The following is a 72,089-nucleotide window of genomic DNA, read 5'->3' on the forward strand; positions in this document are numbered from 1 at the left end:
TCATTCCCAAAGCTCCATTCCCTCATAGACTTCTAGACAACAAAAATGGAAAACAATTGGAAGGAATTCTAGAAGTCTTCAAAAATGTTCAAATAAATATTCCCTTCCTTGACGCAATTCGTCAAATTCCCTCATATGCCAAGTTTCTCAAAGATCTCACCACAGTGAAGCGAAAAAATCATGTGCCAAGAGAGGCTATGATGACAGCCCAGTCTTCCTGTCTGATTCAGCAGACAATTATTCCTAAATTCAAGGACCCAGGCTGTCCTACAATTTCTGTGCACATTGGAGATACGATGATTGAGAAATGTCTATTAGATCTTGGGGCTAGTGTGAATCTTTTGCCTTTCTCAGTCTACCAGCAATTAGGTTTAGGTGAACTTAAACCTACGGATATCACTCTGAGTCTAGCAGATAGATCGGTAAAAATTTTCAAGGGAATAGTGGAGGATGTGATTATCAAAGTGAAGGATTTCTATTTTCCTGCCGACTTCGTAGTGCTTGACACTGAACCTGTCATTAACCCAAATTCTCATGTTCCAGTCATCTTAGGAAGACCCTTCTTAGTCACTTCCGATGCAGTCATCAAGTGTCGCAATGGTATCATGACCCTATCATTTGGGGACATGAAGGTCAAAATGAATGTCTTTCAAAATAAGTTTCAATCTACTGACACGGATGATTTGGAAGAAGTCAACATGATCGACACCCTAGTCAGTAGCACTTTTGAGGACGCGGAGAACAAGGATCCGCTAGAAGAGTATTTTGGCCAATTCGGCCTTGAGTTCGATACTGAGAAATCCATCAGGGAGGTGAACTCTCTTCTTGAATCTGTCCCTATGATGGATTGACAGCCAAAAATTCAGAGTCTGTCCTCTCTCTCGTCATCCCCAATAGTGGAAGAAATTCCAAAGCTTGAGTTAAAGCAATTGCCTGATACGCTGAAATACGCATTTTTGGGTAATGCTGAAACCTTCCCTGTCATTATCTCCCCTACTTTAGAAAAATCACAAGAAAATCAGTTACTTGACGTTCTGCGCGAAAATCGAGAAGCTATTGGGTGGACCATAGCTGATATCAAAGGCATCAGTCCTTCTGTGGTCATGCATCAAATTCATCTTGAGGAAAATTTCAAACCATCGAGAGAACCACAGAGGCGACTCAATCCGGTGTTACAAGAGGTAGTCCGAAAAGAAGTCATCAAACTTTTAGATGCGGGTATTATATATCCCATCTCGGATAGTAAATGGGTTAGTCCAGTTCAGGTTGTCCCTAAAAAGTCGGGTATCACAGTTGTGACAAATCAGGATAATGAACTCATACCTACTCGAGTCCAAACCGGATGGCGAGTTTGTATAGACTATCGAAAACTAAATTCGATGACACGTAAGGATCACTTCCCTCTTCCATTCATCGATCAGATGCTTGAACGTTTAGCCGGTCATGCTTATTACTGTTTTCTTGACGGATATTCGGGATACAACCAGATCCCAATTGTTCCTGAAGACCAAGAAAAAACAACGTTTACCTGTCCATTTGGGACCTTCGCCTATCGACGTATGCCCTTTGGGCTATGTAATGCTCCTGCCACCTTTCAAAGGTGCATGTTGAGTATATTTTCTGATATGGTCGAAGACTTTCTTGAAGTCTTCATGGATGATTTTTCTGTATTTGGGTCGAGTTTTGATGACTGTTTGGATCATTTGAAGTTAGTTTTGAAAAGATGTCGAGAGAAGCACCTCGTGCTAAATTGGGAAAAATGTCACTCCATGGTTACCTCTGGGATAGTTTTAGGGCACATTATTTCCCACAAAGGAATTGAGGTAGATAAAGCCAAAGTCGATCTCATCGCAAATCTCCCTCCACCTAGAACTGTGAAAGAAGTTCGTTCGTTCCTAGGGCATGCAGGGTTTTATAGAAGGTTCATCAAAGACTTCGGAAAAATTTCAAAACCCCTGTGTGATTTGTTAGCCAAAGACATTTCTTTCGAGTTTTCTACCGCTTGTTTATTCGCCTTTGAGAAGCTGAAAACTGAGCTGACCTCAGCACCTATTATCCAACCACCCAATTGGGATCTCCCATTTGAGGTGATGTGTGATGCATCCGATTACGCTATAGGTGCTGTATTGGGGCAACGAGTTGACAAACTCCCCCATGTTATCCAGTATGCCAGCAAGACGCTTAATGATGTCCAACTCAATTATTCCACCACGGAAAAGGAACTACTAGCAGTAGTTTTTGCCTTAGATAAATTCCGTTCCTATCTTATAGGGTCCAAAGTAGTCATTTTCACTGACCACGCAGCGCTGAAATACCTTCTTGCCGAGAAGGATGCGAAGGCGAGGTTGATACGATGGATCCTTCTTCTTCAAGAGTTTGATCTCAAATTCGAGACAAAAAGGGATGCGAAAATGTGGTTGCAGACCACCTATCTAGGCTAGTAGTTGAAACTCTTTCTGAGTCTCTCCCAATTTTAAAAAATTTTCCTGACGAGCAAATCATGGCAGTTTTTATTTCTGACACACATTGGTATGCTGACATTGTCAACTACCTGGTGACTGGTCAAACTCCCACCTCTTGGAGTAAACAAAATCGCCTGCGCTTCCTCGCCCAAGCCAAATGGTTCTTCTGGGATGATCCGTATTTATTTAAATACTGCCCAAACCAGATAATTCGTCGGTGTGTTAAAGAGAGAGAACAGAGTGGTATTCTCGAGTTCTACCACAATCAAGCTTGTGGTGGGCATTTTGGAGGAAAAAAACAGCAGCTAAAATCTTACAGTGTGATTTTTATTGGTCCACAATCTTTCGTGACGCTCATCTCTTTGCTAAATCTTGTGATAGATGTCAACGTCTAGGAAAAATCAGTCGAAGAAATGAGATGCCCCAACAACCAATTTTGATCATCGAAATCTTCGATGTTTGGGGCATTGACTTCATGGGTCCCTTCCCCATTTCACACGGATTCCAATACATTTTAGTCGCAGTCGACTACGTGTCAAAATGGGTTGAAGCCACAGCTTGTTGAATGAATGATCATAAGGTTGTTGTTCAATTTCTCAAAAATACAGTGTTTACCCGATTTGGTACTCCTCGAGCCATCATTAGTGATGGAGGGAAACATTTCTGTAACCGAGTTTTCGAAAGCTTGATGCGCAAATATTCAATCACTCATAAAGTAGCTACTCCGTAAGTATCACCCACAAACCAGTGGGTAGGTCGAAATTTCTAATCATGAGATCAAAACCATTCTTGAAAAAACCGTTAATCCGACTCGTAAAGATTGGTCCTTACGATTATTTGATGCCTTGTGGGCCTACAGAACAGCGTTCAAAACTCCAATAGGAATGTCCCCTTATCGTTTAATCTTTGGTAGGGCTTGTCATTTGCCAATCGAACTCGAGCATCGAGCTTATTGGGCGATAAAACATTTAAATTTTGATCTAGCAAAAGTCGACGAGCTTAGAAAGCTCCAACTCACTGAGTTGGAAGAATTAAGGAATGATGCTTACGATAGCGCAAAACTATACAAAGATCGAACGAAAATCTGGCATGATAGGCACATTCAGAGAAAATCTTTCCACGTAGGCCAGAAAGTGCTCCTGTATAACTCTCGCCTTCATTTATTTCCAGGGAAGTTAAAGTCCCGTTGGACTGGACCATTTTTGATCCACAATATTCACCCTCATGGAAACATAGAGGTACTCAACCCAGCCAATGGAAATATTTTCCAAGTCAATGGCCAAAGACTGAAGCCATTTCAGAACATCCCTCATTCATCTGAAAAAGATTCATTTCTGAGTAATCCTGTGTACCAGGATTAGCTCTAATTTCATGTCTGGCTGAAGACATTAAACTTAGCGCTACTTCGGGAGGCAACCCTTGATTTCTGTACATATTCTGTGTGACCATGTAGGATTTATTTTTCAATTCTTTCTGCATTCACTCACTTTCTTTCAGGTGTACATCCTGTGTAGTGTGCTTTTCACTTTTACACCCGGTGTGAAACACTTCTTTTGGTTGTGCTCACAACTTTTGTGATGTAATGACATCCACTTTCAGGTGTACTCTAAACTTCTACTCTTTAATCATTGAGGACAATGCTAAATTTAGGTTTGGGGGTGTGGGATAGCACATTTCAATTTTTCAATTTTTTGTACATTGTTTTCGGTACATTTTTCAAAAATACCTTCATCAAAATGTTTATATGTACTGTCATCATACGAATTTTTAAACCACGCTCATGTCCAATTTGTTTATAAATTCTTATTCCTCAAAAATAAGATATTTTGAAAAATAAAATTCACGTCACTTCTGATTGTAGTGAAAAAGTTATTTTGGATTAAGAGTTGTCTTCTTCGCTGTCTAGAATGAGAGGGAAAGCTTGAAAAATACTGAACTTTGACCTCCTTGTCCTTTGGTTGGCTGAATAGAAGAAAAACAAAACTGTAGTTGATATTTTTAAGACAGCAACCATATGATTAGACTGGGTACCTTGAAAAGGGCTACCTGCTTTTTGAAAAATATCGAAAAAATGAAAAGCATGAAAAAGGTTGAAAAGAAAAGCAGAAAGTTGTGAAGGATAGAACTGAAAAAGTACAAATTGTGAAAAGAGTCCAATGAGACCAAATAGTTCAATAGGGTGAAAGCCATCAATGGTAAAAACGTGAGTACACTGGAATATCAGAGATAAAACCCCTTAGAGGTATTAAAGTGAACATCCATACTTCTCACAATCCCAGACAGGAGGCTCAGTTTCGAGTTAGAATTTAGGCAAACCCAAACATTTTAGTGGCTAAGAAGGGAAATCTTGTTCCGAAAAATTTATGTTACAATCAGAAAAATTTGTGCACACACTCAAGATATTTCTGAAAATGAGGAATAACAAGAATTTTTGCTCCAATAGACCTTTGACTATATTTTGAAAATTGGTGTGATGGCATTATATGCAATAATTTTGAAGTTGTTATCTTTCAAAATGTTAGAATTTTGTGGGTATATTCACTGCAAACCCTCACGAGTCAAACTCGTCCACTAGGGGTAACCTAGGGGTTTAAGGGCTTACTGCATAAGCTAAATGCAGTCGGGAACCTCACGAAAGAGGAGTTGTTTAGATTTAAGTTTTGCTTGGGACTAGCAAAATTGAGGTTTTAGGGTGTGATAAGGTCCCAATTATTTGATTTTGGGACCGTAATTGCACTAAGATTACCATTGCATAAATGTTAGTTCCTTTAAATAATTGCAAAATTATTTCATTTATCCAAATTAATAGAGCTAATGATATATTAGTGTTAATTGTAGCGCATGTGGAAGTTATCAAATCGCGAAACAATTACGGTTACAATACACGAGCCGAAAGGAAGCATCTAGAAAAACCTCGAAGGATTTGGCCGCCACGTCACCGCGCCGCGGCTAGGCATGACCGCGCCGCGGTCATCTCGAGGAATTTGTCTTCGAGATTTTCACAGAAGCTTCCTATTGCTTCGGTGGTTGTAACTGAATGGGTAGTTTGAAGCGAATCATCCGAAAAGTTAACCCGATTGCCCGAATACGAACATTATAAATTTGAGGGTTGATTTTAGAGAATGGGTCTTCTCCTTGCTCTCTTCTTCTCTAATTTTTGGTTTTTATTCTTTTAATTTCTCTGTAATTTTTCCTTTTGGTGAGATCTTGAGTGTAGTGAGAACATCAAGAGGAACCATTCATTGTTTGTGTAATTGTTGGGAGAGCTATAAAAGAAGCAATTCGGATCGATCATCATCTTCATCTTCTTCACCCATGTTCTTTGATCTTTTATTAATTTCTGCAATTTTAATTCTTGCGATGATCGGCTAGACCTTCCTTAGAGAGGTCAAGAATGCCGGAGCAATTTCATCCTACCAATGTTGTTTGATTCTTTATTTCTAGTTTACATGTTAATTCTGAAAATCCTCTTAGGATAAGATTAGCAAACTTATACATTCAAATCAAGCTTAGATGATTGTTACTTAGATAAGCTCAAGAACAATCATGCTATGTGAAGGATTGAAGTATAAGTCAGCTACACTTGTTTGAAGTTGGGATTTTCATGAATACTCTTCGGTTACCATCAATGTTTAATTCGATTTATCATCCGATCCACGAGCAATGACTTGCTACGTGGATTGAGTTATAATGAGAATAAATCAGCATTTTGGATGAATTGCAATGGTTTGATTGACTTCTCTAATCTCTCTCTCTTAGATTTTCAATCTTTCTTTTCTGTTTTTTATTTCAATTGCAAGTAATTTTCATTTCATTTGTGCAACAAATCAATTTTGTTTTTAAGAAAAATCTGTTTTCTAATTCTGTTTTTGTTTCTAACCGAATGAATCTTTGAATCTTCATTGTCCCTGTGGAACGAATTCGACTTGCCCAAAGTCTTAATTCACATCTTAATCTCTGCATTTATTTAGCAAGATCTACAATCGATCATATCTCTCGGCATATGTTGATAGAAATCATTATCATATTAATAATCCTTGCGGAAGAATTACATGACAAGTGTTTGTAAGGTACATAACTCTCAAGCAAGGCGGAGCCAAAATTTTATTGTTGATGGGGGGAACGATAGTTGTCCGATAAGGTTGAAGAATATGAATTTGAGGATAAACTTAAACGGTTTTTGTTAGAGATTGAAGAAAAAATGGGCTTGTAGGTATCTTCTCATTTGTCTATGATAGAAGGTCTGAGTCAATGGACAATATCATCAGTGAGTGTAAGGAAAACTGCCAAATATCAACCAAATTGAGGGCTTTCTTAAAACTAAAAACTTGAGTGGGGACTAGGATGGGCGTGGGGGAAATTGTTAAATTTTTATGAGGGCAAAGTCAAAATATATCATTTTATCAAGAGGACATTCATTTAAAAAAATAAAATGTGGGGGCAAGTGCCCCCACTGTTAATCTGCCCCTGTTCTCAAGACACATGTTCTTACTAGTGTTCCATGTGAATGAAACTCCTTCAAGAGTCAAGATTTTTTGTCAATGGAGGCTAAGTGCTAACAATTCTTAATCAATAATATTGGTTTTCTTCTGTGCAAATGTTGGGTTCGTCACAACAAATGATTGTTGACTAATAAGCTCCACAAATTTTTTTTTTCAAAATGAAGGCTTAATTAAACTTGATATCTCAAAATTTTATTTTCTTCAACATTAAAATCTATAGAATAGGAAAATATTTTTAAGGAGTTGAAGGGATGGGTTTTGACAAGTTACTCAAAAATATCATTTTTATATATCCCTTAAAAAAATTGGATTTTTTATGAAACTTTTTTGAATTTATTCGAAATAACCGATACTGATTCTCCTTTGAATAATTATTGAATCCGAACTTTTTTATTATAGTTTTTGAGACTGAACAACGGTTGAAGGTGAGGGCCCTTAAGTCATTTTTCTTAGTTTAGGAAGATTGAGGCCAATGGATGCATGTCATTAGATTGAAAAACACATGGGTATCTTTGATATATATCACAACATGAGGATCTAAATCACCAATTTTATTTTTTTTAATAAGTTCAGTGTGGTACCCGCAAGAGACGCAAACACATGAGCATCTCTAATATCAATCAAAACGTTGGGGGGGGCGGGGGGTTAAATCATTTTCCTTGTCAAAAAGTTAAATAAAAGTTGACGGTGGAGGCACTTTAAGTATTTTTCCACTGGTTTGGTCACAAGAGATCAAGAGGTTGCATCATGTCTATTTGAAACATATTTGTCGACAATAAATTTCAACGGATCTACCTCGAGATTCGTGAAATAAGATTCGCAAATGATTTTATTGATTTTTGATGAAAAGTGAATACAGATCTCAGTGTTTCCTCTGATTAACAGTCAAATACAAAATAGTGATGACGTATGTAGCTTTTTTTCTCTCCGTGCTTCACGCTTTATCGGCTAAGAAGGTTGTTTGAACGGTGGCTTTGCTTTGTGCTTGATCTTCTGTAGAGGCTTTTGTAAATCTTCTTCTCTCCGGGCTTCACGCTTTATCGGCTGAGAAGGCTGCTTGGATTCCGAAGAAGGGCTTTATGCTTGATCTTCTTTTTAGTCGGAGTCCGGATCTCTGAAGAACCTTGCTTTTGTCTCTGGAGGAGGGTTTGAGAGCTTCTTCTTCTCTAGAGGGAGAGCTTCTGTCTTCTGAGAGAAAGTGATCCAGATCCCCTCTCAATAAGAGAGGCTTTTGTATTATAGACTTAAAGGTAATTTAACTTTTCAATTATACCCCCAACTTAAAGAAGTTTAATTGATTTGTTTAAGAGGCTAAATTTGTCCAAATCCCATTTAAGGATTTTATGGATTATTATTGGGCCAAACTCATTTATTTAGGTATAAAGCTCAATATTTAATGTGTGGATCACTTGATTTTTATTTAGATCATGGGCTTTATCTACGAAAGCCCAAATCCAAACCATATGTGGCCTGTAAGAGGCATTTTCCATTTAATGGACTCAATTTAAATTTATGGGCCCAATTTTAATTTAAGGGATTTTCGTTAATTTGGAAAACGATGAAGACCCATTTCAATTTTGATGTCTACAATATTGACAAGGCCGGGTTCAAGAATAATTCCGCAAGAGAAAGTTTATAAAAAAAGTCATTAAAGTTCGGAAAACGTCAGATAAATTATTATTTTTAAAAAAATTTTAAATATAAAAATATGTATTTTATATAGATGATTGAATAACAGATTAAAAATACTAAAAATAATCTGACTTTTTTTATTCAAATAATGTTCTATTAAATCATGATTATCGTGATTTTTTTTTTCTAAAAATCAAATATATATATTTTTTTCAAAACTTCGTGAGATTTAATTGATAACAATTAAAATTTTGCAGATTTTTGTCACTATGGTTTGTAAAGCATAGGGGTCTATAAAAAATCGGTAAAAATGTGAGGGCTAAATCACTTTGATTTTTATTTTTGTAAAGTTGAATGGCCCTGCAAGGGATATGTATGTAAGGTCATAGAGCATGAAGATGACTGTTTTGAGGAGTTTTTGATTGGATGTTGAAGAAAATGGCATTTAGCTAGGTCATTTCTCATTACTCTACTAGAGAACACTCAAATAAGGGGGCAATGTCTTTTAAAAAGATAAGGTATGTTAAATATTTACTAAAATGCCTACATGTCCTCCTATAAATTAAGCAAAATGACCTCACTATCCTCGTATTTGACCAAAATTCATTTGATTTTGCTTCCCAAAACAAGTCATATTCAACCTCTTGGGTAAAGTTTGTACTATAATTTTCAACCTTACGATTAATTTATTTTAACCTTCAAATTTAACGAGCAAGATAAGATTTTTTATTGGAAGATGGTGATATTTTTTAATAGAAAATTCTAAGATTTTTTTTGCAAAAGATTAAAGTGATGTTTAAATGGATTGAAGATGAAATTAATAGATAAAATTAATTTAAGGTTGAAGAGCACGAAGATGATTGGTTTTGGGAATTTTTTTTTTTAAATAAAAAAAAAAAAAAAAAAAAAAAATATATATATATATATATATATATATATATTTTGTTACAAGGTTGAAAATGAGGGTATTTAGGTTAGTTTTCTTACTTTGATAGAGAATAATAATAAGATCAAGGGGGGTGTGAATTTTGATTTTTGATTTTTTTATGTAATTCAAATAACAAAAATAATTTTTCACAAAATTTTCCATGTTGTACTCAAACTGTTGAAAAGGATTTGTCTTGAAAATCATTTGTGTGACAAATGATTTGTAAACTAATATTTTCTCTGCAATCAAACACACCCTTAGTCAAAAATCAAGGAAACAAGAATCCCACACGTCCTTACAATCACGTTTATTAATTTTAAAAATTACAAAAATAACTTTTTTATGATAGTATCTTCAAAACCTCATTTAATTAATATTTTAAGTCACAAATAAACCCTTTTAAGTGCATGCCACCCATAGTTAGTAAATTCGCGAATTAGACATGAATTAGATGTATATTACTCTTCCGAATTAGAACTGCTATTGGATTCAAAGATTCAAATTAATTCGTGGGTCTTTAAGTCCCAACGACTAAATCGCGATTTGTACGTATATTCCGTAAGTATTTTATTAAAATACGTCGTATTTTCCTATTCTTACTTTAAAACTTAAGACTCAAGAGAAGAGAAAAAAAAAACCCTAAGTTGAAAATCGCCCCCACTGACCCACCGTGGAATTTACTCGTTGGCTATTCGTTGTCCGGTGAAATTTCCGTCTATTTCGCATTAATAACCTTTTATAAACGATAAGAATGTTTTTTTTTTTTTTTAATTAGGTCATGGGACATGATAATTTTGGCATTAACTAGTATATCATGTTTTATATTTTTCATTTACATTGATTATTAGATGGATTAAAACTAAATCTTTAATTGCGAATATATATTTTATTGGATGAATATGATTGTGAATTGTTTATTTATTTACTTAAGACATTTTTAATTTAAATATTGATAATTTGATTAGTAGATTAGAATTGTAAAGTCATATCATATGTTATATATATCCGGACTTTTAAAAATTTTAAAAATTATTGGATCCAAATCATTCTCAAATTATTTCCGTATTGTATTTTTACTGTCCTACATTTTTTTCGTCGAACTTATGCATCACTATTCCGAATGGTACCCAATTTATTTCCGTACTATTTATTCCTTGTTCCCTGAATTGCTAACTTTGATGCCACCTACTTTAAAAGAAAAGTAAAAAAGCAAAATAGATTGACCATCCCGCAATCAAAGGAAATTCAACTATCAAGAAAAATCAACCAATTATAAATGCCGAAATGACACCAATTTCACGACACTTGACACTCCCTATCATTTAGCGGGCCTCACACGGTGTGATCTATATAACAAGTTGGAACCAGAAATAAGAAGAAAATTCCTTGGATCATTTCTCAGAAGTCTTAAATTAAAGCCTTTATCACTATCAGTCCAACCAAACTGGTGTTGATGAAGTCTAGGGTGGAGCCCTCATCATGTAATACGTGTGTCCACTTTCCTCCCCACAAAGACTTCAATAATTGCAATACCTCTATAGCCATCCTATTGGGACAAACAAGTGATGGTTCTCTATTTTATATTTATGAAAAATGGATTCCATCCAAGATCAAGCTTTTGAAAATCATCCAAAATCTAGATGATTCGTCTTGGATTATTGTCCATGAACAAGTGAGATATTCAATTTGAATCGTCATTGACATTGATTTGCTCGAGAGCCGATATGACTCATCGTGTATTTTTAAATCTTGGCTATGTCCAAAACTCGGTTAAGTCAACTGGGACTTTGTATATTTTCAGAAAAATAATTTATTTTTAATTATTTAAATATATAGTATTGAATTAAAAATATGGCCTTGTGACTAGGGTTGTTAATGGATCAAATCAGACCCGAAATTTGATCCATTCCGATATGATAATTTGTGGTATTAATTGAGGGTTTGGATTTCGATAAGTACTGAACCATTATGTCATTGGATAGATTCTCGATATATAATGTCCCGATCTGATAAGGACCAGTTATAAGTCTGATCCCTATTGGATTGGCACCAAATCAACCACAATCCATTCTGAACCTGATCCACTGACAACCCTACTTTTGGCTAAACATCGTGTAATCCAACTAAGTTTTATATATATAAAAAAAAGATAAATTTATTTGAGTATAAATAAATAATAATAATCCAATTAAATAATTAATCTCATCCGAGACAAGAAGAATCAGGCGAGTCAACTCTTGATATCCTTGTGAAACGAGACAAAATGGAATACCAAGTTTTAAAACAATGCATATGATCTTAGTCATTATTTAACAACACATATAAACATGGGTTTAAAACACGTTTTGACACCTCATCTCATCTGTGAACAAATCGAGTCGTCTCGAACGAGTTTTTCGATAAGTTTGAGATGTTTAGTTTAACAATGAGAAAAATGAACATGGGATTTTAAATCTTGTCCGATACAATGATTTGTCTATCTCATCCATGCCTGATATTGAGATGACTCGGACGATAGATCTCGATCTCGGACGAGTTTTGAAACCATGCATGCAAATGAAGCTTTAAAGCAATCTTAGTCTTTGTGAATACATACATGCGAAGTCTTCTTAATCCTGTTGACCTTTAAAAAAAAAAAAAAAAAAAACCATGCAAAGTCTTCTTAAAATAATAATTTGAGTCTTTTCCAAGTCTTATTAGATTGTTCATTGTTGTCGCTTTCAATCTTTTTCTAATGCGGAAAATAATGCAAAACTGAAATCAATGCAACTATGACCTTAATTCCCTCCCCTTTCCCTTCCCCTCTATATAAATCTAAGAATATTTTACTTCACAACTCAAAAACTAGCCCAACAAAACCACATTATGGCTATCACCCACTCGTCCTTCCTTCCATTGCCTTCACCTCATCTTTTCACTCCTTTTGTTTCACTCTTGGTGTTTGAACAAGGCCGCCTATGCCTATAGTGGTGGAGGGAGAGGCCCAACAAAGAGCCATCATGTTCTTGATGCCAAATCCTTACTAACATCATCAACTATTTGCTCTGATTCCTTCACCAAAGGTAATTAGAAACAAACCCATGATGTAATTTTGGAAAATCAAGATAGTCCGAGACGGAGATGACTCGTCTATGTTGTTCTTGAATGAGTAGGATACTCCATGTGAATCGTCCGTGATCGAGATGACTCATCTAATATTTTGAAAATATTTATACCCGTATTTTCAATCTAAAATAAATACAACTCTTACTTTTTCATTATTTTGTAAAAAAATAAAAAGTTCTTTTCTTTGGGGATCACAAGAATGTGAACAGTAAAAATAAATAAATACCATAATGTATATATAATATGTCTTTTGATAAATAATTAAATATTTTATTAGTATGATTGGACCAGTAATTTGGCTTTATATTACACACGACCATTTTGGTACTTGCCTCTGTTTTTTCTTAGATGCCTTTGCATTCAACTTTCTAATAGTCGTTCAAAGGGTTGATTAATGAATGAGTGCTGCTTTTCTTAATAGAAATTCTTCACTTGGTTGATGTGGTATGGACACGAAAGGAAAGATCTTTTTCCTATAAAGATTTACAGTTATGTATCCCGAGAAAAAAGATCTATGGTTCCGTGACACATCAGCCAAGTATTGAGAAAGTTAGAAAGAACGATGATTTTCTTACTCCCCTTCTGACATACTCTCTTGACGTGGCATGTGCTAGGACCATGGATTTTTTCCTGCGGATCCACTACACATATTTATAGTACATCTCGAGGAAAAAAACTATGGTCCTAACACATGCCACGACATGAGAGTATGGGTAATGTCAAAATGGGGATGGGGAGTCAAAAAATCACAACTCTTGATTAATAGGCCTAAATGAACCTCACTATATATATGTATGCTCGAAGACTTCATTCATATTTTAACATAATCTTTTCAGGTCCAAGACGATCTCCCACAACACTACGATTAGCTCACAATCATGGGCCTTGTGCACCATTGGTCCACGGACACAATACAACAACAACAGCGGCTCCTAGTACCATTGAAATCCTCCTCCAAGATGAATCCCGAGTCAAATACATCCACTCCAAATTTTCCAAACGAGTAGGAGAAATCGAGGAGGAGAAGGCTGTCCCAGTCAGTCCCGGCCAATCCTTGGGAACTCCTAATTTCATAGTTAAGATCGGATTTGGTACACCCAAGCTTGATTTTTCGGTGGTATTTGATACGGGAAGTGACTTAACATGGATTCAATGCCAACCATGTGCCGGGAGTTGCTATCCACAACAAGACCCAATATTTGATCCCTCTAAGTCATCCTCTTATTCCAATATCTCTTGTAGTGCCCCGGAGTGCTCCCAACTTGAGATATCCAGTTGCCAATCCTCCACTTGCCTCTATGGTGTTAAGTACGGGGACAATTCGCAAACGATTGGATTCTTTGCACGTGAGACATTAACATTGACATCTTCAGATGTATTCCCTAATTTCCAATTTGGTTGCGGTCAAAAAAATGCCGGCCTCTTTGGGAAAATAGCTGGTTTATTGGGCCTCGGACGCGATAAGGTATCATTTGTGTCCCAAACTAGTAAAAAATTTGGGGGAACATTTTCTTATTGTCTTCCACCTAGAGCAAGCTCAACTGGATACTTAGCTTTTGGGGCCACTACCAAGACAAATCTTAGGTACACACCCTTAGTAACTGACCCGCGTGGCCCATCATTTTATTTCCTAAAATTGCTAGGGATAAGCGTCGAAAATAAAAAATTATCAATCCAACCATCGGTATTTACGTCTTCGGGAACCATCATAGACTCTGGCACCGTAATCACCCGATTGCCTCCAGCGGCTTATGCAGCACTTCGGTCAGCATTTAAGCAATCGATGTCGAAGTACCCATCTGCTCAACCGATTTCAAAATTTGACACATGTTATGACCTTTCAGGGAACACGAACTTCTTGATACCAAAGGTAACGTTGCATTTCGAAGGTGGTGTCGATTTGGATCAAAACCTGCCTGGGATTCTTGTTGGACCAAGTGTGTCACAATTGTGCCTAGCTTTCATTGCAAATAGTAATCCAAGTGATGTGGCCATCTTTGGAAATAGACAGCATTTGGGATTGGACGTGGTTTACGACGTGGCTACGGGAAGGATAGGATTCGGGTCTGGTCCTTGTAGTTCATAATTATGAGAACATGTCTCTTCTTTCACTAAAGAAGAATAATATTAGAATAAGTAGATATGTAATAACATAAATGAATAAGAATTGAACAAGAACAAATCTGGCATATATGAACAAGAAATGAAAAACTTGAACTACTATGTTAGAAAGAGTAGACTTTATTTTTATTGTTTTCTATTTTTACGGATTTATTTTATTGCCAATGTCATTATTAATTGTTGAAAATAGAATGGGTTCTTGATGATGTTTGTTTCAAATATTAATGTAATTCCTTCGATGTTCAAAATTGGGATTGAACGAATCTTGGAATACCACGTGAAATATTAAATCCTAGATTATATAGATTCTTTAATCTACTCTCCGATACCACATGTTATGTATTTAGTTATTCACGATAGAGTGTTGATAATTTGACATACTTTTGAAGCATGCAGCTGATGCAGCTTGACGTGGAAGCACATAACTTATTAAGAGAGAGAGAGAGAGAGAGAGAGAGAGAGAGAGATCATGATCCGATGAAATGGGGGTGTAGAGGATAAAATTATATGAACTTAAAAAAAGACAATTATTTTTCACAGTTGAATTTTATTTTTAAATTTGAGTGCTCGGTAGTCATATGTTTTGAACACCTTGGATCAACCTCGAAAAACAATTATGTTTAATTTTTAATTTTTAATTTTCTTTTTTTAATATAAATATTTTCATGAAATCTAAATGGCTGTGTGGTTGAATTTTCAATGTGATTATCAATGTGGCCCAATGACTCTTTTTAAGATTTGAAAATGAGGGTATTTAAACTATTTTTCATACGTGGCAGAGAATAATAACATTAAAGGGGTGTTTTTTTTTTTGTTGATATTTTTATATAATTCAAATAACAAAAACAATTTTTCACAAAATTTTTCATATTGTGCTCAAACCGATGAAAATGATTTGCAAAACTAATATTTTCTCTGCAATCAAACACACCCTCAGTCAAAAATCAAGGAAACGACAATCTCACACGTCCTTACAATCCCGTTCATTAATTTTAAAAATTACAAAAAAAAAGTTTTTTATGATAAAATCTTCAAAACCTCCTTTCATTTATATTTTAAATTACAAATAAACCCTTTTGAGTGCATGCCACCTATTTTAAAAGAAAAACAAAATAGATTGACCAAGTGAACGACCTTCTCATCCCGCAATCCCGAAATGACACCAATTTAACGGCACTTGACACTCCCTATCATTTAGTGGGCCTCACATGGTGTCAACCATACTACAAGTTGGAGCCTTAAATAAGAAGAATACTTCAATAATTGCAATACCTCTAAAAGCCATCCTATTGGGACAAACAAGTGATGGTTCTCTATTTTAAATTTATGAAAAATGGATTCCATCCAAGATCAAGCTTTTGAAAATCGATTAAAATCGAGATGATTCGTCTTGGATTATTGTTCATGAACAAGTGAGATATTCAATTTGAATCGTCATTGATATTAATTCGCTCGAGAGTCAATATGACTTTGTTTTGTATTTTTAAATCTTGGCTATGTCCAAAACTCGATCAAGTCAACTGGGACTTTGAATATTTTCATAAAAATAATTTATTTTTCATTATTTAAATATAGAGCATTGAATTAAAAATATGGCCTTTTAACTTGTGGTATTAATCGGGAGTTTGGATTTTGATAAGGACCAGGTATGTTAAAAAGTGAGAAAATATATAAATTATATAGTATATATTATTTAAGTATATGAACTTTATTTAAATTTTATATATCAAATCAGATTTGACCTGATCTGATTGTTATTGGATTGGGTTTGGATCCTACCAATTGATATAATAAGTTCTAGGTCCGATCCTTATCGGATTGGCAGATCCGTTAACAGCCCTACTTCTGGCTCAACATCTCGAAATCCAACTTATTGATATATATATATATATATATATAAATAACTAAATTTATTCAAGTATAAATAAATAATAATAACCGAATTAAATAATTAAACTCACCCGAGACGAGACGAGATGAATCAGGTGAGTCAATTCTTGATATCCATGTGAAACGAGACGAAATGGAATACCAACTTTTAAAACAATGCATATGATCTTAGTCATTATTTAACAACACATAAACATGGTTTGAAAACTCGTTTTGACACCTCGTCTTGTATGTGAGCCACTACAAGAAAATAGTGAATCAGGAACAAAATTATAAAACGGATTTTATCCGTTTCTAATTAAAAACGGGTTTAAACCCTCTTACATTTAAAAACCGTTTTATCGACATTTTATCCGACCCGATATCCGTCTTTTTAGTTGGAACGAAAATCTCTTAGTCGTCTCTCCCGATCGCCTCTCTCTCAGTCGTCTCTCTCTCTCGATCTCTGTCGCTCTTCTCTCTCTCTCTCTCTCGATCGTCTCTCTGGATCTCATCTCTCTCTCGGTCGTTCTCCCTCGATCTCATCTTTCTCTCGCTCAGTCGCTCGCTCGATCGTCTCTCTCGCTCAGTCGCTCGCTTGATCGATCTCTCTCTAATCCCTCTTTTCTTTATATAAATTTTATTAGGGATTTGGATTGAAGATTTAGATTTTTAGATGTAATTAAACACGAGCTTGAGCTCTTCAGCCGTCTCCATTTGCAACCAAACAGCTTCTCGATCGATTTTTTTAGATCTGGATTCTTATGTTCGTGATTAACAATAATCTTATTCAACTCTTTAACCGTTGATTTAGCTGACATTTGACTATGTCCTGTTCTCTTTGTTCAATTTTCTTCGATCCCATTCTCCTTTAGTCGATCAGCAGCACAAATGTCAACAAGGCTCTAAATGTATTAAAACTCACCTAAAAAGCAAATATGAGTCGAAAGGATTTGATGAGGCCAAACTAGATTAGATGTAATGGTTAAGGAAAGCAAATCTGTGAGCCAAGTTCATTGAGAATTGTGGGATTTAGTGAAAATATAGTTCCCTATATCTGCTGAATTCTTAATTTCTTCTTGATCAAATTTCATTTTATCTTCTCGATCGATTTTTTCAGTTTTATTCAAGTAAGTGTAAAATCATTTGATTATCGAAGTGTACTCCATTCATTCCTTTGTTAGTTAGCTTTCAATATAAATAATATTTATTCCACAAAACATGGGCCTACTAATTTACGTCATAAACGCGCTATCCTGAAAGAATCTAAGAACACAGTTATCGAAAGGAGGAAACGTGGACCACTTGGGATGGACCCACTTTTTCGATCCTATCATTTGGAAAACAGAAACCCTTTCCTTACTAGCATAGTGAGGAAAAAGACGTTACCAATCCGCATCCACCGTAAAAAATATCTAGAAGGGAGGGCTAAAAAGCCATGTGTGTTTGGAACCACCAAAGTTTACCAAGCATCTTTTGTTTCTGTTTCGTGGTCTATGCTTCAGGACCACATGTGAGACATTTGCAAGATACTTTGTTCAAATTTTATTTAAAAAAAAAAAATATTTGGGTGAGGATGAATGGGTGTGTGGATTCAACCTTGCTTTATGTGTAACAATTTTCTTAATTAGAAACAAAATAGTTTTGATCGAATGATTATAACTTTCTAATCTATAGCTTTCTTTCGAATGGAGACAGAAAAAGTTGATCCTTTGTCGACCAATTTGTATGGGGTAACGATATCCTTAATGGACAATGTCATCCCATTTCTTGATTCATGACTCATTGAGTATTAGAGGTAAGATCTATCAATTATAATTCTAATATAATCTTAATCTTTTTCTCAAATACCAAAGACAATCTTTATCTTCATTAAGATCATGAAATGGATATATATCGGTATACATCTTATTATATAATACATCCCCTCACCAAGAGAGTGAACTTCATTATTTTTAGTCCAATGGATAAGGGGCATATAATGATCCATCCCCTCACCAATTCCCTATTATGCTCAATAATAGTTGTGAATATTTCTCCAAGGATAGTAGTTCTTAACTCTCTCATTTTCTGCATTTGGGAAGAGTCTTTATCCCTATTTTGGTTAGTACCGATACGAGGGATGTGTATCCATATATCCCTAACTCTAAACCTGGAATCTCAGATTTCGTTGGGGCTCCATGGTACACACACACACACTCTCTCTCTCCATTGGACACTCGGATTATACCCCGAGGTTGGATCTGAACAATTCAATAGTTTTAGATCACATCTCTTGCATGCCATTAATTCCTATATAAAAAAAAGTCCCAATAAACTTCATACGATAGATAATACGACTACCACCCTTGTTCTTGCATGTGAACCCATTACATTATAACCCAACAAAAATCCTAGGCCGCTCCTCCGATCGTAAATCTCCTTTGTGAGGCTCAAAACTTTACCCTCCAAAGATGAAGATGGTTTGGTCCAGCTTAATGATGTGCCTCTTAAGTCTTTTAATGTTCATGTGAAAATGGGTATTGCTCATTATGTATAATTTACTGTAAGTTGCTTTCTTTTTTCTGACAATTCATGCTTCAGAACTATGTAGCTAAGGAAGTTTTTTTTTTTCTTCTTGTCTGTGTACCTATAAGGGTGTATATGTTTTTTATGCTTGTATGACGGACTGTTTACAATTGAATGAAGACTGATTCTATAGTAGAAAATAATGAAGACTGATTCGTTGAATGCAAAACAGGTTAGTGAAGAAGTTGAGCGTGCTCTTGCAAAGTTAGGCCCTGCTAAGGTTATTGGAAGGTATGTGACTGCCATGACTTTCAGAAGACAAACATCACCAATAGATTCTAATTTTTTTCCCACTTGCCTCTTACAAAGAGTATAGTAGCACATTTTATGAAACATATATTATGACATTTGCTTTTAATATTCTATTCTGAAGGAAATTATTTACAAGTAGCATCCAATTCCTGCATGTCACAGATCTAAGGATGGTTTCTATGGTTCCAATTCAACGATTCAATTATACTGTAAATTCAATTTGAACTGAAAATGAAGTTCAAATTGTAACTTCAATTTTGCATTTTATAGAACAATAATGTGTTAGAATTTTACTAATTACAAAAACAGTGGGATGTATGTCATGGCCCTGTTTTTCAGAAAGACACAATGCATCATATTAGGTTTCCAAACCTTTACCAGTTTGTTGGAATGAGTCGTGCTGGAGTGACCTTAAGATTGGAACTCATATCGCACATCTTGACGTAAAAATGTGTAGGAACCATAGATATTTTTTGACTCATATCTTGATGAAAAGCATCTATGATTTCTACAGACTTTCAAGACAAGATGTGCGATATGAGGTACAATCTTGAGGTCACTTCAGCATTATTCTGTTGGAATTTGTAACAAAGAATCTAGAAGTACAACTTAGAATGTTATCTTAGTCTGCAAATAGTTGATCCTCAGCACTACCACTACTGTCTAGGAGTGTTTCAGCTTTCATTTGAGTGTACTATAGGGTAACTTATTATATTATCATATTTAAGATATTAAATAAATAGTTGAATCCCATAGTATGTGACATTTTTGAGGTTATTGAGGATTCTTCACATAACCACACATCATATTTTTGAGGTTAGATAATAGCTTTATCTACCTTGGGTCTGGTGGCAGGTTCTGAACTCGAATAGAATTGTTCTTGTTGAGTTTTTCGCACCTTGGTGTAGTCATTGTCAAGCTTTGACACCTATATGGGAAAAGGCAGCTACTGTGTTGAAGGGAGTTGTTACCGTGGCAGCTCTTGACGCCGATGCTCATCAATCACTTGCTCAGGTTTGAAAACTATAACGCAATCTCTAGATCAAAGTTTGAATCCAACACAAGATTTTATTTGGAATTATTCATAAGAATTAGTTGTCTTAGATGTTTTTCTTTACTATATATACTGTAGAATATCTTGGGTCTGTATAAAAGGAGGTCCAACACATTACTTGTCATAAGATGTTCTTTCCATATTATAATATAATGTTCAATTGGAACTCTTTTTGTCTTTATCTTTTTTTTTTTCTTTTAATAATTCAGGTTTTAGGTGATTGCTTCGACCGTTCTGTTCGTTATATCTAATGTTATATATACTGATTTATACAGGAGTATGGAATTAGAGGATTTCCGACAATAAACGTGTTTGCACTTGGTAAACCTCCAGTTGACTACCAAGGTGCGAGGGATGTGAGACCTATTGCTGAATATGCACTCCAGCAGGTATGTTTCAGTGCGAGTACATGGCTAGAAGCTTGGAATTTTCCATTGTAAATTATTTTGTAGGAGTGCCAACTTCTTACATAGCTTTCTTTGTATTTTTTCTTGTCGATAAATCATTAATTATTGAATAACCACCATTGTAATATAAAATGGGGGTGAATTTCGTGACAAAAAGAATTTTGCATGTTTAAAGATTTACTTGCGTCGCCCTCTAATTCATTTCACTCAAAAAAGTAAAATGAAGGAAAGAAAGTGGATTGCATATATTTATCCAAAAAAAGAAAAGTGGATTGCATATGGGAGCACATTGTTATATGTAGATAATGTTGAGGATTCCAACTCTGCAGTGAGTCATCACCATTTGGAATAACTTCTAGATAGGAAATTGGAATTTGAATCTCTGTTTATAAATTAATTATGAAGCTAATTTTTTTCCTGTGTGTCTACAAAATTGTGGTTTGAAGGTTAATGGGTCCAAACGCTATGCATGAGATTTGCACTAAAAAATCTTCTACCTTAAGAAGGCTCAATTCAAGACTAAAATAGTTTGTTAGATTTTGGATTGGCATTTGTCCTTATGTTGGAACATTTTAGGTTCATCGAGACCATTACAATCAATCTATACGAATGAAGCAAATTGACATTTTGTGTGGAGGTTTGTATGGGAGAAAGCCCTCTTGAGACTTGTTTTGTGAGTAGTGATACATCTATGACACCACAGGGAAACTCATGGAGGCTCTTAGGAATGTTGATTACTGTAGTTTTTAGGTGCATGCTAGTGGGCTGAATGTCAGAGTAGTATGGTAGGATGCATTGTTATAAGGTGCATACTGATATACTAAATCATCTCTTGTGATGATCATGATAATGATAAGACCAAGATAGGATTAGGATAAATTTTGATGTATCCTAACATAATACTCTAACACTGAAATGCTCTTTGGAAGAGACTGAAAGGTCACACTCACCTGCAATATATTTTCTAACATATATCTGGGATAAGTTAAATAAATTTCTTATTGTGTCCAATTGCTCAATTCAATTTTGATGGATGGAATGGCACATGGCCTTCATAGAATGCGAAGACCCTCTTGACTGCAGGCATATATTGTAAACAATGTCCACAGACAATGTTTATTGTAGACAAGGTGAGCATTGCATTAAATATTTCTGGGTTTTCACTTTTCTTCAACAATTGATATTTGATCCATGCTTTTTTTCTTTTCAAGAATGATATCATTCTGTCACTGGAGTTGTTCCTACCTAGATGGTAACATGAGCTAGGTTTGATAGTTACCATTGAAGTCTGGAGTTAGGTTTGGTTAGTTGAAATAAATATTTTAACTTAATGTCCTTATGAGTGGGCCTTTGTGCAGCACAAAAATTCCATTGGAAGATGGGACATGTTGAGAAGACCCTTTCTTAGAAATACCAGCAAGTTTTTATGAGCTATCAATTATGGTTTGGATAGGAACTTCGAGATGATCTAGCATGAACCTCTGGATCCATATCAAAATTTTCAGGATAATGGAGGTATAGTGTTAGTTTAATTGTACATAAAGGTCCTGTGATATTAATGGATTGCATAGTTTGGCTTGAGAAATTAGGATTGTGGTATTTGTTGCACCCAGTGAACCATCTAATTTTTCTGTTTTGGAAGAAGGGGCCAATGCGACTTGAATCAGTAGAGGCACATACATACCCTAAAACCTACCTTTTTTCTTTACCTCCTCATTTTCTGTTTTGGAGGAAGCGATCAATGTGACTAGATTCAGTAGATGCACATACATACCCTAGATCTCCAGGTTCATCCTACATTTTCTGTTTTGGAGGAAGCGATCAATGTGACTTGAATCAGTAGAAGCACACCTTTGATCCCCTGGTTCATCTTGTCTAACAGTTGATGGCCATTTGTTTTCCTGATTTGGTTATTTTCTTATATTGCTCCACCAGATCTTTCCAAGGGCAACATCATTCTATGTTTTTTTTTTTTTTTGGAGGGCGGGAGATGGGGGGGGGGGGGGTGATAGAGAGATGCATGTATTGTTGAACAATGCAGTTCACATTCTTATGCTTTATATGATGAATAAACTTTCTTGCTTTTGGTAAAAGTGATTTTACTTAAAATAAGTTGGATTCTTACTTTTGTGGGGGAAGCGCACATATTGGGACATGAATTTTGTTAAAAGTTGGAAATGTCTCCCACGATCATTCTTAGTATTATATTAAGAAGTTTTTTTTTGGTTGGTTTGAACTAAATGCAGTACTACTTTTGGAAAAAAGAAAGATTTCTATTGAGGCACCTCTGCTGCTTTTTTGATCATGTAGTGGGACACAGCTGGGCGAAACACTTGAGGTATTTCTTATTTCCATAAATACTTAAAATATTTATATGCATGAGTTTCCCTTTTAGATTTCTTACTGAAATCATAGAACGGTCATAATATGATTCAAGGTTTGTTGTACATGCTAGGCCTTGAGGTATCAACGCTTCTGAGTCACTTGGCTTAAGTATGAACAAAATATTTATGTGCATATTTTTTTGGCCTTCAGGTAACTATTACAAGATTCTTATACACACAGATTGATCTTTGGACATTTGGAAGTCTACCAAATCTGAAGGTGCACGTAATTTCTTCTATTGTATTGTTTGGTTTTTTTAATAGTAGTCAAATTAGATCTATGGATGCATAAAGGGAGTTAGATATTTAATGTGTTCTACTTGATAAACCTTGTGTTAGTTCTCTGATAATTTTTATTGTACCAACGAGTTTCCTCCTACTCTTGATCAAAAGGAGTAAAGAATATGAAAGGTACCTCCAAATATCAAGGCCACTTCCAAAACATGGCACCTTTGTTTGGGTTACACTATGAACTAGCTCTGTATGAGACTGTTAAGGGTCTAGTTTGCCATCTTGATAGGCAAGTATTCACTTTATTTTGTGTGTGTGTGTGTGTGTGTGTGAAGTCACTGATGTCTAGTTTAGTATTTTATAGTGTATCATGTTACAAAAAAGCAAATCAAGGATATCAACTTGTCCCAAGATGATCGTGCATACTAAACTTTAGACCCAATTTGAGCTATATACTCCACAACAATATCTATCCACACACGATCCCAACATATGCTTTAGAATGCTAAAACCCAGAGAACATCTTTAGCTTATGAGGTGTAATAGTCATCTCAGATGGTATACACTCCCTACTTTACTACTTCTACCAAAGCATACTAATTTTTTTCCATAGAATTAACACACAGTGTTGTTTAAGGTTTTCTCCAAGGCCAGCCTTAAATAATGGCAGCTAGAAAGCTTTTCCATGGTTAGTCTTTTATTCACTGTAGCTCATTATATGCTATGAATAGGAAGGTGTGAATTAAATACAATACTCGATAGTCCCTTATAAATTTAACAGATGCTTAACTCGAGCTGGTTTAAGCCCCCATCTACATCAAACTTTTACTTGTAGTGGATTTTCTAAAAGTATAAAAATATTGAAAGATACATATATGCTACTAGAGAAAAGGTTTACAGTACTTGATAACTCATGGCATATACTTTTTTATTTTTTATTCTGGATTATTTTATGCTTCTCATTTTGTTTTATTTTATAATAATAAAATATAAGAATCAAGTTCCTGTTAGAAATCAAGAACTCCCCACAGCATGTTTGTCATCTAGAAACTATAGAATCAAGTTGTTACTGTTAGTTTTTAAGTAACTGTAAACAAGTTTAGTTCCATTTGTTGCCTATAATTGAGAAGGAAAACTTGACATTCAAACCCTCCGATGCCTTTAGAAGCATTTGCACCAATCATATTCAATGAGGCCGATCCATTGAGTACAACCACAAATAAAAAAGACAACACTAAAGGACCCACCAAATACATTGTGATCCTAACTGCTTCTCAGTTTCTCTACTTCTCATAGGGAAGCCATGATTAATATAATTTAATTAGAGTAATTTACACTTTTTAATGGTTGTCTTGTTCTTTGCCTTATCAGTTATTGTGATGAGCAATAGCATTAATTCGTTTCATGTTCATATCAGAGCTTAGAAGAAGAAGAAGAAGAAGAAGAAGAAGAAGAAGAGTAAGTGTTAATGGCATTTCATCCACTCTTAAACCTCTAGATCTAAATGAGGATACGTAGACAAGTCTTAGCTAATGCTCAAACCGAGGTAACTCTTCTTCTCTCTTCTCCAATCCTCAATAGTTGATGATTCCATGTTTCAATTTCATTTCTAATTAATTTATATGTTTCTTTTTTTAAATTCTTCTATGGCGGCAATTTTTACAGATCTTTGATACCTCTGTTGGCATAGCAGGTGAATAAAATTTACTTTTCAATTTAGAATTTAGAAAAAAAACAATACTTTTATAACCAAATTTTATGAAAGTTTATAGAGGAATTATTAATTATTTATAAACATTTGCTTTATCCCCTAACCTCTGGTCGTTTTGAAAATTTTTCACAGGGAAGACTCTTTTGGACTACTATTGAACTCCCAAAATAGTGCTTTGCGAGTGCTTAGAATTTGTAATATATATATGGTAATGTAGGGAATAAGTGATGGGTAGATTTCTTGTTTTGGGGGGGTTGTGGTGATTCTATTTTGTAATTTTGATGGTGAAGTATTTGGTAATTTTTAAATTATAATTAATTGTAATTCTTTTTATGTGTAAATGAATGTGATAGAGAACTTCAATCTTCTCTATTTGTGTCAATTTTGACTGCGGTTAATGGTGGCGTAGAAAAAAAAATGTTTAGATATCGGTTTATGACCACTTTTGACATCGGTTCGTAACCGATGTCTAAGACCCAGACCTAGAACATTATTCTTATGGACATCGGATTTTAAATCGATGTCTAAGGTGTTAATTTTTTTTACTAGTGCTTTCAGATTTGGAACGGATTTAAGCCGTTCCAATTTCCGAGATCTAGAACGGTTTTAAATAGTTCCAAATTCTGGAATATAGAACGGCTTCCAGCCGTTTAAGCTCATTAACGACGCCTCGATTAAAGACGGTCTCGAAACCGTTTCATACTAGCTTAGGAACGGTTATAAACCGTTCCTAATTGTCATATTTGTTGTAGTGAGCAAATCGAGTCTTCTTGGACGAGTTTTCCGATACGACGTCTTGTTCAACAATGATAAGAATGAACGTAGAAGTTTAAATCTTGTTTGATACATTGATTTGTCTGTGTCGTCCATGCCTGATACTGAGACGACTCGGGCGATAGGTCTTGGTCTCGGATGAATTTTGAAACGATGCATGTAAGTGAAGTTTTGAAACGATCTTAGTCTTTGGGAACACAAATATGCAGAGTCTTCTTAAATTAATAATTTATGTCTTTTCCTAGTCTTCTGAAATCAATGCAACTATGACCTTAATTCCCTCTCCTTTCCCTTTCCCTCTAATATAAATCTAAGAATATTTTACTTCACAACTCAAAAGCTAGCCCAACAAAACCACACTATGGCTATAACCCACTCTTCCTCCTTCCATTGCCTTTACCTCTTCTTTTCATTCCTTTTGTTTCAGTCTTGGTGTTTGAACAAGGCCGCCTATACATATAGTGATGGAGGGAGAGGCCCAACAAAGAGCCATCATGTTCTTGATGTCAAATCCTTACTAACATCATCAACTATTTGCTCTGATTCCTTCACCAAAGATAATTAAACACAAACTCATGATGTAATATTGGCAAATCAATATAGTCTGAGATGGAGATAACTTATCTATATGGTTCCATGTGAATTGTCTGTGATCGAGATGACTTATATAATATTTTGAAAATATTGATACCCATATTTTGGATCTAAAATTAATAGAACTCTTACTTTTTCATTATTTTGTAAAAAATCTGAAGTTCTTTTATTTGGGGATCACAAGAATGTGAACAATAAAAATAAATAAATACCATAATGGATATATAAATAATTAAATATTTTAAGAATATGATTGGACCAGTAATTATGGCTTTATATTTCACATGACCATTTTGGTACTTGCCCCTGTTTTTTCTTCGGTGCCTCTGCATTCAACTTTCCAAAATTAGTATCAAAAGTACAGTTGAGAGGAATTCCCAAATGGATTGATTAATGAATGAGTGCTGATCTCTCTACACGTGGCATGTGCTAGGACCATGGATTTTTTTTCCTGGGATACACAATTACACACATTTAAGGGGATGTGTACTTGTGCATCCCAAGGAAAAAATTATGGTAAATATGTGGACAGAGAATGGGCAAGGGAGAGAAACTTTTTTTATTTAAAAAATAGGTTACGTGCTTCCACGTTAGAGTGTCATGTGCATGTGCCAAAACTGAGTCAAATTATCAGCACTCTTCACAATATATATCCAAGAACACACAAACGAACTTCCCCTTAGTGATTCTTCAATTCGACTCACCTTGTTCTCTTTGCTCTATCGTTGGATTGATCAAAACTTTCCATTCTTGATGGATTTCAGTATCAAAAAACCAGAGGGTGGCTCCACATTTTTGACTCCTTGATGATTGTATTAATCGTTGATTAATAATTAACCTAACAGGGGTGTCGATCCATTCTTATATAAAGAGGAATAGAGGGTCTAGAGTTCCTCTTTTAATAGGATTTCTTATTATTAAGGTTTCTTAATAAAATCCAATGAGGATTCTATTTAAATCCAACGACTTGTAGGTTTCCTTAATATTGATAACTCTTATATTATAATCTAACTTTGGTTAAAATGTTAAAACGTGTGTGCCGATTGGATCACGCATAAAGTAAGTCTAATATTTCAATCTTTTCCAAGTCTTCTTAGATTGTTGTCGCCTTTCAATCTATGCCTTATGACACGAAAAATAATGCAAAACTAAAATCAATGCAACTATGACCTAGAAGCGGATCCTCTGTAGCACAACTATCCTGTAACAACCCTTTAGCAATGTTTGGATGGTTGAAAGAGTGCCACATTCGTGATACAATAAAATCCCACCCTAATTAAAAAATTGAGAGTGAGTTCAGTGGCCGTTTGTTTCTAAAGATGTGGATCTGGCAAAAGCAAAAAAGAAAAACAAAAATCTTCTTTTTCAAATTATATCTAAACTATGATCAAAAGATGGTTGTGATGTTATTTTTTCATACTATGGCTCTCTCTCACCTGTGGTGAGAGTGCTACATGATAATTGTGCCACAGAGGATCCGCTTCCATATGATCTTCCCTCCCTTTGAGGCTAACTTTGAAGCCGGCAGCCCGCTTCAAAATTTGAAGGAACCCTCCTCGCTACAAGACACATGGCATATCTAATTTATTTCATGCCCCTACATTTCCACCAAAACTTGAAATACCTCCTTGGAAACACTACTTGTAATCCAATGGAGAGGGATCCTTCAATATTTTGAAGCGGGCTGCCCACTTCAAAGTTCTTTCCCCCTCCCCATTCCCTCTATACAAATCTAAGTATATATTACTTCAAAACCCGACAAAGGTTTTTTTTTTTTTTTTTCTATTTTTGCGGTTTTCACGTAGTGTATAAAATAAAATGGTAGATCCAATCAGGTCTGGATTGAGTCTAGATCTAACAAAGTTCTCATCTGTTAACAATTTACATATTTGGATTTCATCAAACCTCCAAGAATAGTACTTGTGTACCATACACAAGCTGATTTTAGGTTTGCACTTCAACTGAACTAAGAAGCTCTTTAAGATTTGCACTTCTTATTCTATATTTTTGTTTAATTGGATCCCATCTAACTAACAGGTTCATCATGTAAATGCTTTATGTAGAAAACAGAAAGTCTAGCATCTCCATATATAATCAAACACCAATGCAGATAAATTAAATTTTGTACTAATAGAAGGCTCCATGGAACTGTGCACACACATTATCAATCTCTATAACATAATTATGTTAGGTTCTGTTAACACAATTTTGTATTATGTGACAGAAACCCATATACATACTCATGGGAATACTACTTATGTAGCAGATTTTCTTGCTAAAAGTGGTGCATATAGAAATGCATTGTAAATTGGGAGATTAACCTTTTTTATTAGGGTGATTCTATTGCCACACCAACTTTTGCTAAGAGGACCACAATTCATATGAAATCACCAAATAATTAATCGCAGACTTGAGGTGCTCTTAGTAAAAGTTGGTGTTGCAAAAGAAGCTCACTTTTGCCAGTACTATGCAATGTACTCCATCCGCCACTTAATATGGTGCCAAACATGTCATTATCATCTAACCGCAGCACATTTAGAATGTCTGCCCTACCAATCACCAATACATTTTAATTTTCTGAACTGATTTGCTTTCTCACCCGATCAACATTCAAATCTATGGAGACAATGCAAAATCTTATCTTAGGGCAAACAGGTTGTTGCTTTTGAATGACCTTATGTTGGGAATGAGCCTCAAATGATTCATAGAAAACCTCTTTCGAAAGATGCATACAAGGTTATCATTGATGCCGTTGAAAAAGGAGATGTTGAACTACTTGAACTAGATTACTATCATTCAACATTAGGCGAAGTTGGAACGGGATCATATGTTGCATGACCTCCTACCTTTATTGATTTCATCGATTAGTTGTAATTTGTCTTTTACCCGTTTTAATAGTTGACTGGATTTTATTACATTACTTTTGTAGTTTTTATCATGATGGATGAAAAAATGGATGTTGTGATGGGAGGTCCATGAATCTTTTTCTTGGCTATTGTTAAAAAAATTAGACTTTAAATGCCTTGTTTTAAGGATATTAATTAATTAATTAATTTATTTATAAATATTTGTATGAATGCTTATGGAGGGATTTCTCTTGGCGATATTTTATAGGCTTATTTTCAAATCAAGAATGGCTAAAAATTTAGGAACTATTTGTGTAATATAATTTTAAAACAAGTTGGAAATCTTACTACAATAAAATTTTGGAACAAGGAACGGTTATTAATTGTTCCTAAAAATGAGAAACACCCCTTTTAGAAACAGTTTATAACCATTCCAATTATGATAAGAACAATTAATAATCATTCCTAATTGTGATTTTTGGGTGTAGAATATATATTCTAAATATATTAATCTTCATCACAACCTTTCATTTGTGAATGATCAAGTGTATCACATGCACCTTAATATCTTATGCTCTAACAGTTACGATGTACAATGATCCTTGTCACGCATCCATGGTTGAAAAATGAACTCATAATTGGCATATTCATAGGTTCAATTCCTTTTGGAGGCAAGCACACCAATGGGAATGCTCAATAACTTTAATTGAATTGGAAAATCTATTCTTAGTGCTACACCTCCAACACACTTTATAAAACCCTATTTAATTAACTCTTCCCCTACTAGCCAAAATGTTAGTCTAGAGGAACCTCATGGATGCTTTTAAAAACAGAATGGAGAGCAAAATCTTTATAATGCATTGCTGCCTCAAAGAATTGGTTACACTTAAAACTTATGAGCAAAGGCACATATGTAAGAACAAACAATTGATTAATTCATCCACATTTTATTAAAAAAAAAAAAAAACATGTTTTACAAAGTACTTCATTCCCTTTACTTAGGTTCACCCATCATTGGAAGAAAACAACTTACAAATGGAATTTAAGCGATGAATATTGTAAAAAAAACTAATCAAGAAGATCCAATCTCTGTCCCAATTCCAAATTAATTGTCTCTTCTGGGAGATTTTTTTCAAACATTTAAGTCATTCTTAACAAACTTGCGTTCATCCACAACCCCATAACCAATCATCCCTAACAGCCCCAAAAGTCCCTTGTAATCACTTAACCGAATCCTTGGGAAAAGGCTTTGATAATGATAATTTTTTCTGTGGTTTGCATTAGGGGTGCAACTTGGTTCGGTTTGGTTTGGATTGAGGTCAAATTGAAACCGAACCAACATAGGCCAGTTTCACTAAATAAGAGCTAGAACCAAATCAATCCAAACCGAACTAATGTCGGTTTGGTTCTATAGATTGCCAATATTCTATAAATTGTAAGTAATACTTTTTAATGAAAAAACAAACATATAATAAACAGAAAATTTCATACAATAATGACTAATTTATCCATAAAAAATTATTAGTTTATCCACACAAAAAATACTAATCTATGTCCTAACTCCTAAAATAATTCATAATAATTATTATTTACATATATATTTATTTATTGCATAGGGGTTCGGTTCTATACAAGCTTGATCTGAGAACTGAACCAAATTGATCGGTTTTCCATTTTCATAACCCAAAACCGAACCACAACTTGTTCCAAACCGAATCAAACCACTCCAAAGCTATTAATTTGGCTTAGTTCTCGGTTTGAACCAGACCAAGTTGCACCCCTAATTTACGCTCTACAAAATCACATAACACTGGGAAGTGAAATATGAAGATCTTTTTAAATGATATTAATCGATCTATTAGAGTCGTCTACAAGTACTCTCAGTGTTTATGCCTATGTTAGAGTCCCATCACAAGTATTATATATCTAAACTCGCACGACAGGAATCTTTTCTTCTATGATCACTAGTTTTTCAATACTTATAGTGAGATCTAAGTGGAATTTGCATCAACCTATATTGGACAATTAATAGATATAACAGTGATACATTAATGCAAGAAACTATAATAAAGGGAGCGGTAATGAGAACTAACTACTAACTCGACACGTAGTTGTTGATGTTCTCCTCCGAGAAGGTCTAGTAACAGGACCTTATCTACATCTTTACTATTATAATAAGAGAAGGTGGAGTAGAAGCAGTTGTACACCAAAATTTGAGTAACCATAAATACCCCCACTTTTATATTTAAATTTAATATAATAAGTGTCATTTAGGTAAAAACCAAGAAAATTTACAATCATGTTGCTTAGTTTTCAAAATTACAAAATCCCTTTTTTACTCTGTAATTATTAAAAAACCTTTATTCACTATTTTAAATTATCTTTACTTCACCATTATTACGAGAGAAGGTGGAGTAGAAGTGATTCGACACCAAAATTTGAGTTGCCAAATATGCCTCCCACTTTTATATTTAAATTTAAAATAATCATTTGATAACAAAGAAAAAGAAAACGACAATTGCAACTTATGACCATATAATCACGTTGCTAGTTTTCAAAATTACAAAAATACCATTTTTGACCTTTTAATCTTCAAAAACTATTCAATCAATATTCAAAATTACAAAATGGGTAAATTAAATAACAACACTAAAATGGGTAAATATTAGTTTGGACAAAATAGGTAAATATATCCATCTTGGTCTTATCTCAGTGACTTTTCATCAGGAGTTTTGTACAGTAGAGATGTGATCCTCGAATTTGGTTATACGAATCCCCAGGTCAAATTTGTCTAAAATAGAACTATGTTGGACCAACCCAATACATATTTCCACTCAAATCTTGTGCAGATGGAGGTGGCCACTATAATAGACTTTTGGGTCATCCACATTGACATCTAACAATAAACTTAAAAATTACAACAACAACAACCATTCATGCCCAAACGGCCCAAACCAAAAGATAAACTATATCTCACATTGGGCCTCTACGCTTAGTTCAATTGGTTTGTGTGTGTGTGATATGGTATTAAATCCAGATTACCCATAAATAATAATAATAATTATTTTTTTATAAATATTAGTGGGCCCTGTTTGTCTTTGGGTGTGGTGAGATGGTTTAAAATCTTGTAAGAGACGAGACCGAGATGACTCGCGTCCAAGTCATCTCGGTATGGTCCATGAACGAGACAGACAAGGTCTTTCGCCAATTCATCTCAGTTTAGTCCATGAACGAGATGAGACAGGTCCATGAATGAGACAGATAGACAACGCATTTCACATGCGCAAAATCTCGGGAGACAAACGGGATGACTCTTAGTAAAACTCGTCCAGTCAACTGAGATTTTGTATATTTTAATTAATTCTTTTTTTAATTTAAACATTTATTAACTAAACAAAATATCATTTAATAATTAAACATCTCCTAATATATCTAATTTTATAAAAAAAAAATAAGTATATATGAATAAATAATTATAAAACGAGTGCTTAACAAAATAAATAAATTATAAAACGAGTTTAAGGCTCTATCTCGTTGGAGATGAGTTAACTCGGTCTCTTGAATGAGACGAGATGTCAAAACAATGTCTTTGATGATAGAGGATTAAAGGCTGTGGGGGACGTTAAGGAGGGTCTCAAAGTGTCCGCAAGCAGGGGCAGAGCTAGTAAGGAGTTGGTGGGGGCAATTTCCCCCACAGAACTTTGAGACACCCCTATATTTTCAACTAATTACATGCCCCATTTGCCCTCACTCCCTCACCTCTCTCCCCATTTGTCCCCACATGCTCACCTCATTCCAATTTTTGCCCCCACAGAACTTTGAGACACCCCTATATTTTCAACTAATTACATGCCCCATTTGTGCTCATTCCCTCACCTCTCTCCCCATTTGCCCTTACACCCTCACCTCCCTCCAATTTTTGCCCCCACATAATTTTCAGACACCCCTATATTTTCAACTAATTACATGTCCCATTTGTCCCCACTCCCTCGCCTCTTCAATTTTTTATTGATGAAATTGCCTCTTGACCAGGTCTTTTCAAATATTAATTGGAAATGACCTAAATTTCATTTTCTTCAACTTCTAACTAAAAACTTCTTAATTTCTCCTTAAAACCATTCATCTTCACTGAACAACTAACCATAGTTTGCCCCCACTACAGGAAAATCTTGGCTCCACTCTTGTTTCTATCTTATTAATGTTTTATAAGCTTCATCATATTGTTTTAATTAGTTGGATAATTCAAATCGAACCACTAATCCAAAAATGCATTCAATGTCTTGGATTATAAGTCACAAATCCACCTATGGACAATTATATCACTTTCATTTTTCATTTTATTATTTTTGAAAACACTAGATTCCAACTCCTTCATCAAACAAACACTTGAGATAAGAGGAATAACGAATATTTCATAAAAATCAATACTGATCACCTAGGAACCAATACAATTTGTTTTTCTAGGGGTACATTTTTCTTGAAAACCTATATCATCTCAACAGTCTTTTTGATGGTGAATCTCAATGTGAGGCTAAACTTTTATTTGAAAATATGAATAACATGCCCCATTTGTCCCCACAAAACTTTGAGACACCCTATATTTTCAACTAATTACATGCCCTATTTATCCCCACTCCCACCACTTCAATTTTTTGTTGATGACATTGCCTCTTAACCGGGTCTTCTCAAATATTAATTGGAAATGACCTAGATATCAATTTTTTCAACTTTTAACTAAAAACCTCTTAATTTCTCCCTAAAACCATTCATTTTCACTATACAACTAACCATAGTTTGCCCCCACTTCAGGAAAATCTTGGCTCCGCCCCTGCTTGCAAGGGATCTAGATCTTAGTGGGGTCGATGTCTTAGTACTGTGAAGGTGGATGATACTGTGGCCGCATCAGCTACGAAAGAAGTGTTTGTCTGAGGCGTCACCATTTTTCAACCAATCAATCACCGTCTAATTTGCTATGGAGTTATTTTCTTCTCTGAGTGAAAGAAACACTGGAACAAGAAAAAAATCTCAAGGTTTGAGACTTTGAATTGGGAAAGAGGCATAGAAGAGAGGGAGGGTTTGAGGCCAACCCCTCCACGTTTTGGAGAATATTTGAGATGCCCCTTGAACTAAGTATTCTTTGATAGACTAATAGAAAATGACCTGAATGTCCTTGTCTTCAACCAATAATCAAAATCCCTTGATTTTTTTAAATTTTAACTAGAGACATTCTATTTCCACACCAACTTTTACTAAGGACACTCCAATTCATGTGATAGTTTTCCACACATAGTGGCGGTGCTCTTAGTAATTTTTTGAGGAGAAGTAACGGGAAAGAGGTCATTTAGCATTAATCTATTTAAGAAGAGTGAGGGAAGGGGGGCATTTCGTAATATTTGTAATAGTATGGGATGCGGGAAGGTATTCACCATTAAGAGGTTTAATATTTTAAAGAGTCATTATAATTGACTCTCCCACACGACATACTCAAAATACTCTCTTGACATGGCATGTTTTAGAATCATATACTTAATGCCTTAGGATACACAACTGTACATCTCTACAAATATGTGCAGTTGTGTATCCCAATGAATGAAAATCTATGGTTCTGGCACACTCCATGTTAGAAGAGTATTTTGAGTATGCCATGTTGGGGTGTCAGATTATCATTACTCTATTAAAAAATGGATATTATATTTGAAATTTCTACGTGTGTGTGTGTGTGTGTGCGCGCGCGCGCGGGCGCGCGTGTGTGAAACTAATTCCATAGTCTCGTTGGGTAGAGGGTCAACCGGACCTTGCAGGTTGGCCCCAAGGAATTCATTGCTTGGTGGGGTTTCAAACACTTGACTTACCTTTTTTGAGGAGCTTATCAAGGCTCGACTTGCCACAAGACAACCCTTTGGGGTTGGTCCCATATTGAAAAATGGGAGTTATATTTGAAATCGAAAATTTAATGCGATGTGAACATGCTCATAACAAACAACAAGAACTATAGAAGCGGTAATCGTGACTTTTCAAAGAGGACTACAACCTGGGGCGGGTTGGAGGTAGACTGACTCAACCCAAGTGGCCAAGCCCTCAACCCGACTTCAACTCAACTCCATCATTGAACTTAAGCTCATTAACTCATTCTCAACCCGAGCTTGGGCTTCTAGATTTGGGTTATCCCAAGTTAGGTAGTTTTGGGTTTATTGAATGGGTTGGGCTAGTTGAACAAGCCTAATTTTGTATTGATTAGCTAAATAGTTTTATATCTTAAATAAGAAATACGATTAATTACTAAATTTTTTATTTCTTAAATAAAAAATAATTAAGAACATGAGTGGGTCTTTCACGCGATGCTCAAATCCGAGATTGGCACCCCCCTTATGCACACAGGCACTAAGGTTTTTTGATGGATTGACCCCAAACACAATGGGCTGCAGTCCCACGTGCCTTGGGCCCCCATATGTGTATAAGGCCCACTATTTTTGACACTAACATCCTAGTAGAGAGAGATAGAGAGAGAGAGAGAGAGGGATCCTTTACTAGTTGAACATTATTCTTGTATTTATTTAATGTGAGACTAAAGATTTGAAGAGTTGTCTCTAAAACTTTCATAAACAAGAAAATTAAGAGAATCTTTGACTTTCAATTTATACAAAAAAGGGGAAAAAATTATTTTACTTAAATTTCACTAATTAAGGAAATTTCTACATTTTACAAATAACACTTAAGAGGTATTGAGTTCAAACTTTGCCATCAACAAAATACATGAATAAAACCATGAATTTTACAACATGATTTATGTTAACATAATTGGAAATTTTGAGTTTGATTTTAGAGTCTCTTGGACAAGTACCTCACCAATACTTTTGAGTAGAAAATCAAAGCAAGATTGGCATAATTTTGTATCTCTAGGTATATGTTGATAGAAATCATTCTCATGCTAATAATCCTTATGGAAGAATTACATGACAAGTGTTTGTAAGGTACATAACTCTCAAGCAGGGTGGAGCCAAGATTTTATTGTTGAGGGGGCGAACGATAGTTGTCCGATAAGGTTGAAGGATATGAATTTGAGGATAAAATTAAATGGTATTTGTTAGAGATTGAAGAAAAAAAGGGCTTGTAGGTCACTTCTTATTTGTCTATGATAGAAGGCTTGAGTCAATGGACAATATCATTAGTGGGTGTAAAGAAAACTGCCAAATATCAACTAAATTGAGGGCTTTATTAAAACTAAAAACTTGAGTGGGGACTAGGATGGGCGTGGGGGAAACTGTTAAATTTTTATGAGGGCAAACTCAAAATATATCATTTTATCAAGAGGACATTCATTTAAAAAAAATATGTGGGGGCAAGTGCCCCCCCTGTTAATCTGCCCCTGTTCTCAAGACATATGTTCTGTCTGGTGTTCCATGTGAATGAAACCCCATCAGGAGTCCCATCAGGAGTCAAGGTTTTTTGTTAGTGGAGGCTAAGTGCTAACAATTCTTAATCAATAATATTGACTTTCTTCTATGCAAATGTTGGGTACGTCACAACAAATGATTGTTGACTAATAATCTCCATAAAAAATTTTATTTTTAAAATGAGGGCTTAGACTTGATATCTGAAAATTTTATTTTCTTCATGGAAAATATTTTTAAGGAGTTGAAGGGATGGGTTTTGACAAGAAACTCAAAAACATCATTTTTATATATCCCTTAAAAAAATTGGATTTTTTTATGAAACTTTTTTTAATTTATTTGAATTAACCGATACTGATTCTCCTTTGAATAATTATTGAATCCGAACTTTTTATTATAGTTTTTGAGACTGAACAACGGTTGAAGGTGAAGGCCCTTAAGTCATTTTTCTTAGTTTAGGAAGATTGAGGCCAATGGATGCATGTCATTAGATTGAGACCCACATGGGTATCTTTGATATATACCACAACATGAGGATCTAAATCACCAATTTTTTATTTTTTGAGAGAGGGGGGTGGATAAAAGTTGAAGCTGGAGGCACTTTAAGTAATTTTCCACTGGTTTGGTGGCAAGAGATCAAGAGATTGCATCATGTCTGTTTGAAACATATTGACAAGTCCGGGTTCAAGAATAATTCAACAAGAGAAAGCTTATAAAAAATGTTTTTAAAGTTTGGAAAACATCAGATAAATTAATTTTTTTTTTTTTAATTTTTAAATATAAAAATATGTATTTTAAATAGATGATTGAATAACAGATTAAAAATACTAAAAATAATCTGACTTTTTTTCTTCAAAAAATCTTCTATTAAATCATGATTATCGTGATTTTTTTTTTTTTCTAAAAATCAAATATATATATATTTTTTCAAAATTTCGTGAGATTTAATTGATAACAATTAAAAATTTGCAGATTTTTGTCACCGTGGTTTGAAAAGCCTAGGGGTCTATCAAAAATCGATAAAAATGTGAGGGGGCTAAATCACTTTTATTTTTATTTTTATTAAGTTGAATGGCCCTGCAAGGGATATGTATGTAAGGTCATAGAGCATGAAGATGACTGTTTTGAGGAGTTTTTGTTTGAATGTTGAAGAAAATGGCATTTAGGTCATTTCTCATTACTCTACTAGAGAACACCCAAATAAGGGGGCAATGTCATTTATAAAAGTATCTTAAATATTTACTAAAATGCTTACATGTCCTCCTATAAATTAATGCAAAATGACCTCATTATCCTCATATTTGACTAAAATTTATTTGATTTTGCTTCCCAAAACAAGTCATATTCAACCTCTTGGGTAAAGTTTTTACTATAATTTCCAACCTTACAATTAATTTACTTTAACCTTCAAATTTAACGAGCAAGATAAGATTTTTTATTGGAAGATGATGATATTTTTTAATAGAAAATTCTCAAATTTTTTGCAAAAGATTAAAGTGATGTTTAAATGGATTGAAGATGAAATTAATAGATAAAATCAATTTAAGGTTGAAGAGCAGGAAGATGATTGGTTTTAGGAAAAAAAAATTTAGAATATATATATATTTTGTTACAGGGTTGAAAATGAGGGTATTTAGGTTATTTTTCTTACTATGATAGAGAATAATAATAAGGTCAGGGGAGGGGGGGGTGTATTTTGATTTTTGATTTTTTTATACAATTCAAATAACAAAAATAATTTTTCACAAAATTTTCCATGTTGTACTCAAACCGTTGAAAGGGATTTGCCTTGAAAATCAGTTGTGTGACAAATGATTTGCAAATTAATATTTTCTCTGCAATCAAACACACCCTCAATCAAAAATCAAGGAAACAACAATCCCACACGTCCTTACAATCACGTTGATTAATTTTAAAAATTACAAAAATAACTTTTTTATGATAGAATCTTCAAAACCTCATTTAATTAATATTTTAAATTACAAATAAACCCTTTTGAGTGCATGCCACCTATAGTTAGTAAATTCGCGAATTAGACACGAATTAGACGTGCATTACTCTTTCGAATTAGAACTTCCATTGGATTCAAAGATTCAGATTAATTCGTGGATCTTTGAATTCCAATGATTAAATCGCGATTTGTACGTATATTTTGTAAGTATTTTATTAAAATACGATGTATTTTTCTGTTTTACTTCAAAACTCAAGACTCTAGAGAAGAGAAAAAAAAAATCCTAAGTTGAAAATCGCCCCCACCGACCCACCGTGGAGTTTACTCGTTGACCATTCATCGTCTGGTGAAATTTCCGTCTATTTCGCATTAATAACTTTTTAGAAACGACAAGAATTTTTTTTTTTTAAATTTAATTAGGTCATGGGACATGATAATTTTGGCATTAACTAGTATATCATATTTTATACTATTCATTTACATTGATTATTAGATGGATTAAAACTAAATCTTCAATTGCGAATATATATTTTATTGGATGAATATGATTGTGGATTGTTTATTTGTTTACTTAAGACATTTTTAATTTAAATATTGATAATTTGATTAGTAGATTAGAATTATTAGGTCATATCATATGTTATATATATCTGAATTTTTTAAAATTTAAAAAAATTTTGGATCCAAATCATTCTCAAATTATTTCCGTATCGTATTTTTACCATCCTACATTTTTTTTGTCGAACTTATGTATCACTATTCCAAATGGTACCCGATTTATTTCTATACTATTTTTTCCCCGTTCACTGAATTGTTAACTATGATGCCACTACTTTAAAAGAAAAGTAAAAAAGCAAAATAGACTGACAAAGTGAACGATCTTCTCATCCCGCAATCAAAGGAAATTCAACTATCAAGAAAAAGCAACCAATTATAAATGCCGAAATGGCACCAATTTCACGACACTTGACACTCCCTATCATTTAGTGCGCCTCACACGGTGTGAACTAAATTAAAGCCTTTATCACTATCAGTCCAGCCAAACTGGTGTTGATGAAGTCTAGGGTGGAGCGCTCACCATGTGATATGTGTGTCCACTTTCCTCCCCACAAAGACTTCAATAGACTTCAACAATTGCAATACCTCTATTGCCATCCTATTGGGACAAACAAGTGATGGTTCTCTATTTTATATTTATGAAAAATGGATTCCATCCAAGATCAAGCTTTTGAAAATCATCCAAAATCTAGATGATTCGTCTTGGATTATTGTCCATGAACAAGTGAGATATTCAATTTGAATCGTCATTGACATTGATTTGCTCGAGAGTCGGTATGACTCGTCGTGTATTTTTAAATCTTGGCTATGTCCAAAACTCGGTTAAGTCAACTGGGACTTTGTATATTTTCAGAAAAATAATTTATTTTTAATTATTTAAATATATAGGATTGAATTAAAAATATGGCCTTGTGACTAGGGTTGTTAATGGATCAAATCAGACCCGAAATTTGATCCATTCTGATATGTTAATTTGTGGTATTAATCTAGGGTTTGGATTTCGATAAGGACTGATCCATTATGTCATTGGATAGATTCTCAATATATAATGTCCTGATCTAATAAGGACCAGTTATAAGTTTGATCCCTATCGGATTGGCACCAAGTCAACCACAATCTAATCTGAACCCGATCCATTGACAACCCTACTTCTGGCTGAACATCATGTAATCCAACTAAGTTTATATATAAAAAAAAGATAAATTTATTTGAGTATAAATAAATAATAATAATCCAATTAAATAATTAATCTCATCCGAGACAAGACGAATCAGGCGAGTCAACTCCTGATATCCATGTGAAACGAGACAAACTGGAATACCAAGTTTTAAAACAATACATATGATCTTCGTCATTATTTAACAACACATATAAACATTGGTTTAAAACACGTTTTGACACCTCATCTCGTCTGTGAATAAATCGAGTCGTCTTGAACAAATTTTTCTATAAGTTTGATATGTTTAGTTCAACAATGAGAAAAATGAATGTGGGGTTTTAAATCTTGTCCAATACATGATTTGTCTATCTCATCCATGCCTGATATTGAGACGACTCAGGCGATAGGTTGCGGTCTCGAACGAGTTTTGAAACCATGCATGTAAATGAAGCTTTAAAACGATCTTAGTCTTTATGAACACATACATGTGAAGTCTTCTTAACCTTGTGGACCTTTATAAAAAAAAAAAAATGGAAAGTCTTCTTAAAATAATAATTTAGGTCTTTTCCAAGTCTTCTTAGATTGTTCATTGTTGTCTCTGTCAATCTTTTTCTAATGCCGAAAATAATGCAAAACTGAAATCAATGCAACTATGACCTTAATTCCTGCCTTTCCCTTCCCCTCTATATAAGTCTAAGAATACTTTACTTCACAACTCAAAAACGAGCCCAACAAAACCACATTATGGCTATCACCCACTCCTCCTCCTTCCATTGCCTTCACCTCATCTTTTCACTCCTTTTGTTTCACTCTTGGTGTTTGAACAAGGCTGCCTATGCCTATAGTGGTGGAGGGAGAGGCCCAACAAAGAGCCATCATGTTCTTAATGCCAAATCCTTACTAACATCATCAACTATTTGCTCTGATTCCTTCACCAAAGGTAATTAGACACAAACCCAAAATGTAATTTTGGAAAATCAAGATAGTCCGAGATGGAGATGACTCGTCTATATGGTTCTTGGGAGTAGGATATTCCATGTGAATCATCCGTGATCGAGATGACTTGTCTAATATTTTGAAAATATTTATACTCGTATTTTCAATCTAAAATAAATACAACTGTTACTTTTTTCATTATTTTGTAAAAAAACAAAAAGTTCTTTTCTTTGGGGATCACACGAATGTGAACAGTAAAAATAAATAAATACCATAATGTATATATATATGTCTTTTGAATAAATAATTAAATATTTTATGAGTATGATTGGACCAGTAATTTTGGCTTTATTATTACACATGACCATTTTGGTACTTGCCCCTGTTTTTTCTTAGGTGCCTCTCTATTCAGCTTTCAAAAATTAGTATCAATCGTGGTCAAAAGAACGGCTGAGATGGAATTCCCAATGGACTGAAATACATCATTCAAAAGGTTGATTAATGAATGAGTGGTGATTTTCTAACTAGAAAGTCTTCACTTGGTTGATGTGGTATGGACACAAAACCAAAGATCTTTTTCCTATAAAGATTTGCAGTTGTGTATCCCGAGAAAAAGATCTATGGTTCCGTGACATGTCAGCCAAGTATTGAGAAAGCTAGAAAGAACAACGATTTTCTTACTCCCTTCTCTTGACATGGCACATGCTAGGACCATGAATTTTTTCTTGGGGATCCACAACTACACATATTTATGGTGCATCCTGAGGAACAAACTATGATCCTAACACATGCCATGACATGAGAGTATGGGTAATGTCAAAATGGGGATGGGGAGTCAAAAAATCACGACTCTTGATTAATAGGCCTAAATGAACCTCACTATATATATAAATATGTATGCTCGAAGACTTCATTCATATTTTAACATAATCTTTTCAGGTCCAAGACAATCTCCCACAACACTACGATTAGCTCACAAACATGGGCCTTGCGCACCATTGGTCCACGGACACAATGCAACAACAACGACGGCTCCTAGTACCATTGAAATCCTCCTCCAAGATGAATCTCGGGTCAAATACATCCACTCCAAATTTTCCAAACGAGTAGGAGATATCGAGGAGGAGAAGGCCGTCCCAGTCAGTCCCGGCCAATCCTTGGGAACTTCTAATTTCATAGTTAAGATCGGATTTGGTACACCCAAGCTTGATTTTTCGGTGGTATTTGATACGGGAAGTGACTTGACATGGATTCAATGCCAACCATGTGCCGGGAGTTGCTATCCACAACAAGACCCAATATTTGATCCCTCTAAGTCATCCTCTTATTCCAATGTCTCTTGTAGTGCCCCGGAGTGCTCCCAACTTAGGATATCCGGTTGCCAATCCTCCACTTGCCTCTATGGTGTTAAGTACGGGGACAATTCGCAAACGATTGGATTCTTTGCACGTGAGACGTTAACGTTGACATCTGCAGATGTATTCCCTAATTTCCAATTTGGTTGCGGTCAAAAAAATGGCGGCCTCTTCGGGAAAATAGCCGGTTTATTGGGCCTCGGACGCAATAAGGTATCATTTGTGTCCCAAACTAGTAAAAAATTTGGGGGAACATTTTCTTATTGTCTTCCACCTAGAGCAAGCTCAACTGGATACTTAGCTTTTGGGGCCACTACCAAGACAAATCTTAGGTACACACCCTTAGTAACTGACCCGCGTGGCCCGTCATTTTATTTCCTAAAATTGTTAGGGATAAGCGTCGCAAATAAAAAATTATCAATCCAACCATCGGTATTTACGTCTTCGGGAACCATCATAGACTCTGGCACCGTAATCACCCGATTGCCTCCAGCGGCTTATGCAGCACTTCGGTCAGCATTTAAGCAATCGATGTCGAAGTACCCATCTGCTCAGCCGTTTTCAAAATTAGACACATGTTATGACCTTTCGGGGAGCACAAACTTCTCAATACCAAAGGTAACGTTGCATTTCGAAGGTGGTGTCGATTTGGATCAAAATCTGCCTGGGATTCTAATTGGACCAAGTGTGTCACAATTGTGCCTAGCTTTCATTGCAAATAGTAATCCGAGTGATGTGGCCATCTTTGGAAATAGACAGCATTTGGGATTGGACGTGGTTTACGACGTGGCTGCGGGAAGGATAGGATTCGGGTCTGGTCCTTGTAGTTCATAATTATGAGAACATGTCTCTTCTTTCACTAAAGAAGAATAATATGAGAATTAGTAGATATGTAATAACATAAATGAATAAGAATTGAGCAAGAACAAGTCTGGCATATATGAACAAGAAATGAAAACCTTGAACTACCATGTTTGAAAGATTAGACTTTATTTTTATTGTTGTGCTATTTTTACAGATTTATTTTTTGCCAATGCCATTAATTGTTGATAATAGAATGGGCTCTCGATGATGTTTGTTTCAAATATTAATGTAATTCCTTCGATGTTCAAAATTGGGATTGAACGGATCTTGGAATATCATGTGGAATATTAAATCCTATATAATATAGATTCTTTAACCTACTCTCCGATACCACATGTTATATATTTAGGTATTCACAATAGAGTGTTGATAATTTGATGTACTTTTGAAGCACACACGTGATGCAATTTGACGTGGAAGCACATAACTTACTAAAAAAAAAAAAGAGAGAGAGTTACTCTCTCCTATTCATAGTGAAAAGAAAGAAACTTTCAGATCTGATCACTTTGTGACAGAAAGAAACTTTCACTGTTGAATTTTATTTTTAAATTTGAGTGATTGGTAGCCGTCTATTTAAACACCTTGGATTAAGCTCAAAAAACAATTATTTTTAATTTTCAATTAAATTTTTTTTTTAATATTAATATTTTCATGAAATCAAGATGGCTTTGTTGTTGGATTTTCAATGTGATAATCAATGTGAGCCCAATGACCCTTTTTAAGATTTGAAAACGAGAGTATTTAAGTTATTTTTTGTACTTTGATAGAGAATATATAATAACATCAAAGGGGTGTTTTTTTTTTTTTTGAAATTTTTTATATAATTCAAATAACAAAAATAATTTTTTACACAATTTTCCATGTTGTGCTCAAACAGATGAAAATGATTTGTCTTGAAAATCATTTGTGTGACAAATGATTTGCAAATTAATATTTTCTTTTCAATCAAATACACCCTTAGTCAAAAATCAAGGAAACGACAATCCCACACGTCCTTACAATCCCGTTGATTAATTTTAAAAATTATAAAAGTAAGTTTTTTTTATTTATGATAGAATCTTCGAAACCTCTTTTAATTAATATTTTAAATTACAAATAAACCCTTTTGAGTACATGCCACCTACTTTAAAAGAAAAGCAAAATAGGTTGACCAAGTGAACGACCTTCTCATCCCGCAATCAAAGGAAATTCAACTAAGAAGAAAAAGCAACCAGTTATAAATGCCAAAATGACACCAATTTAGCGACACTTAACACTCCCCTATCATTTAGTGGGCCTCACACGGTGTCAACCATACAACAAGTTGGAGCCTTAAATAAGAAGAATACTTCAATAATTGCAATACCTCTAAAAGCCACCCTATTGGGACAAACAAGTGATGGTTCTCCATTTTAAATTTATGAAAGATGGATTCCATCCAAGATCAAGTTTTTGAAAATCGTCTGAAATCAAGATGATTTGTCTTGGATTATTGTTCATGAACACGTGAGATATTCAATTTGAATCGTCATTGACATTGATTCACTTGAGAGTCGATATGACTTGCCTTGTATTTTTAAATCTTGGCTATGTCCAAAATTCGGTCAAGTCAACTGGGACTTTGTATATTTTCATAAAAATAATTTATTTTTCATTATTTAAATGTATAGAATTGAATTAAAAATATGGCCTTTTAACTAGGATTGTTAATGGATCAGATCAGACCCAAAATTTGATCCATTCCGATATGATAACTTGTGGTATTAATCGGGGGTTTGGATTTCGATAAGGACTGATCCATTCCGATATGTTAATTTGTGGTATTAATCGGTTTGGATTTTGATAAGGACTGATCCATTATGTCATTGGATAGATTCTCAATATATAATGTCCCGATCTGATAAGGACCAGGTATGTTAAAATGTGAGAAAATATATAAATTATATTGTATATATTATTTAAGTATATGGACTTTATTTAAATTATATATATCAAATCAGATTTGACCTGATCCGATTGTTATTGGATTGGGTTTGGATCCTACTAATCGATGTGATAAGTTTTAAGTCCGATCCTTATCGGATTGGCAGATCCATTGACAGCCCTACTTCTGGCTCAACATCTTGAAATCCAACTTGTTTTATATATATATATATATTACCTAAGTTTATTCCAGTATAAATAAATAATAATAACCCAATTAAATAATTAAACTCACTTGAGACGAGATGAATCGGGCGAGTCAACTCTTGATATCCATGTGAAACAAGACGAAATGGAATACCAAGTTTTAAAACAATGCATATAAACATGGTTTTAAAACTCGTTTTGACACCTCGTCTCGTCTGTGAATAAATCAAGTAGTCTCGGACGAGTTTTTCGATACAACATCTCATTTAACAATGATAAGAATGAACGTGAGGTTTTAAATCTTGTCTGAAACATAGATTTGTCCATGTCATCCATGCCTGATACTGAGATGACTCGGGCGATAAGTCTCAATCTCGGATGAATTTTGAAACCATGCTTGTAAATGAAGTTTCAAAACGATCTTATTCTTTGTGAACACATACATGCAAAGTCTTCTTAAATTAATAATTTATGTCTTTTCCAAGGCTTCTTGTCGCTTTCAATCTTTGCCTAACGCAGAAAATAATGCAAAACTGAAATCAATGCAACTATGACCTTAATTCCCTCCCCTTTCCCTTTCCCTCTAATATAAATCTAAGAATATTTTACTTCACGACTCAAAAGCTAGCCCAACAAAACCACACTATGGCTATAACCCACTCTTCCTCCTTCCATTGCCTTTACCTCTTCTTTTCACTCCTTTTGTTTCATTCTTGGTGTTTGAACAAGGCCGCCTATGCCTATAGTGGTGGAGGGAGAGACCCAACAAAGAGCCATTATGTTCTTGATGCCAAATCCTTACTGACATCATCAACTATTTGCTCTGATTCCTTCACCAAAGGTAATTAAACACAAACTCATGATTTAATTTGGGCAAATCAATATAGTCTGAGATGGAGATGACTCGTCTATATGGTTCCATGTGAATCGTCTGTGATCGAGATGTCTCATATAATATTTTGAAAATATTTATACCCATATTTTCAATCTAAAATTAATAGAACTCTTACTTTTTCATTATTTTGTAAAAAAATCAAAAGTTCTTTTATTTGGGGATCACAAGAATGTGAACAGTAAAAATAAATAAATACCATAATGGATATATAAATAATTAAATATTTTAGGAATTGATTGGACCAGTAATTGTGGCTTTGTATTACACATGACCATTTTGATACTTTCCCCTGTTTTTTCATAGGTGCCTCTGCATTCAACTTTCTAAAATTAGTATCAATGGTGGTCAAAAGTACGGTTCAGATGGAATTCCCCAATGGATTGATTAATGAATGAGTGCTGATCTTCTAACTAGAAAGTCTTCACTTGGTTGAAGATTTGCAGTTGTGTATCTGGAGGAAAAAGATTATGATTTTGTGTCCGTGCCATGTCAGCTGAGTATTGAGAAAGTTAGAAAAAAAATAATGATTTTCTTACTTCCCTCTGACATACTCTCTTGACGTGGCATGTGCTAGGACCATGGATTTTCTTTCCTGGGGATACACAACTACACATATTTAAGGGGATGTGCAGTTGTGCATCCCGAGGAAAAATTGTAGTCCTAACACATTCCTCGGCATGAGAGTATGGGTGATGTCAAAATGGGGAAGGGGAATCAGAAAATCACGACTCTTGATTAATAGGCCTAAATGAACCTCACTATATATGCCCGAACACTTCATTCATATTTTAACATAATCTTTTCAGGTACAAGGCGATCGTCCACAACACTACGATTAGCTCACGAACATGGGCCTTGCGCACCATTGGTCCACGGACACAATACAACAATGGTGGCTCCCAGTACTATCAAAATCCTCATCCAAGACGAATCCCGAGTCAAATACATCCACTCCAAATTTTCCAAACGAGTAGGCGATATTGAGGAGGAGAAGGCCGTCCCTGTCAGTCCTGGCCAATCATTGGGAACTTCTAATTTCATAGTTAAAATTGGATTTGGTACGCCCAAGCTTGATCTTTCAGTGGTGTTTGATACGGAAGTGACCTGACATGGATTCAATGCCAACCATGTGCCGGGAGTTGCTATCCGCAACAAGACCCAATATTCGATCCCTCTAAGTCATCCTCTTATTCCAATATCTCTTGTAGTGCCCCGGAGTGCTCCCAACTGAGGAGACCTGGTTGTGAATCCTCCACTTGCCTCTATGGTGTTAGGTACGGGGACAATTCGCAAACGATTGGATTCTTTGCACGTGAGATGTTATCGTTGACAACTTCAGATGTATTCCCCAATTTCCAATTTGGTTGCGGTCAAAACAATGGCGGCCTCTTTGGGAAAACAGCCGGTTTATTGGGTCTCGGACGCAATAAGGTATCATTTGTGTCCCAAACTAGTAAAAAATTTGGGGGAACATTTTCTTATTGTCTTCCACCTAGAGCAAGCTCAACTGGATACTTAGCTTTTGGGGCCACTACCAAGACAAATCTTAGGTACACACCCTTAGTAACTGACCCGCGTGGCCCGTCATTTTATTTCCTAAAATTGTTAGGGATAAGCGTCGCAAATAAAAAATTATCAATCCAACCATCGGTATTTACGTCTTCAGGAACCATCATAGACTCTGGCACTGTAATCACACGATTGCCTCCAGCGGCTTATGCAGCACTTCGGTTAGCATTTAAGCAATCGATGTCGAAGTACCCATCTGCTCAGCCGTTTTCAAAATTAGACACATGTTATGACCTTTCGGGGAACACAAACTTCTCGATACCAAAGGTAACATTGCATTTCGAAGGTGGTGTCGATGTGGATCAAAATCTGTCTGGGATTCTAATTGGATCAAGTGTGTCACAAGTGTGCCTAGCTTTCATTGGAAATAGTAATCCAAGTGATTTGGCCATCTTTGGAAATAGACAACATTTGGGATTGGATGTGGTTTACGATGTGGCTGCCGGAAGGATAGGATTCGGGTCTGGTGCTTGTAGTTCATAATTATGAGAATTTTTCTCTTCTTTCACTAAAGAAGAAGAATGTGAGAATAAGTAGATATGTAATAACATGAATGAATAAGAACTGAGCAAGAACAAGTCTGGCATGGCATAAATGAACAAGAACAGTTATTTTTTACTGTTGAATTTTATTTTTAAATTTGGGTTCTCGGTAGCCGTCCGTTTTGGACACCTTGGATCATGCTCGAAAAACAATTGTTTTTCATTTTTTAATTATTTTTTTTTCTTTTCTTTTCTGAATATGAATATTTTCATGAAATCTAGATGGCTGTGTTGTTGGATTTTCAATGTGATAATCAATGTGGGCCCAATGATCCTTTTTTAAGATTTGAAATCTAAAAAAACAATTGTATGGGTGGAGAACGGGCAAGAGAGAGAAACTCTTTCTTTTAAAAAAAAAAAGTTATGTACTTCCACATTAGCATGCGTCAAGTGCATGCGCCAAAAGTACGTCAAATTATCAGCAATCTTCACAATATATATCCAGGAACACACAATTTCTCTAAACTTTGAATCTAATATATATCTCGAGATTAATTCTCATAGTCATACTTAAACTATTTAGAAGAGTTAGAATGCCTACTTTGTGGCATTGTAATAGTAAAGTCTATTACTTGTTACGCGAACGAACTTTCACTTAGAGATTCTTCAATTCTAGACTCACCTTGTCCTCTTTGCTCTATCGTTTGATCGATCAAAACTTTCCATTCTTGATGAATTTCAATTTCAAAAATCTAGAGAGTGTCTCCACGTTTTTTACTCTTTGATGATTGTATTAATCTTTGATTAATAATAAACCTAATAGAGGTGTCAATTCGTTCTTATATAGAGAGGAATAGAGAGCCTAGAGTTCTTCTTTTAATAGGATTTCTTACCATCAAGGTTTCTTAATAAAATCCAATGAGGATTCTTTCTAAATCCAACGACTTGTAGGTTTCCTTAATATGGTTAACTCCTAAATTAGAATTTAACTTTAATTAAAACATTAAAACGCGTAGGCCGATTTGATCACCCATAAAGTAAGTTTAATATTTCATTATTTTCCAAGTCTTCGTAGATTGTTGTTGCCTTTCAATCTTTGCCTTACAACACGAAAAATAATGCAAAATTGAAATCAATGCAACTATGAACTAGAAGCGGATCCTCTATAGCACAACCATCTTGTAGCACCCCTGTAACAACATTTGGATGGTTGAAAGAGTGCCACATTAGTGATACAATAAAATCCCACCGTTAATTAAAAAATTTGAGAGTTCAGTGGCCGTTTGTTTTTAAAGATGTGGATTTGGAAAAAAAAAAACTTCTTATTTAAATTATATCTAAACCATGATCACAAGATAGTTGTGATGTTATTTTTTCATACTATAGCTCTCTCTCACCAGTGGAGAGAGCGCTATATGATAGTTGTGCCACAGAAGATCTGCTTCCGTATGATCCCTCCCCTTGAGCCCAACTTTAAAGTTGGCAGCCTGCTTCAAAATTGGAAGAAACCCTCGGACACATGGCATTTCTAATTTATTTCATGCCCTTACATTTCTACCAAAATTTGAAATACCACCTTGGAAATGCCACTTGTAATCTAATGGAGGCCTACAGCCACGTTGTTGAAGCCCTCAAGCCCAGCTTGTAGAAGTCCCGAGTGTCATAGGATCATCTATTGCTTTGTAACGCACCTTATTATTTTTGTAATGTGTTACCTCGTGTAATTAGTATTATATCAACAAAGTTGTCTCGGGACTTTACCTCGTGATTGCCTTGTTTACTTGTTTGCTAGCTACGTTTGGTGTGTATGATCATATTTACAGGCTTGCAAGTGGATTAAACCCCCTTGCGCCGCACGACCTCGTTTGCAAGTGAGTTCCTTCAATATTTTGAAGCAGGCTGCCCGCTTCAAAGTTTTTTCCCCCTCCCAATTCCCTCTATATAAATCTAAGTATATTTTACTTCAAGAGTCAAAAGCCACACACTATGGCTGTCACCCATTCCTCATCCTTCCATTGCCTTTACCTCTTCATTTCACGCCTTTTGTTTTACTCTTGGTGTTTGAACAATGCCTATGCCTATGGTAGTAGAGGGACAGACGCAACAAATACTCATCATGTTCTTGATGCCAAATCATTACTAACATCATCAATTGTTTGCTCTGACTCCTTCACCAAAGGTAATTAAACACAACCCATGATGTTATTGGAAAAAAATGGTAACACAAATTATATAATTCGATACAAAGATGACTCATTTATGTTGTTCTTAAACGAGTGGGATATTCAATGCGAATCATCCTTCACATTGAATCATTTGTGATCAAGATGACATGTCCAATATTTTGAAAATATTGGACAACTTAATAAAATTGTGTTCTAGTCAAGTGGGTCACTATGTGAAAAAACGGGTAAATTCAAGACCAAGGTCGGTCGAATTTAACCCTTTTTTCACATAGGATTTTTTTTTTTTGTAATAATTTGATAAAATAAATACTTATTTTAGATAATTTAAAATTTTGTTGTATAAATAAAAATGTGATCTTATTGACTTAAATAATTTGTCTTGTCAAAGACTAGATGATTTGGAAGAGTCTTGGTATCGGTGGCGGACAAGAATACAAAGTTTTAAAACCATGATGGCACGAAATGTTGAAGTTGTTCTGCTGGTTATAATATTTTTTCCTTGTGTAATTGAGAAAATTATTGGAGTTATTTTCAAAATAATGGTAAACGATATTGCTATTTAATTAATTTTGGCCTAATACACGATTTTTTTTAGGTACTTCTACTCCAAGAAAGTGTTCACAATGATAATAATTTTGAGTTTTAACTAAAAATGGTAGATTAGATGCTTATTTTTAGGGGTGCACATTCGAGATAACCTGAACCGGACCGAACCAAATTTTCAGGTTTGACCTGAGTAGGGTTGAAATTGAACCCAACCCTAAATATGTCGGTCGGGGTTCTAATTCCAATGTTGAAACCAAACCTAGACGAGGAATTCAACCAAGGCCATAATGGAGACAAACCACCATTACTTACCATCAAGCTAAGAAACTTTTTAACTATTAATATATTATAATAAATCTGATTTATAAACATATTAAAAAAAAAAAAATCAAAATTTTACCATTACCACCTTCAATGATCAACCTGAAACCCAACTCGAAACGCAACCCAAAACCCGATTTAAAAAAAAAAAACAATAAAAAATTTGAAATATTTATACCCACCCTCCAAAAGGATTATTACTATTTGTAAATCGGTGGGGGGGGGGGGAGTAAATATGAATTTCATTTTCACTATTCCAAATTCTCTAAATCACTCAATTTCTTTACTTTATTTCCATAATTTTGTACTAAATTCTCTATGCTCTTTATTAAATTTAGATTTACTCTCAATTAATTTGATTTCGAGTGATCAATATTCTTCTATGTGGCAAGATCAAAATCAAATCAGCATCAAAGTGATCAAGATCAAAGTCATCATCAAGTATCAAGTGATTAAGAATTACTTCCACGTGAACAGATCAATCGATCAAATTGACATGTGACATGATCAACCAATAAAAAATTTCGACAAAAAGTGTAGTGGTTCTAATTTTTTTTCTTAATATTATTAGATTAAGCTTCTCCTCCCCTTTTTTATTTTTTCTCTACTTCCAAGTGAAGTCTAATCAATTTCAATTAATTTTAATTTTAGTGTTAAATTTTATATAATGGATCCTCAAAATATTAATATCGATGATTTTCAAAATTAATGATTCTCAAAATTTTGATTTTAATTTATTTACTTACAAAGGGGTAGTAATGATTCGGAGCCCTCTAATCCGAATCTCCTAAAAAAATCAAAAAGATTTCGATTTGAGGTAAGGCAACATTTTACCTTAATAGATATTGTAAACCCGGACGGAAGTAAAACGAAAAAAGTAAAATGTAATTATTGTGGAAAATTTTTAACATATTCCAGTGCATCTACTAGAACGAGCACAATAAATAAACATATAAAAAATACGTGTTCAAAAAGAAAACAATCCGATATTAGTCAAAATCTACTTAGTCAATCAACTACCGGTGACATAAGCATGTGGTCATATGATGCTGAAAGGGCACGACGATAAACCGTTAAATTTTTTATTATGAAAGAAATGTCATTTCTTATAATTGAAAAAATAATTTATAAATAATTTATTCAAAAAATATATTTTCCTAATTTTGAAAGTATTTCTAGAAATACATTAAAAAGAGATATAATGAAAATGTTTAAAAATAAAAAAGTAGAAATTAAAAATTTATTATAAAATATACCTAGTAAAATATTCTTAACTTTTGATGTATGGACTGAAATTCAAGGTATACCACATTTTATATTGAAAAGTGAAATTTATAGAAAATAATTATATATTTTTCTTTATTAAATGCAAAACATACAAGTTTAGTAATTTTTTAAGTTTTGCAAAATATTTTATTAGATTATGAAATTAGTAATAAAATATTTACAATTACATTAGATAATGCTAATAGTATTAATAATACTGTAACTAACCTTAAAGATGCATTATTTGATGAATCAATTTTAAAAGAATTATTATATGTTCGTTGTGGGGCACATATTTTAAATTTAATTGTACAAGATGATATTTAATGTATAAATAATGTTTGTGAAAATATTAGAGAAATTATTAGTACTATAAGAGTATCACATATTAAACAAAAACGATTTGATGAATATTATGTATTATTTGATTTACCACCAACTAGATTATTATTAGACGCGCTACAACACACAGTTCATTATAAAAATTCAATAAAAAGATTTTTAGAAGACATACGTAGTGAAACACTATTAGAAAAAAGTGATTAGGAAATATATATAATATTTGTAATTATTTTTAAAATTTTGTGGAAATTACAAAAGCTTTTCCAGGATAAAATATGTTACATCCGCCAAATTTTATTTGCAACTAGCTTGAATTAAAGAATTTTTAAATTTGAATTTGAATAATAATGTTACACAAATGAATAATAAATGTAATAAATATTGCAAAACTATTCCACATAACTTAGTATTTGTAAAATCCTGAATTTTCAATTCGTATCTCGAGAAAAATAAATATTGGAATTTTAAGAAAATCTTGAAAGTGGGACTTAATGGTAAAACTTTAGGATATTTCTGATCATTTTTAATGAAATCTGACCTCACCATTAGGTTTAAAATGATTGAAAAACATACTTTAGCCTGTAAGCACGCTCAAATGCGAGTTCGAATATAAAACTTGCAAAATCCTCGATTACCGAGTCGGATCAGGTTAAAATAGTGACTTTTAGTTAGAGCAAGAATTATTAAGATTTGATTTCATCATTGGGTTCGTAACAAAAAATTATTGAACATGGACTATTTATTTGTCATTTTTGGAGATCAGGAAGTCGAATTATCGTCAAAAGCGAAAATGACATCAAGTTTAGGGTCACCTCAGGCTAAAAATGTAAATTTTTTTTAGAGATAAAATTTGTAGAAAATGACTACACTATTAGATCAAGAACAAAAAATTAGATGAAATAGAGTATTCGTTTGTTAGTTTTGGAGTCCGGATGGTCAAGTTATCATCGATCGAAACAATAGCCAAAATAACGATTTTGTCACGGACCTTATATAAATAATTTTTTACTTTTTTTTCACTATTCATCTTCCCCAATCCGTTCAAAACCAGCCACATTTTTCTTAAATTTTTTTTTCTCCGATCTTCTAACGCCAATTCGTCGCGAATCGTTTACCATCGACATTCGACGCAGAAGGGAGAAACGTCCGTAGCCTCGTTCTCTACAAAACCCACCCAAATTCCTTCCGTTTTCTTGCCTTTTTCACCTTGTATCATAAAAAATCAGCCATATTTTTATACGGAGATTTCGTAACTTCGACCTCGGATTTCATCCGTTTCGAGGTCAAACCGTCCTCTACCGCAGAAGGGAGAAAGGACGACCACATCAAGATCTTCAAAACCACCAAGCCGATTTCGAAACTCAACCGCCTCGAAGTACAAGTTACCTCGATTTTCGCACACACGCTTCAATTCTTTCACATAGAGATAGTAAGAAACTCTCAATTTCTATTAGTTATCGTAGATTCTAAAAATTGCATTTAAGATTTTATCGAAAATTTTTGATGTATTTCCAAAATATAGAATTCTTTTATTATTTCAAAAATTCACGCCAGAAATTACATGTTTGATATGTTTAATTGTATTTTTAACAAATTATACGTGGATAGGATATTTTAACGAGTTATTTCCATAAATTGGGTCTTTTACACTACTCAGACATCGTTTTGATATAAAATTTATATTCTTTTTCAATATTATTGATAAAAATAAATTCTATAGTTGAAAAATGTGATTTAATATTCAATGAACTCATATTGAGTTGATGAATATTAAAAAAATGAATATTTTATTGAAGAGATTGAAAATAGTAAAAATCGAAAAAAGGGTATGAAACAGTAAAATGTCAGAGTCACACCCAAGGGGTGATGTCTGCATTTTATATTGTTGTGTTGTGTGTAGGTTGGTGAACAGATATCTAGGCATAATATTGTTGGTTGCATGTTTATTTAAATTTCTGTTAGCTCAAGGGTTGTTTACTTTTCCATTATGTTATTTATTTTAGGCTGGGTGGCCACACTTGCATGGTAGGAAACTGGATATCCATTCTCAATCTTGTATTGTTAATTTCTCTTTTGTTTTCAAATGAAAATAATATATATATGTAGCTATTTTGTGAGCTGTTAAAGAGTTTGTGAATGCTTGAAGGGATAGTGCGTCATATCATTCGGAGTGGTGTACTATCCGGGGATGTATGGTAAGGACCACCAAGCTCATACGTGGTATGGGACGCGTATGAGAGTGGAGTCACAACTGAAATCCGGGTTATTCCTCTCTATCTTTACTAATAAACTTGTAATGTAAAGGTGGTCGTATATGAATGATTTGTCTATTTGGGAATCACATGCACCCTGATAGGCATAAACGAAGATGATTAGTCAATAATCACTAACAATCTATAGTAGTCGAACGTTCTGACACATTGAAAAGAGACTCATTGCTTTCGGTCATGTCAAACGGCCAGCCTGAGTTGGATAAATGGTCAACCAAGCGTGGTAAATGCAATGACCGGCTACAAAATCAGGAACTAAAAATCAGAGAAAAATTGTAATATCATGTCCCGACTGAGAGCAATCCAGTCGTGAATCCTAACTCTCTAATTCCAATACTCTACTATTCTGTATTATGTATCTGTTATCTTATTTTGATATATAAAATGAAATGCATGTTTAATGTTTTCATTTGACAATTAATTTGTATAAAAAGAGAATGTTATAGTGAGTACTGCTGATCGATGTAATGTGCGTTTTGAAATGTTTAGTTGTTCATCCATGGGTATATGTACCAGTTAATCGTAGTTTCTTCTGCAAAACTTTACATATTTTTAAATGATTCAGTATCTTTATTCGTTCATGTTAGGAGAGGTTATTGGCAAAATTTGTTTGTTTCCTTACTGGGTAACCATTGTTACTCACCCATTCTTTCCTTTTTTTTTTAGCTTCAGAGCTTGTAGTTAGCGAGGTGGGCGTAAAACCAGCGAGTGGGGACCATTTGGTGGGTCATATAGACGACCAGAGTCCATTACCTGGTGAGTACTAGGGTTATTACCCTTAGTGGTGTTGATTTGTCTAAGAGTAATATAGATTTTGATTTTGAGCGTTAGTAATTTTGTTAGAGTGAGGAATTCATGTATAATCGTGTATATAAACTTCTTCTTCTGCACTCTGATTTTTATATGTTATTAGATGTATATAGGCTTCCACTAGTATTATATTTTGAATGTATATATACAGGAAAGTATGTCGTTTATCAGGTGCAGGTTGAACGCCTTGGAATGCTAACATAAACATAGGAGACCATACCGAAATTTCGAGGTCCCACATAGTACCTCGAGATCTGGCATGGGGATTTGTGTTAGTGTTCGGCGGGGAGCCACAGTATTTGCTTCATTATGAATTTAGATTTAAAATTAAAGTTTTAAAACTTATTTTTAATTTAAGTGGTAATCTTAATATTGAAATTAAAATGCAAAAAATTAAAAAAGAATTATTTAAACATTTTAAGATTTATTAAAATAAGCATGGCTTAAATAATAATAGTACTAGTATACATCAAAATGTAACATCATCATCTTTTGGTGCAAAAATAATTTTTCTTAACCTTTTATCAAAAGGCACCTATGATTTAAAATAAAAATAGTTCAACATCCAAATTATTACATTATTTAGATTCTAATGTCATAGAAATTGGAGATGAGAGTCTAGAGATTTTAGAGGCAGAAGATGAAGAAGAATTGGGAGAAATGGGATACAGCTAATACACCTCCTACAATTAGTCAGTATAAAAAAAAAAACTAAATCCTAGGAAATCAGGTAATCAACTACCTGAATCCCTTATTTACAATCTATACAACTCAGCAAATCACAAGAAAAAATATTTTCTAATTTTTGAGAATAAATCTCAAAAATTCTACAGTCATTATAATATTTTAAAATGATGGAAAAGTTATAGTATGCATTATCGTGATCTTATTTAAAATGGCATGTGATCTACTAACGATTTTTGTGTTTATTGTGACTTCAAAATCAACATTTAGTATATGTGGAAGGATTTTATCTCAATATAGAAGTCATTTAGTTCTAGAGAAATTAAAAGCTTTAATTTACTTGAAGAATTGATGGTTAGGCAAAAGAGGAGAACAAGAACAAAAATACATCCGATTAGAATAAGAATATTATGTTGAGAGTATGAGGTCCAAGATTTGTGATAGTTTAGTAAAAAACTTTGAAATGAGAGTTTTCTAACCAGTCTTGGGCAATTTGAATTGAACTTTTGCAAAAATATTATGTTTTGATTTTTTTTTATTTTTTATTTTTTTTAATGAGATACGTTCAAATGATAATAAAAAAAAAATTGAAGGAACTAAGGGGCTTGTGATAATTGTTACTTAGGGGCTTGTGATAATTCTTTAATAGGTCTACACGGAAGAGTCTTTCAAATTCATCGTAACACTCTCTAATTGTAATGATTGGAAAAATAAAAGAAAATATAATTCTCCCATGTTTTGAGTCTTACAGGGATAGAATCTACTATAAATAAGACGGTTTCCCAGGCTAAGAGTTTGACGGGGATTGAACCGATCATGAAAAGTAAAGATGAGATTTGCAAACTAAGTATGTTTCGACGAGAATGATTTGATGTCTTTTACTTTAAACGATGAACCTATGAAATCTAAAGGGGATCAAAATTCTTTTTAACTTGAGTTTTTTTTTTTTTAAATTTAGAATATCATGTAGTTTATACTCATGTGACAAGGAGCAACATGTAGTTTAGGCTCGTATGGGAAGTATCAAGCAATTTTAGGAGCAACATATAGTTTAGGCTCTTATTCAGGAGCAACATGTAGTTAAGACTCTTACTAAGGAGCATCGAGCAGTTTTAGGCTCTTAATAAGAAGTGGCATGTAGTTTAAACTCTTGCAAAGGAACACAATATAATTTAGGCTCTTGGAAAGGAACAACAAGCAATTTTAGGCTCTTACTAAGAAGCATAATGCAGTTTAGGCTCTTGCAAAAGAGTAACAAGATATTTTAGGCTCTTACTTAGGAGCACAATGCATTTTAGGCTTTCGTAAAGAAGCAAATATTAAGAAATAGTTTTAACAATTATTAGCATTAGCTAATTCAATACCTTATTTTTAAGGAGTAAATTAAACTTTTCGTCATAGGCCTAAAATACTAGTTTGGCATGATGCTCGTAGAAAACATTATTTTTTCATCTTTTTAGTATGAGTAAAATGATTAGATCAAGAATTCGACACTGTTGAATACTAACCAGAGTGTGTCTATCAAATAGATAGTAGTTTTGCCAATTCTCTTTAAGGTCCTTTAGAGTCATCTCCACCATCAAATATCGACAAAAGGATAAAAAAAATGATTTGATGGTGTTTCATAATGAGGTGGAGGATTGTGTGATGATTGTGATTAGTAGTAAACTTCAGACTTTGTCCAAGATATTGATAGATCAATGATTACTCAGACTCCAAATATTTTTTAAATGGCTTGATTGGGGGATAGAAGTGATTTTTTTTTTTTGCCATTCATGCCCAAGGTGCCAATTACAGTTTTCACCAAGTCCGGCTCCATAATTTTTTGTGCATCGATGCCCTTTCAAGTTTTCATCGTGCTTATGGTATTTGATCTTACCATGATTCAATTTTTTTACTCACAACGCCGTTGTAGATTTTCAATGTGCCATTTTCAAATCATGATACACTTATTGTAAACACATCTTAGATAGTTGTTCCTTCATTGCCGACGAACATTTGTGATAGAAGTATTCTTTTCAAATCATTTATCAAAAACTCTTCCAACTTTCCTAAAACCTTAAATCTAAAGTTTCAACTCCTTACCTAATACTCGAACCTCATTTTTCACTCAAAAAATACCTAAAAATCCTTTAAAAAAACACCTAGAAACCTTCAAAACACCCAGAACATCCAGAAAATATTAAGATTTAGGATGAAAATATTTTATTTCGGAGATCGAAAGTGGATCTAATGACGGAGACAAAAACAGGAAGACTCGTACGAGGAACGTTCTCCACCATTTCTGAGATAATCAACTGTCACAATCACCTAGGTATACTAATTTTTATTTTTATTTTTATCGTTTAGGTCATTTTTTCAATAATGTAATTTTTGAAAAAAGTAGAAACCGACATTTGCCGGGCGGGATTGGTACCTAACACCTTCCAATCTCGTAACGTGATCCTACGACCCCTAGTTTCTTTTTCGTAGATTAGTATTGTTTATCTGTTAAGGGTCATAATCCGATTCTTAGATCGTAAAACTAGGTGGCCATTCCAAAACACCAAAAAAGCGATCCGCAATCTGCGGATCGAGGGTGCTTTCAGTGCATCACATGAATAGGGCCTTGGACCATTTATTGAAAGAAAAAAAAAAAGAAATTTTTTTTTTTAAGATTTGGGCTTTGAGGTATCGATTTTAGGACATTTTTTATCGAGAGCCCGGTCAAATCTGAGTGTCTACAAATATATCTAAGTTATATAATATATATTATATAGGTGTATATTTTATATAATTACAAAAATAAATTATTTATATAAATATATCTAAATTATATATATAGGGGGCGGTTCATGGGACATATGTAAAAATAATGGTTTTTCAAAATATAGGTTAGAGGTTTTGGATTAAGTTGAGTTTTTGCGAGGATGGTCACTATGATGAGAAGATCATTCTCACAATAAATCAACTCAATCTGAAACTTCTAAATCCATCAAAAGTGATTTACAAATTATTGAAAAAAATTTACAAAAAATCGACGATCCACATTCTAAATCACTTTTAATGGGGTTAGAAGTTTCACATTGGACTAATTTTTTTTTTCCAGATGATCTTCCCATCATAGATATCATCCTCACAAAAAAGCAGCTCAATCCAAAACTTCTAACCCATATTTTGAAAATGTATTAATGTTACATTGTATTTACATATCTCCCTTGATCCGTTCCCATATATATAAATATAAACTTATAAGTTTATATTTATATATGTTTATAAATCAGAGTTATTATAATATATTAATAGTTAAAAAGTTTAACACAATAAAGCTCTTAGCTCATTGGTAAGAACTGTGGCTTGTTTCCATTTGTATTCTAGTCCTTAGTTCAACGCATACTAAATCCAATTTTCATACAGTCAAACAAATATATCAAATCTAACATGAAATTTACCCAAAAGAATTGATTTTCGATCTAGGGTAATGATTCTCAAACCAGGTTCAGTCTGGTCTTGGGGGAGTTAAATCGAACTTGAACCGATTTTTCATAGGTCCAATTTGGTCTAAACTCGAACTAGTTCGGTCCGGTTTCGATCCTCAATTTTTGTTCGATTTTCGGGTCACGGCGTAAAATGTACGTCCCTATTTATTTTTACAATTATTTAAATCACCAATTTTTCTTTTTAAGTTCAATGTGGTACCTGCTAGAGACACAAACACATTAGCATCTCTAATATCAATCAAAACGTGAGGGGGAGGGGGCTAAATCATTTACCTTGACAAAAAGTTAAATAAAAGTTGAAGGTGGAGGAACTTTTAAGTAATTTTCCATTGGTTTGGTGGCAAGAGATCAAGAGGTTGCATCATGTCTGTTTGAAACATATTGCCAAGTCCGGGTTCAAGAATAATTCAGCAAGAAAAAGCTTATAAAAAACGTCCTTAAAGTTGGGAAAACATCACATAAATTGATTTTTATTTATTTATTTTTAAATATAAAAATATGTATTTTAAATAGCTGATTAAATAAAACATAAAAATATTAAAAATAATCATTGACATTTTTTTTTCAAAAAATCGTCTATTAAATCATGATTTCGTGATTTTCGTTTCCTAAAAATCAAATATATTATTTTTCAAAACTTCATGAGATTTAATTGATAACTATTAAAAATTCGCAGATTTTTGTCACGATGGTTTAAGCAGCATAGGAGTTTATTAAAAATCGATAAAAATATGAGGGGCTAAATTGCTTTTTTATTTATTTATAAAGTTGAATGGCCCTGGAAGGGATATGTATGTGGTTAGTCTGACAAACACAGGCATATCTAATTAGTACTAAGGTCAAAGAGCATGAATACGACTATTTTGAGGAGTTTTTTTTTTTTTGTTGGAAGTTGAAGAAAATGGCATTTAGGTCATTTCTCATTACTCTACAAGAGAACACCCCAAATAAGGGTGCAATGTCATTAAAAAAAAAAAAAGGTATCTCAAATATTTACTAAAATACCTACATGTCCTCCTATAAATTAATGCAAAATGATCTCATTATCCTTGTACTAGATTACAATTCATTTGATTTCGTTTCCCAAAACAAGTCATATTCAACCTTTTGGGTAAAGTCTTTACTCTAATTTTCAACCTTACGATTAATTTACTTTAAACCTTCAAATTTAGTGAACAAGATAATAAATTTGAATTGGAAGATGGTGATATTTTTTAATAGAAAATTCTAAGATTTTTTACAAAAGATTAAAGTGATGTTTAAATGGATTGAAGATGAAATTATTAGATAAAATTAATTTAAGGTTGAAGAGCATAAAGATGATTGGTTTTGGAAAAAAAAATTTAGAATTTTTTTTTGTTTTTTTGTTACAGGGTTGAAAATGGGGATTTTTAGGTTATTTTTCTTACTCTAGTAGAGAAGAATAAGATCAAAGGGGGTATGTTTTATTTATTTATTTATACAATTCAAATAATAAAAATAAATTTTCACAAAAATTTTCATGTTGTGCTCAAACAGTAGAAAATGATTTGAAAACTAATATTTTCTTTGCAATCTAACATGCCCTTGGTCAAAAATCAAGGAAACAACAATCCCACGTCCTTACAATCATGTTGATTGATTTTAAAAATTATAAAAAATAACCTTTTTATTGTAGAATCTTCAAAATCTCCTTTGAATAATATTTTAAACAACAAATAAACCCTTCTTAGTGCATGCCACCTACTCACCTACTTTAAAAGAAAAGTAAAAAAAAGCAAAATAAATTGACCAAGTGAACGATCTTCTCATCCCGCAATCAAAGGAAATTCAACTAACAAGAAAGAGCAACCAATTATAAATGCCGAAATGATACCAAATTTCACGACACTTGATAATCCCTATCATTTAGTGAGCCTCACACGGTGTAATATTTTCTCTGCAATCCAGGGTTTGGATTTCGATAAGGACCGATCCATTATGTCATTGGATAGATTCTCGATATATAATGTCCCGATCTGATAAGGACCAAGTATGTTAAAATGTGAGAAAATATATAAATTATATAGTATATATTATTTAAGTATATGGACTTTATTTAAATTATATATATCAAATCAGATTTGACCTGATCCGATTGTTATTGGATTGGGTTTGGATCCTACTAATCGATGTGATAAGTTCTAAGTCCGATCCCTATCGGATTGCACCAAATAAACCAAAATCCAATCTGAACCCAATCCATTGACAACCCTACTTCTGACTGAACATCATGTAATCCAACTAAGTTTTATATATAAAAGATATAAATTTATTCGAGTATAAATAAATAATAATAATTCAATTAAATAATTAATCTCATCCGAGACAAGACGAATCAGGCAAGTCAACTCTTGATATCCATGTGAAACAAGACAAAAATGGAATATCAAGTTTTAAAACAATGCATATGATCTTAGTCATTATTTAACAACACATATAAACATGAGTTTAAAACACGTTTTGACACCTCGTCTCGTCTGTGAACAAATCGAGTTGTCTCGAATGAGTTTTTCGATACATTTGAGATGTTTCGTTCAACAATGAGAAAAATGAACGGTTTTAAATCTCGTCCGATACATCGATTTGTTTAACTCATCCATACTTGATATTGAGACGACTCGGGCGATAGGTCTCGGTCACGGACGAATTTTGAAACCATGCATGAAAATGAAGTTTTAAAACGATCTTTGTCTTTGTGAACAGATACATGCAAAGTCTTCTTAAATTAATAATTTAGGTCTTTTCCAAGTCTTCTTAGATTTTTCGTTGTTGTCGCTTTCAATGTTTCTCTAACGCGGAAAATAATGCAACAATGACCTTAATTCCCTCCCCTTTCCCTTCCCCTCTTTATAAATCTTAGAATATTTTACTTCACAACTCAAAAACTAGCCCAACAAAACCACATTATGGCTATCACCCACTCCTCCTTCCGTTGCCTTCACCTCTTCTTTTCACTCCTTTTGTTTCACTCTTGGTGTTTGAACAAGGCCGCTTATGCCTATAGTGGTGGAGGGAGAGGTCCAACAAAGAGCCATCATGTTTTTGATGCCAAATCCTTACTAACATCATCAACTATTTGCTCTGATTCCTTCACCAAAGGTAATTAGACACAAACCCATGATGTAATTTTGGAAAATCAAGATAGTTCGAGACGGAGATGACTCGTCTATATGGTTCTTAATATGACTTTTGATAAATAATTAAATATTTTAAGAAAATGATTGAACCAGTAATTTTGGCTTTATATTACACATGACCATTTTGGTGATTGCCCCTGTTTTTTCTTAAGTGCCTCTGCATTCAACTTTCTAAATTTAGTATCAATCGTGGTAAAAAAAAAACAGTTGAGATGAAATTTCCCAATGGACTGAAATACATCGTTCAAAGGGTTGATCAATGAACGAGTGGTGATTTTCTAACTAGAAAGTCTTCACTTGGTTGATGTGGTATGGATTGAGACCAAAGATCTTTTTCCTATAAAGATTTGCAGTTGTGTATCCTGAGGAAAAAGATCTATGATTCTGTCTCAATACCACATCAGCGAGTATTGGGAAAGTTAGAAAGAACAATGATTTTCTTACTCCCCCTCTGACATACTCGTTTGATGTTGCATGTGCTAGGACCATGGATTTTTTTCCTAGGGATCCACAACTACACATATTTATGGGGCATCCCGAGGAAAAAAAACTATGGTCCTAACACATGCCACGACATGAGAGTATGGGTAATGTAAAAATGGGGATGGGGAGTCAAAAAATCACGACTCTTGATTAGTAGGCCTAAACCAACCTCACCATATATATATATATATATGCACTCGAAGACTTCATTTCATATTTTAACATGATCTTTTCAGGTCCGAGACGATCTCCCACAACACTACGATTAGCTCACAAACATGGGCCTTGCGCACCATTGGTCCACGGACACAATACAACAACAACGGCGGCTCCCAGTACCATTGAAGTCCTCATCCAAGACGAATCCCGGGTCAAATACATCCACTCCAAATTTTCCAAACGAGTAGGAGATATCGAGGAGGAGAAGGCCATCCCAGTCAGTCCCGGCCAATCCTTGGAAACTTATAATTTCATAGTTAAAATCGGATTTGGTACACCCAAGCTTGATCTTTCGATGGGATTTGATACGGGATGTGACATGACATGGATTCAATGCCTACCATGTGCCGGAAGTTGCTATCCGCAACAAGACCCAATATTCGATCCCTCTAAGTCATCCTCGTATTCCAATATCTCTTGTTTTGCCCAGGAGTGCTCCCTACTTGGGATGTCCAGATGCCAATCCTCCACTTGCCTCTATGGTGCTAGGTACGGGTACAATTCGCAAACGATTGGATTCTTTGCACGTGAGACGTTAACGTTGTCATCTTCCGATGTATTCCCCAATTTCCTATTTGGTTGCGGTCAAGAAAATGGTGGCACCTTGGGGAAAACAGCCGGTTTATTGGGCCTCGGACGGGGTAACATATCATTTATGTCCCAAACTAGTAAAATATTTGGGGGAACATTTTCTTATTGTCTTCCATCTAGAGCAAGCTCAACTGGATACTTAGCTTTTGGGGCCACTACCAAGACAAATCTTAGGTACACACCCTTAGTAACTGACCCACGTGGCCCATCATTTTATTCCTTAAAATTGTTAGGGATAAGTGTCGCAAATAAAAAATTATCAATCCAACCATCGGTATTTACGTCTTCGGGAACCGTCATAGACTCTGGCACCACAATCACCCAATTGCCTCCAGCAGCTTATGCAGCACTTCAGTCAGCATTTAGGCAATCGATGTCGATGTACCCATCTGTTCAAGCGTTTTCAAAATTAGACACATGTTATGACCTTTCGGGGAACACGAACTTCTCGATACCAAAGATAACGTTGCATTTCGAAGGTGGTGTCGATTTGGATCAAAATCTGTCTGGGATTCTTTTTGGACTAAATGCGTCACAATTGTGCCTAGCTTTCATTGCAAATAGTAGTCCAAGTGATGTGACCATCTTTGGAAATAGACAGCATTTGGGATTCGAAGTGGTTTATGATGTGGCCGCCGAAAGGATAGGATTTGGGTCTGTTCCTTGTAGTTCATAATTACGAGAACATCTCTCTTCTTTCACTAAAGAAGAATAATATGTGAATAAGTAGATATGTAATAACAAATGAATAAGAATTTAACTAGAACAAGTCGGGCAGCATACATGAACAAGAAATGAAAACCTTGAACAACTATGTTAGAAAGATTAGAATTTATTTTTATTGTTGTATATTTAGTCATTCAAGATAGAGTGCTGATAATTTGACGTACTTTTGGCGCACACACCTGATGCAACTTGACTTGGAAGCACATAATTTATTAAAAAAAAAAAATGAAGAGAAAAAGAGAGTTTCTCTCTGATGTCCATAGTGAAAAGAAAGAAACTTTCAGATTTGATCACCTTGTAACATTCAAAATCATGATTTGATGAAATGGGGGTGTAGAGGATAAATTTATATGAACTTAAAAAATAATAATAATAATAATAATAAATAAAAAATAAAAATAGTTATTTTTCACTGTTGAATTTTATTATTAAATTTGGGTTCTCAGTAGCCGTCCGTTTTGAACACCTTGGATCAAACTCGAAAAATAATTGTTTTTAATTTTTAAATTTTTTTGAATATGAATATTTTCATGAAATCTAGATGGCTGTATTGTTGGATTTTCAATGTGATAATCAATGTGGGCCCAATGATCATTTTTAAGATTTGAAATCTTAAAAAACAAATGTGTGGGCAAAGAATGGGTAAGAGAGAGAAAACTTTTTATTTTTATTTTTTAAATAAGTTATGTGCTTCCATGTTAGCATGCGTAAGGTGCATGTGCAAAAAGTATGTCAAATTATCAGCACTCTTCACAATATATATCCACGAACACACAATTTCCCTAAGCTTTGAATCTAACATATATCTCAAGATTAATTATAATAGTCATGCTTATACTATTTAGAAGAGTTAGAATACATACTTTGTGACATTACAATCCAAAGTAAAGTCTATTACTTGTTATGCAAACGAACTTCCCCTTAGTGATTCTTCAATTCTAGAATCACCTTGTCCTCTTTACTCTATCATTTAGATTGATCAAAACTTTCCGTTCTTGATGGATTTCAATCTCAAAAAATTAGAGTGTCTTCACTTGTTTTTTAATAGGATTTCTTACCTTCAAAGTTTCTTAATAAAACCAAATGAGGATTCTTTCTAAATCCAAAGACTTGTAGGAAAACAATGCATATTAGTCAAAATCTACTTAGTAAAATAATCCGATATTAGTCAAAATCTCCTTAGTCAATCAACTACAGGTGACATAAGCACGTAGTCAGATGATGCCAAAAGGGCGCGACGGGAAATTGTTAAATTTATTATTATGAAAGAAATGTCATTTCTTGTAATTGAAAAAATAAATTATAAATAAATTATTAAAAAAATATATTTTCCTAATTTTGAAAGTATTTATAGAAATACATTAAAAAAATATGTAATGAAAATGCTTGAAAAAAAAAAAATAGAAATTAAAAATTTATTACAAAATATTCATAGTAAAATATGCTTAACTGTTGATGTATGGACTTAAATTCAAGGTATACCATATATGTGTGTTATGACACATTTTATAGATGAAAATTGGAATTTATAGAAAATAATTATATATTTTTCTTTATTAAATGCAAAACATACAGGTTTAGTAATTTTTGAAGTTTTGCAAAATATTTTATTATATTATAAAATTAGTAATAAAATATTTACAATTACATTAGATAATACTAGTAGTAATAATAATATCATAACTTACCTTAAAGATGCATTATTTGATAAACCAATTTTAAAAGAATTATTACATGTTCGTTGTGGGCACATATTTTAAATTTAATTATATAAGATGATATTCAATGTATAAATAATGTTTTTAAAAATATTAGAGAAATTGTTAGTACTATAAGAGTATCACATATTAAACAAAAACGATTTGATGAATATTATGTATTATTTGATTTACCACCAACTAGATTATTATTAGACGCGCCATATCAATGAAATTTCACATACTACATGCTACAACACACAGTTCATTATAAAAATTCAATAAAAAGATTTTTAGAAGACACATGTAGTGAAACACAATTAGAAGAAAGTGATTAGGAAATGTATATAATATTTATAATTATTTTCAAAATTTTTCCGAAATTACAAAAGCTTTTCCGAGATAAAAATATATACATACGCCGAATTTTATTTGCAACTAGTTCAAATTAAAGAATTTTGAATTTTGAATTTGAATAATAATAATAATAATAATAATAATGTTACACAAATGAATAATAAATTTAATAAATATTGAAAACAATTTGCTTCAATTATGAATCCTAGATTTAAAACTAAAGTTTTAAATCTTATTTTTAATTTAAGTGGTAATCTTAATATTGAAATTGAAATGCAAAAAAATTAAAAAAGAGTTGTTAAATTTTTTTAAGATTTATGAAAATAAGTATGGCTTAAATAATAATACTACTAGTATACCTTAAAATGTAGTATCATCATCTTTTGGTGCAAAAACAATTTTTCTTAACCTTTTATCAAGGGCACCTATGATTTATAATAATAATAGTTCAAAAGCTGAATTATAACGTCATTTAGATTTGATCTCATAGAAATTAGATATCAGAGTCTAAAGATTTTAGAGGCAGAAGATGAAGAAGAATTGGGAGAAATGGGATACGTGTAATACACCTCTTACAATTAGTTAATATAGAAAAGGAAATTAAATCCTAGGAGATTATATAATTAACAACCCAAATCCCTTATTTACAGCCTATACAACTCAACAAATCACAAGGGAAAATATTCCCTAATTTTCGAGAATAAATCTCAGAAATTCTATAGAGTCATTATAATATTTTAAAGTGGTGGGAAAGCTATATTATGTATTATCACGTGTTATTTATAATGGCACGTAATCTACTAACGATTCATGTGTTTATTGTGGTTTTAAAATCAACATATAGGTGGAAGGATTCTATGTCAATATAGAAGTCGTTTAGTTTTTGGAGACATTAGAAACTTTAATTTATTTGAAGGATTAGTTGTTAGGCGAAAAAGGAGAACAAGAACAAGAATACGTCCGATAAGAACAATCATTAAAGGAATTACAAATTTAATTTAATTTTTTATTATTTTTTTGGGTTGAGTTGTGCATATGATAGATAGAATAAATGGGTGCTAACCCAGTTGAGATGTATTTAAATTATTGTGATATAGTCCTTGTAGCGTCCCGTACTACCCTGTGTCAATATTGTTCCCAGTTAGTCACCACGTGGCTTGGGATTTTGTTTCTGGCACGTGACCAAGTCACGTCCAAAAGACCTCAACACAGTTTAATGGCAGCTTGCCACTTATTACTACATCGAACACCCACTTCCTGGGCGATGTGGGACTAAACCCCTTACCCCGAGACTGTGCTCCTAGGATTGGGGTAAGGCCTCGATCGTGGTATCAGAGTACGCAGTGGCTTGATATTGTCCTCTTTGGGAATCCATGGGCCTCGCTCTTTCTTCCTCAAGGTTTTGTTCTTGGCCCAAGCCCACCACTTGCCCAAAAGACCTCGACACAATCTAGTGATAGCTTGCCACTTATTAATACTTCAAAAACCCACTTCCTGGGCGATGTGGGACTAAATTTTTATTAAAGGGGGGAGAATGTAAAATCCTGAGTTTTCGATTCATATCTCAAGGAAAAATAAATAGTAGAATTTTGAAAAAAATCCTGAAAGTGGGACTTAGGGTAAAATTGTAAAATTTTATTTTGATTATTTTTAATAAAATCTGATCTCACCACTTGATTCAAAATGGTTGTAAAATATACTTAGCATATAAACACGCTCAAATGCGAGTCCAAACAGAAAAGTTACAAAATCCTTGATTATTAAGTTAGACGAAGTTAAAATAATGATTTTTTGCTAGAGCATGAATTATTAATATTCAATCATACCATTAGATTCGTAACGAAAAATTACACAAAATAGGCTATTTACTTGTCAATTTTGAAGCCCAAAAAGTCTAATTATCGTCAAAAACGAAAATAACATCAATTTTAAGGTCCAATCGAGATAAAAATATAAATTTTTGTTAGAGATAGAATTTATATCATTAGATCCGAAACGAAAAATTATACAAAATAGAGTATTCAGTCGTTACTTTTGGAGCCTAAACGGTTAAGTTATCGTCCAACGAAACAATAGGCAAAATATCGAAATTGTCCCAAAATTTTATATAAATAAATTTTTTAATTTTTTTTTACTATTCTTATTAGTTTTAAACAACCAAAACCAGTCAATAGATTTTAAAAAATAAAATAGTTTTACTTCAAATTTTTAAACTCACATCTGTCGCGAATAGGCCGTTATTGACTTCTGCCGCAGAAGGGAAAAATGTTCGCAACCTCGACATCTACAAAACACCCAACTTCTTTTTATTTCATATTCTCTTTCACCCTGTATCATCAAAAATCAACCGTATATATATAGGGGTTTCGTAACTTCGACATCGGATTTCAACTGTTTCGGGGTCAAATCGTCCTCCGTCACAAAAGGGAGAAATGACGAAGGTGTTGACTTCTTCAAAAATACTAGGTCAAATTCAAAAATCAGCTACCTCAAAGTTCGATCTACCTTGATTTCTATGCCGACCGCCTCAATTTCCGCGAACGCACTTTAATTCCTTCGCGTAGAGATTGGAAGGAACTCTCAATTTCTATTAGTAATCGTAGATTATGAAAATTGTATTTAAGATTTTATTAAAAATTTGTGATGTGTTTCCAAAAATATAGAATTCAATTGGTTGTTTTAAATTCATGCCAGAACTTACATATTTGATATGTTTAATTTTATTTTATAACAAATTATACGTGGGTGAATATTTCGTCGGGTTATTTCCGTCAGTTGGGTCCTATGCACCGCTCGGACCCCGTTTTAATCTAAGTTTTGTATTTTTAATGTTATTAAAAAAATGAATTTCATAGTTGAAAAAATGATTTAATATTCAATGAACTCATATTGAGTTAATGAATATCAAAAATTAGATATTTTGTTTGAGAGATTGAAAATTGTAAAAATTGAAAAAAGAAAAAATTGATATGAAACGGTAAAATGTCAGAGTCACACCTGATGGGTGATGTCTGCATTTTACATTGTTGTGTTGTGTATAGGTTGGTAAACAGACAGATATCCAGGGATTATGTCACTGATTATATATTTATTTACTTTCGATTAGCGCAAAGCGCTGTTTACTTATATGTTCTGTTATTTATTTTAGGTCGGGTGACCACAGTTGTATGGTAGGGAACTGAATATCCATTCTTAACCTTGTATTGTTAATTTTTCTTTTATTTCTAAATGAAAATAATATATATTGTGAGTTGTTAAAAAGTCTGTGAATACCTGAAGGGATAGTGCGTCATATCATCCGAAGTGATGTACTATCTTGGGATGTACGGTAAGGACCACCAAGCTCATACGTGGTATGGGACGCATATGAGAGTGGAGTCACAATTGGAATCTGGGTTTATTCTTTTCTATCTTTATTAATGAACTTGTAATGTAAAGGTAGTCGTATACGAATGGTTTATATATTTGAGAATTACATGCACGCCTGATAGGCATATACGAAGATGATTAGTTAGTGATCATTAACAATCTATAGTAGTCGAATATTCTGATACTTAAAAAAAAATCCATTGCTTACGGTCACGTCAAACGGCCAGCTTGAGCTGGATAAATAGTTAACCAAGTGTGGTAAATGCAAGCGATCGACCACAAAATCAAGAACTAAAAGTCAGTAAAGAATGAAACATCATGTCCTGACTAGGAGCGATCTAGTCGTGAATCCCAACTCTCCAATTTCAATACTCCACCATTGTGTATTATGTATATGTTGTCTTATTTTTATATATATAATAAAATGCATGTTTAAATATTTTCATTTGGTTAATTAGATTTGTATAAAAAGAAAATGTTATAGTGAGTATTGTTGATTGATGTAATATCAGTTTTAAAATGTTTAGTTGCTCATCCCTGGTTATATGTACCAGTTTATCATAATTTCTTCTGTAAAATTTTATATTATTAAAATGATTCAGTATACTTATTCGTTCATGTTAGGAGGGGTTATTAACAGAAATTGTTTGTTTCCCTACTGAATAATCATTGTTATTCATCATTTCCTTCCTATTATTTTTTTAGTTTTAGAGTCTGTAGTTGGCTAGACGGGTATAGAACTAGCAAGTGGGGACCATCTGGTGGGTCAGATAGATGATCAGAGTCCGTTATCTAATGAGTATTGGGGCTATACCCCCTAGTGGTGCCAGTTCATTCAGGTAGTCTTATTAATCTTGTCATGAGCGTTAGGACATT

At 33.7% G+C, this 72,089-nt stretch overlaps 3 protein-coding genes, 1 long non-coding RNA gene and 1 pseudogene across 6 annotated transcripts; all 5 read left to right on the top strand.

The window, feature by feature from the left end:
• Positions 1-1,379: 1,379 nt before the first annotated feature.
• On the top strand, positions 1,380-14,901 carry LOC147388315 (aspartyl protease family protein At5g10770-like). Its single transcript, XM_086420317.1, has 4 exons — positions 1,380-1,557; positions 3,633-3,700; positions 12,373-12,586; positions 13,466-14,901. Exons 1-4 carry the CDS (start codon positions 1,380-1,382, stop codon positions 14,713-14,715), a joined length of 1,710 nt encoding a protein of 569 aa, XP_086276443.1. The 3' UTR covers positions 14,716-14,901.
• A 2,336-nt stretch (positions 14,902-17,237) lies between these two features.
• On the top strand, positions 17,238-25,790 carry LOC147388316 (uncharacterized). 2 transcript variants are annotated; one of them, XR_015171516.1, is made up of 10 exons: positions 17,238-18,417; positions 19,360-19,418; positions 20,295-20,453; positions 20,769-20,882; positions 22,259-22,415; positions 23,147-23,238; positions 23,436-23,504; positions 24,933-25,061; positions 25,181-25,208; positions 25,359-25,790. It is a non-coding gene; the product is annotated as an uncharacterized LOC147388316 (long non-coding RNA). The 2 variants fall into 2 exon arrangements; XR_015171515.1 differs by lacking the exon at positions 22,259-22,415 and having other exon boundaries at positions 17,242-18,417.
• A 15,410-nt stretch (positions 25,791-41,200) lies between these two features.
• LOC147388317 (aspartyl protease family protein At5g10770-like) lies at positions 41,201-43,793 on the top strand. The gene is made up of 2 exons (XM_086421910.1): positions 41,201-41,439; positions 42,375-43,793. Exons 1-2 carry the CDS (start codon positions 41,244-41,246, stop codon positions 43,622-43,624), a joined length of 1,446 nt encoding a protein of 481 aa, XP_086278036.1. The 5' UTR covers positions 41,201-41,243; the 3' UTR covers positions 43,625-43,793.
• A 2,578-nt stretch (positions 43,794-46,371) lies between these two features.
• LOC147388318 (aspartyl protease family protein At5g10770-like) lies at positions 46,372-48,901 on the top strand (annotated as a pseudogene). The gene is made up of 2 exons (XR_015171558.1): positions 46,372-46,604; positions 47,465-48,901. The product of XR_015171558.1 is annotated as an aspartyl protease family protein At5g10770-like (transcript).
• A 14,607-nt stretch (positions 48,902-63,508) lies between these two features.
• On the top strand, positions 63,509-65,860 carry LOC147388319 (aspartyl protease family protein At5g10770-like). The gene is made up of 2 exons (XM_086421174.1): positions 63,509-63,733; positions 64,491-65,860. Exons 1-2 carry the CDS (start codon positions 63,541-63,543, stop codon positions 65,738-65,740), a joined length of 1,443 nt encoding a protein of 480 aa, XP_086277300.1. The 5' UTR covers positions 63,509-63,540; the 3' UTR covers positions 65,741-65,860.
• The last annotated feature ends 6,229 nt before the right edge of the window (positions 65,861-72,089 follow it).

Source organism: Akebia trifoliata, chromosome 13, assembly GCF_017979445.1.
Source record: "Akebia trifoliata isolate Shusen 1 chromosome 13, ASM1797944v1, whole genome shotgun sequence".
In the NCBI taxonomy this organism is placed as follows: Eukaryota; Viridiplantae; Streptophyta; class Magnoliopsida; order Ranunculales; family Lardizabalaceae; genus Akebia; species Akebia trifoliata.

Coding starts and splice junctions, on each gene's coding strand:
- LOC147388315 (XM_086420317.1), top strand. CDS start 1,380: ATGACACGTAAGGATCACTTCCCTCTTCCATTCATCGATCAGATGCTT. Junction 1,558..3,632: donor TGGGACCTTCGCCTATCGAC/GTATGCCCTTTG, acceptor ATTTATTTCCAG/GGAAGTTAAAGTCCCGTTGG. Junction 3,701..12,372: donor ACCCTCATGGAAACATAGAG/GTACTCAACCCA, acceptor CTCAAAAACTAG/CCCAACAAAACCACATTATG.
- LOC147388317 (XM_086421910.1), top strand. CDS start 41,244: ATGGCTATCACCCACTCCTCCTCCTTCCATTGCCTTCACCTCATCTTT. Junction 41,440..42,374: donor CTCTGATTCCTTCACCAAAG/GTAATTAGACAC, acceptor TAATCTTTTCAG/GTCCAAGACAATCTCCCACA.
- LOC147388319 (XM_086421174.1), top strand. CDS start 63,541: ATGGCTATCACCCACTCCTCCTTCCGTTGCCTTCACCTCTTCTTTTCA. Junction 63,734..64,490: donor CTCTGATTCCTTCACCAAAG/GTAATTAGACAC, acceptor TGATCTTTTCAG/GTCCGAGACGATCTCCCACA.